Source organism: Anopheles merus, chromosome 3L, assembly GCF_017562075.2.
Source record: "Anopheles merus strain MAF chromosome 3L, AmerM5.1, whole genome shotgun sequence".
In the NCBI taxonomy this organism is placed as follows: Eukaryota; Metazoa; Arthropoda; class Insecta; order Diptera; family Culicidae; genus Anopheles; species Anopheles merus.
In genome coordinates this window covers 6,651,669-6,723,757 of record NC_054085.1, presented here as the reverse complement: position 1 = coordinate 6,723,757, position 72,089 = coordinate 6,651,669, and the positions used below count along the sequence as shown (strand labels likewise).

The 72,089-nt window shown below is 40.6% G+C and overlaps 1 protein-coding gene and 3 long non-coding RNA genes across 9 annotated transcripts in view; 3 read left to right on the top strand and 1 right to left on the bottom strand.

The window, feature by feature from the left end:
• Positions 1–38,270: 38,270 nt before the first annotated feature.
• On the bottom strand, positions 38,271–41,368 carry LOC121599818. Its single transcript, XR_006005749.1, has 3 exons — positions 40,378–41,368; positions 38,648–38,997; positions 38,271–38,561 (listed from the first exon to the last, which is right to left on the bottom strand). It is a non-coding gene; the product is annotated as an uncharacterized LOC121599818 (long non-coding RNA).
• Positions 41,369–45,834: 4,466 nt separating this feature from the next.
• On the top strand, positions 45,835–46,786 carry LOC121599584. The gene is made up of 3 exons (XR_006005693.1): positions 45,835–45,974; positions 46,053–46,346; positions 46,441–46,786. It is a non-coding gene; the product is annotated as an uncharacterized LOC121599584 (long non-coding RNA).
• A 2,270-nt stretch (positions 46,787–49,056) lies between these two features.
• Positions 49,057–50,104, top strand: LOC121599583. 2 transcript variants are annotated; one of them, XR_006005691.1, is made up of 3 exons: positions 49,057–49,361; positions 49,430–49,765; positions 49,847–50,104. It is a non-coding gene; the product is annotated as an uncharacterized LOC121599583 (long non-coding RNA). The 2 variants fall into 2 exon arrangements; XR_006005692.1 differs by having other exon boundaries at positions 49,057–49,368.
• Positions 50,105–65,606: 15,502 nt separating this feature from the next.
• Positions 65,607–72,089, top strand: part of LOC121599768 (lysoplasmalogenase-like protein TMEM86A) — an 18,408-nt gene continuing 11,925 nt past the window's right edge. Inside the window, exons 1-2 of one of the 5 annotated variants that reach the window (XM_041927838.1) lie at positions 65,607–65,739; positions 66,586–66,702. In XM_041927838.1, coding sequence (XP_041783772.1) covers positions 66,676–66,702 — 27 coding nt within the window. In that variant the 5' untranslated portion in view covers positions 65,607–65,739; positions 66,586–66,675. Of the gene's footprint in view, positions 65,758–65,854; positions 66,066–66,585; positions 66,703–72,089 lie in introns of those variants that run through there. The other 4 variants (XM_041927836.1, XM_041927834.1, XM_041927835.1 and 1 more) reach the window with 4 other exon arrangements.

Here is a 72,089-nt window from a genome sequence, read left to right as displayed (position 1 = left end):
AAATCGTTCGCGTGGTAACGGTAAAAACACAAAGAGGAATATTTAATAGACCTGTGTGCAAAATCTGCATTTTACCTCAACAACAAGATGAACCTAAACAAGAAGAGGGTAATAAGACAAGCGATTCGAAAAACCCCACTTGGCCGGCATGAGGACGCCTATTTGTCCAATCATATATCTATCTTCTTTCGAATTTCTTTGGCTACTATCCTCGATGGAGCCTAATTTTCATCAGCTGTTTGCCTTGACCTTATTCCTACTTTAACACCTTAACCGAACTTATCGCTAATTTGCTCTAAATCAGGTACCAAAATCGGTCAGTAAGCTGTCAAATTGGACGTCTTTTCATCCTAGCAGCTATCATAGCAATTAGCCTAGCTCCATCTGGAATGGGTTGAATTTGGAATTCGTCGAGCTGTTGATATCTATATCGAGCAAGATAGCTCGATGTATGAAAACATTTGCCTGTCAAATTATGTACGAGGCTGATAATGTACTAACACTATGAATACCTCAATCTATTTGGATTGCTGTTATAACGGGTACACCCTTTGGGCCAATGTTTTTGAACTTATATCCCGTTACCAATTTTGGTATTGTATCATAAATGAAGAGCAATGATTCCCTCTAATATTTTTGAAATACTCTATCATTACCACAATCCTCCAAAGCAACTGCATTCTTAAAATACTACATATTGTTCGTTAAACACAATAATGATTAAAAAGTTGTTGAAACTTCATTATTTTTCATTCTCCAAGAGCAAGATCCATAGTTTATAATCAAGTCTTCTAACGTTGATCTTTCATCATGTGCATTTCGGTTGAATCTCAATTCTGTCGTGATGTTTTAACATTTGGTTTACAAACAAATCCCATTTGTTTATATAAATGCATGACTAACAGTTAGAACGATTTTATGTAATTATTTTGAACAGTAGGAATTATTGCCCGATTTTCGTTCGCACTACATTACTTTCTTTTATGTTATTAACAAGATTTCTAATTAACAAGACTCTAACAAAATTTGCATATTGTATTTTTTTTCTGCATCAAGAGAGCCTTATGTCAGTCAGCACCACATCTAATTTAGTTCGAATTCTATTAAATGTAATGACATAATACATACTGTCTTTCCTTTCTTTTCGTTTTTGATCTTTTCTTTGATTTAAGTTGTTTTTGAATCCCTCGTTTTATTCTTTTAATTGAAAAAGTATTTATTTATCTTGCTTTAACCTTGCTCCAACTCATTCGTTTTGTTTTTATTGTAATTGCCTCGTGTTTCCCAATAGTATATTTTTGAATTTATTATTTTTCAATATATATTTATATTTTTCCCTCTAAATTTTCAATTTTGTTTTCTCCCACTCTCTCTCTCTCTCTCACTCACTCTCTCTCACTCACTATCTCTCACTCTCTCTTTCTCTCTCTCTCTCACTCTCTCACTCACTATCTCTTTCTATCTCTCTCTCTCTCATTCTCTCTCTCTCTTTCTCTATCTCTCTCTCTCTCTCTCTCTCTCTCTCTCTCTCTCTCTATCGCTTGTTTTTATTTGCAACTGTGCACTTCACATAACAGCCGGGATTGCATTCTTCTTACCGTGGTCTTTTCCTCCATACGTGCACATCATCACATTCAAGGTGTCACGCACACTGAGCTTCTCGCGCTTCCAGCCACTTCAGCTTGTTTTTATATTATTCTAAGTTGCCTTTTACAGGGTTTCCCACGATTTATTGGTCAGTTCCCATGATTTTTTGGTGCGTTCCCACGATTTTTTGGTCGTATCCCATAGATTTTTGGTTCGTTCCCATAATTTATTGGTATTTTCCGATTGGATATCAATACAATTGGACCAAAAAATTCTGGGAAACGACCAAAAAATCGTGGGAACGCATCAACAAAATATGGGAACCCACCAAAAATTGATGGGAACCGACCAATAAATCGTGGGAAACCCTGTATGTGATAACTTGGCTTGCCAGATTAATCTCTTTTTCCACCACTATACTTTCCTTTCCGTTTCTTTTCATCTATTTTTGTCGTCAGCGTATGCTGCATCATATCAATTTTTCTATTTTAATATAGTACTTCTAAATTCTTCTGACTTGATTTCTACGTTATGCAACCATACCGGTCTAACATTAGTTTGAATGCGGCACTTCGAAATTCATCGGTCTTGCCTTTGGTGCTAGTTTCAATACGGCACTTCGAAATTCATCGGTCTTGTCTATTGCGCTACGGTATGATACTGCATTCACATTCGTATTAAAATATGGCACTGCAGATTTCTCCGGGCTTGCCTTTTGTGCTACGGTATCATACCAGACTCACATTCTCATTACAATATGGCACTACGGATTTCTCCGGACTTGCATTTTGTGCTACGGAATCATACCGGACTCATATTAGTTTCAATACGGCACTTCGAAAATCATCGGTCTTGGCTATTGTGCTACGGTATCATACCGGACTCACATTCTCATTAAAATATGGCACTACAGATGTCTCCGGGCTTGCCTTTTATAATACGGAATCATACCGGACTCGCATTCTTATTACAATATGGCACTACGGATTTTTCCGGACTTGCCTTTTTATGCTATGGAATCACACCGGAATTTTTTTCGGACTATGCGCTATGGATATGTAAACAGACTCGCATTTTATTTGGTTTGGATTGCTGTGCGCTACGGTCTTCGACCGGACTCGCATCTCCTTTTATGACTGTTTGCTTTTATGAACTATTTTGATTTGCACTGCGGTCTTCAACCAGACTTGCATGCTTCTTAATGTTTCGTTTTTCATCAAAAACAGTGCGCTAAGGGTTTTGAACCGGACTCGCATCTTTTTAAAATTATAATTATTTGACATCTTTTTGTTTATAAGCCAGCATCCTCATCAATCACGCACTATGAACCAATTGCGCGCTCACTGGCCAACAACACCTTTGTGGATGGATTTAAATTTAACGGATTAGTGCAACTTAATCACATCAATAATTCACACGGACGCATGCTTGACCTGCTCTACGCTAACAATGCTGCAGCTAAATTGTGTTCGCCTATCTTTCCTAGTGTTGTTCCGCTTGTACCTCTTGACTCCTATCACCCGGCGTTTGACTTCAATATACGTATTAACTCGTCGACCCGACGCAATTCGACGACTCGACAAAACTCGACGACAACCGCATTTTATCGTTATAACTTTGCTAAAGCTGACTATGTGAAACTGAACGACATGATATCAATGTTTAACAATAGCTTTCATTGTTCCAATTTTGTTTCACTTGACGAAGCAGTATGTTCATTCTCGTCCTTCATGCTGCAAGCCTTTGTTGTATGCGTCCCAGTTCAGCGTCCTAAACCTAACCCCCCTGGGCGGACCGCACACTCAAACGACTCAAACGTGTAAAAAGAGCTGCTTATCGTCACTACCAAACGCGCCGCTGCCAAAGATCTCGCTCGATCTACTTTGACACGCACTCTTTATACTGCAGCTATAACAGGTTTCGATATGGCAGATATTTGAGTAATATTCAACGTAACCTCTGCAGGTGGCCTAACTCGTTTTGGCGCTTCTACAAGAGCAAAACAAAATCCACGCATACACCGAAATCTATTACGTACAAAGGAGCAACAAGTGCCAACACTAATGAAATGTGCAATCTCTTCGCGGATCGCTTCGCAGATTGCTTTTCACCGGCCATGAATGATACCGATACCATTGATGCTGCTCTCGTCAACACTCCGGCTGGTGGAATTAACATGAGTACTCCTTTCATCGACAGTGAGATCGTTTTATCAGCCCTAATGCAACTAAAGCCTTCCTTCGCTCCTGAACCCGACGGAATTCCTTCTACCGTGCTGAAACGCTGTCAAACGACAGTAGCACCTATCCTTGCAAAAATGTTCAATGCATCGCTAGCCAATGGCTATAGTATCATACCGGACTCACATTCTCATTAAAATATGGCACTACAGATGTCTCCGGGCTTGCCTTTTATAATACGGAATCATACCGGACTCGCATTCTTATTACAATATGGCACTACGGATTTTTCCGGACTTGCCTTTTTATGCTATGGAATCACACCGGAATTTTTTTCGGACTATGCGCTATGGATATGTAAACAGACTCGCATTTTATTTGGTTTGGATTGCTGTGCGCTACGGTCTTCGACCGGACTCGCATCTCCTTTTATGACTGTTTGCTTTTATGAACTATTTTGATTTGCACTGCGGTCTTCAACCAGACTTGCATGCTTCTTAATGTTTCGTTTTTCATCAAAAACAGTGCGCTAAGGGTTTTGAACCGGACTCGCATCTTTTTAAAATTATAATTATTTGACATCTTTTTGTTTATAAGCCAGCATCCTCATCAATCACGCACTATGAACCAATTGCGCGCTCACTGGCCAACAACACCTTTGTGGATGGATTTAAATTTAACGGATTAGTGCAACTTAATCACATCAATAATTCACACGGACGCATGCTTGACCTGCTCTACGCTAACAATGCTGCAGCTAAATTGTGTTCGCCTATCTTTCCTAGTGTTGTTCCGCTTGTACCTCTTGACTCCTATCACCCGGCGTTTGACTTCAATATACGTATTAACTCGTCGACCCGACGCAATTCGACGACTCGACAAAACTCGACGACAACCGCATTTTATCGTTATAACTTTGCTAAAGCTGACTATGTGAAACTGAACGACATGATATCAATGTTTAACAATAGCTTTCATTGTTCCAATTTTGTTTCACTTGACGAAGCAGTATGTTCATTCTCGTCCTTCATGCTGCAAGCCTTTGTTGTATGCGTCCCAGTTCAGCGTCCTAAACCTAACCCCCCTGGGCGGACCGCACACTCAAACGACTCAAACGTGTAAAAAGAGCTGCTTATCGTCACTACCAAACGCGCCGCTGCCAAAGATCTCGCTCGATCTACTTTGACACGCACTCTTTATACTGCAGCTATAACAGGTTTCGATATGGCAGATATTTGAGTAATATTCAACGTAACCTCTGCAGGTGGCCTAACTCGTTTTGGCGCTTCTACAAGAGCAAAACAAAATCCACGCATACACCGAAATCTATTACGTACAAAGGAGCAACAAGTGCCAACACTAATGAAATGTGCAATCTCTTCGCGGATCGCTTCGCAGATTGCTTTTCACCGGCCATGAATGATACCGATACCATTGATGCTGCTCTCGTCAACACTCCGGCTGGTGGAATTAACATGAGTACTCCTTTCATCGACAGTGAGATCGTTTTATCAGCCCTAATGCAACTAAAGCCTTCCTTCGCTCCTGAACCCGACGGAATTCCTTCTACCGTGCTGAAACGCTGTCAAACGACAGTAGCACCTATCCTTGCAAAAATGTTCAATGCATCGCTAGCCAATGGCTACTTTCCCAAAACATGGAGGAAATCTTGGATGGTTCCTATTTACAAAAAGGGCGACAGGACAGATGCCATCAACTACCGGGGTATTACAACTTGGTGTGCCATTGCCAAGGTGTTCAAACTAGTGTTATACAAACATCTGCTACATGCATGCCGCAGCTACCTAAGCCCGTATCAACATGGATTCGTGCCAAAAAGGTCGACTACCACGAACCTGGTTGAATTTGTAACCTATTGCACTAGTCAAATTGATGCCGGAGCTCAAGTCGATGCAATTTATACAGATCTGAAAGCAGCATTCGACTCTCTTCCGCACTCAATTCTTCTCGCTAAACTCGACAAGCTAGGAGTTCCCAGCTCGCTCGTACAGTGGCTTAAGTCTTACCTAATTATTCGCACATACATCGTGAAAATTGATAAGCACATGTCCAAAGAAATAGTCAGCAGCTCGGGTGTGCCACAAGGAAGCAATATTGGCACGCTTCTCTTCATACTGTTCATCAACGATGTTACCCTCGCTTTACCTCCCGACAGTGTCAGTCTGTTTGCCGACGATGCAAAACATTTTGCGCCTATTCACAACACAGGTGATTGTACATTCCTGCAAGGCTGCATCGAAATTTTCTGTTTGTGGTGCAAGCGTAATGGACTGACTATCTGCATCGAGAAATGCTACTGTGTGTCTTTTAGTCGATGCAGGAGCCCAGTCACTGGGACCTACTTCATGGACGGCACTGCAGTTAATCGACAAAATCATGCCAAAGACCTGGGCGTTCTGCTTGACTCTAGTTTGAACTTTAAACAGTATATCGATGACGTTGTAGCCAGAGGAAATCAATCACTTGGCGTGGTTATCCGGACAACTAATGAATTCCGCAACCCCATGTGCATCAAAGCTGTCTACAACTGTATCGTTCGTTCGGTTCTGGAATATTCGTGCGTAATCTGGAGCCCAACTTCCGCTTCTTCAATTGCTCGACTTGAGGCGATTCAACGTAAGCTCACGCGATATGCCCTACGCCTACTTCCCTGGCAGGATCACAATAATCTTCCTCCGTATGCTGCGCGGTGCCGTCTTCTAGGCCTTGAACCTCTTTCGGTTAGAAGACGTAATGCACAGTGCTCTTTCATCGCTGGATTGCTAAATGGCTCTATCGACTCATCGTCTTTGTTGCATCAAGTCGATATCTATGCACCATCCCGTACACTTAGCTCTAGAGAAACTCTACGGCTCGCTCAACCCCGTTCCAGTGCTGGTGAGTCTGACCCTATGTTCCGCATGTCGGCTGTCTTCAACACTGTCTCGGATTGCTTCGACTTCGACATCTCAACTCAGTACTTCAAGGAACGTCTCCGGCTTTTGCCGTGGCCGCAGTGAATTGCGATGCAAATCTTGTTTTTGTTATGTTTTTTCAATGAACTGTTACATCTTAATTAGGCCATACTTCCCGTTGAAGATTAAAATAAATAATAATAATAATAATAATAATATAAACACTGTGCGTTAGGGGTTTTCAACCGGACTCACATTCTTGTTATAATCATTATAACTATTTCGATATGCACTGCGGTCTTCAACCGGACATGCATGCTCCTTGATGTCTTGGTTTTCAACAAACAATGTGCGCTACGGGTCTCCAACCGGACTCTTTCAAAATTATATTTATTCGACGTCTATTTTTCTACAAACACTACTAAGGTAAGGGTACCAATTACGGCCATAGCAACCAGTATTTTTGCTATAAAACAGTACATTTACATTCTGCAACCATAGATGGATATTTTGTATCAAATATGAACCTTTTAAACATTTATGCCTCATTAGTTACATGTCAGAAACATTCATTTATAAAATATCAGTCTTTTAAAATGTGCCGCTAAGATTTTGGTCATCGCTTGCCATTTTGCTAAGAGCACCACTATAGGATATTAGTGATTTACTAGCATCTAAACAAATTTTTATATTAAAAAACACCATTATGATGTAAAACGCTTGTTATTTAATAGCTTCACATAAAAATTTATCAATTTTGCATCAAAAATGTGCCTTTTTGCCATATGTCCATAATTGGTGCCACTTGACAACGATGTACCAATTATCGTACTAGGACAAGTCTACCAATTATCGCCATAGTACCAATCATGGCGTAAGGAGCACTTTTTATTGTATAAAACAATCTTTTTCATTTTAAAACTTTCGAAAGTATTTTTAAATTAAATATAAACTATATTCTGAACATTGATTCCAAAAACATCGTATAGGAACTGTATCTTTGATTAATTATTCCAGTTTAAAAATGAGTCCTCAGAAGAGTTGACATTCCTTAGCGTTTTGCAAAAAAGGTGGTTGAAAATAGGTGACTTTTAAAGCTTTTAATCACATATTCTACTCTTAAATATATATATGCTGTTTAAAGTTCAAACTAGAGTCAAGCAGAACGCCCAGGTCTGTGGCATGATTTTGTCGATTAACTGCAGTGCCGTCCATGAAGTAGGTCCCAGTGACTGGGCTCCTGCATCGACTAAAAGACACACAGTAGCATTTCTCGATGCAGATAGTCAGTCCTTTACGCTTGCACCACGAACAGAAAATTTCGATGCAGCCTTGCAGGAATGTACAATCACCTGTGTTGTGAATAGGCGCAAAATGTTTTGCATCGTCGGCAAACAGACTGACACTGTCGGGAGGTAAAGCGAGGGTAACATCGTTGATGAACAGTATGAAGAGAAGCGGGCTAATATTGCTTCCTTGTGGTACACCCGAGCTGCTGACTATTTCTTTGGACATGTGCTTATCAATTTTCACGATGTATGTGCGAATAATTAGGTAAGACTTAAGCCACTGTACGAGCGAGCTGGGAACTCCTAGCTTGTCGAGTTTAGCGAGAAGAATTGAGTGCGGAAGAGAGTCGAATGCTGCTTTCAGATCTGTATAAATTGCATCGACTTGAGCTCCGGCATCAATTTGACTAGTGCAATAGGTTACAAATTCAACCAGGTTCGTGGTAGTCGACCTTTTTGGCACGAATCCATGTTGATACGGGCTTAGGTAGCTGCGGCATGCATGTAGCAGATGTTTGTATAACACTAGTTTGAACACCTTGGCAATGGCACACCAAGTTGTAATACCACGGTAGTTGATGGCATCTGTCCTGTCGCCCTTTTTGTAAATAGGAACCACTAGCGATGCCTTGAACATTTTTGCAAGGATAGGTGCTACTGTCGTTTGGCAGCGTTTCAGCACGGTAGAAGGAATTCCGTCGGGTCCAGGAGCAAAGGAAGGCTTTAGTTGCATTAGGGCTGATAAAACGATCTCACTGTCGATGAAACGATATATATATGAGTGTCCGAAACCGTTCACGGTCTCGCGCCTTCGTCTTCCAGTCCGTTATCCCGGCCTTAATGGCGGACGCCTCCACGCCATCTTGCCACCTCAATTTGGGCCTACCACGCCTCCTATGTCCTTGTGGATGGCCTAAAAAGACTTTACGGGCTGGGTCGTCCGTTTCCATACGTACAACATGGCTAGCCCACCGGAGCCTGGCGAGCTTAATACGCTGTACGACAGTGAGGTCGCCGTACATCTCGTATAGCTCGTCATTATAGCGGCTCCTCCATTGTCCTTCCACACATACGGGACCAATTATCCTTCTGAGCATCTTCCTCTCGAACGCGGCTAAGAGGGTTTCGTCAGATTTGGACAGTGTCCATGTTTCAGAGGCGTATGTGAGTACTGGTACTATATAGGTACTATATAGTCCCAGCTTCGTCCGTCGCGACAGGTTCTTTGAGGTGAACTGCTTTTTCAGGCTGTAGAAGGCCGCCAGCATCCTTGCGCGCAACTCGGCTTGCATACTGTTGTCGTTGCTGACCTTTGACCCCAGATAGGTGAATTCTGGGACGACTACAAAAGTGCGTTCACCTTTCTGTACAACACGCCTACGTAGATTCGGATTATTTATTGGTAGGTCCGCTGATGTAGCCACCATCAGTTTGGTCTTTGCCTCGTTTATTTGCAATCCGAGGCTCTCTGCCGCTTGCTCAATCCCTTGGTAGGCTTCTGCTACATAGGAGAGCCGCAGACCAATGATGTCTATATCATCAGCGTATGCCAGGATCTGGGTTGACTTATAGAAGATGGTTCGCGTAGTCTCCACCCTCGAGTCGCGGATGGCCCTCTCTAGCGCCAAGTTGAATAGGAGGCAGGCAAGCCCGTCCCCCTGGCGCAGACCCTTGGTGGTAGCAAAAGGTCCTGAGAGTTTTCCATCCACCCTCACCTGGCATGTGACGTTGGTCATAGTCATTCTAACTAGCCTTATCAGTTTGGCCGAGATTCCAAATGAGCTCATAGCGTCGTACAGTTTTACCCTGGCTATGCTATCGTATGCGGCTTTGAAGTCTATGAAGAGATGGTATGTGTCGTTTCTGTATTCAGCCATCTTCTGCAAGATCTGCCGCATGGTGAAGATCTGATCAGTGGTTGATTTTCCGTTTCGGAATCCTCTTTGATAGTTTCCGACTATCTCTTCGACGTGTGGGACAAGGCGATCCTGAAGGAGAATATTTTATAGGCGGTATTCAACACCGTAATACCCCTGTAGTTGTTGCAGTCCAACCTATCTCCCTTCTTGTATATGGGGTAGATGATGCCGAGATTCCAATCACAAGGCATCGATTCGCTATCCCACACCTCAGTAACAATTTGATGAATCTCGTTTTCTAGTCGTACACCTCCATTCTTGACCAGTTCAGCTGCAATTCCGTCGGTTCCGGGTGCCTTGTTATTTTTCAGCCGACGGATAGCCTTTCGTGTTTCTTCTATGCTAGGTGGCAGTAGCATGACACTATCTGCTAGTGGCGCTTCTAGCTGTTCGCTAAACTGGTCGTTGAGTAATTCATCAAAGTACTGAGCCCACCGCGAGAGGACCTCTGGCTGGTTACTGACCAGATCTCCATCCTTGTTGCGACAGCAGGTTACCTTAGGTACAACGTTGTTTCGGTGACCTGCTATCGCTTGGTAAAACTTTCGTGTCGGTCCGTACGCCTCTCTGGTTTGCTCGAGTTCCCGCATGTTTTGCTCTTCCAAAGCCTGCTTCTTAGAGCGGTGAACTCGTTTCTCTTCGCGTCTGAGCCGTGAATATTCCTCTGCGCATGCCCGCGTTCTATGCCGTTGCTGCATTGCTCGGTATGCAGTATTCTTACGTTCGGTCACTTGTCTGCATTCATCGTCGAACCAGCCAGATTTGGTGTTGCCACGACGTGGTGGGAGTATATTTCTTGCACAGTTTATTATTTTTGTTTTTAGAGCGTTCCACCTCTCGCTCGTAGTTTCATATCTGTTTTCTGATAGTAGAGACTCTTCTAAAGCGGCTTTGAATTCCTGTTGGACAGTAATGTCCCTTAGAGAGTCCGTGTTGAGCCGAGGCTGCGTGTTTTCTCCGCCCCCATTGTCGCGGGGGCGGGCAATTCTACAACGTATCACTAGGCCAACCAGGTAGTGATCGGAATCGATATTGGCTCCTCGATATGTTCTGACATTTAACAGACTCGACTGTCGTCGGCGGCTTATTAACACGTGGTCGATCTGGTTGAAGGATTCGCCATCCGGGTGCGCCCACGTCATTTTGTGGATGTCCCTCCGCGCAAATTTGGTACTTCCTACAACCAGATTGTTCGCTGCGGCGAACTGGACCAATCTACTACCATTATCGTTACTGTGCTCATGCAGACTGTGACAGCCAGTGTATTGGCGGTACATTGGCTCCCTACCGACATTTGCGTTGAAGTCCCCCAGGATGATTATGAGGTCATGCCTGGGGCACTCATCTACGATTCTAGCGAGGCGGCCGTAAAAAAGGTCCTTCTCCTCTTCCTCTTTATCTTCGGTAGGGGCGTGAACGTTTATGAGGCTTATATTGAAGAATTTGCCTCGCATGCGCAAGGTGCATAGCCTATCGTTTATAGCCTTGAAATCTATGATTACGGATTTCAGCCGGGGACCTACGGCGAAACCCGTTCCGAGCACGTGGTGGCGGTCGTGGCAGCTGTAGTAAATGTCGTAGCAATGCTTACCACGCCTGTTGTGCACACCGTTCCCTAGCCACCGAATCTCTTGTAGAGCTACGAGGTCTAAGCTCAGTGTGGCTAGGGTGTCATCAAGTTGTTTCAAGGCTCCGGCTTTGCTAAGAGTGCGTACGTTCCATGAGCCCATTTTTAGAGTAGTCCGGGGACATTGCGTTGGGTCGGTATCGTTAAGTCCGTTTCGTATCCTTCTGTTGCTTTCTGTAGTCAGATGTTCCGTGGGACTGGGTGACTGGCCCTGCGCCCACGTGGCCGTTTTATTTAGCGTCGGGTTGCCCCCCCGACGTTCAGGCACCCAGTTTCCCGGGAGACCCACCCCCCTCCTGGTTGCCATATGCCACCATTCGCCCAAGGGGTTGGATCTAGCCCGTGTACCCAGGCTAGGATATATGGAGGCACATGTTACCACTCTGCACGACGAGGACGTGTCGGAATAGGAGTTGGATGGGAGAGCCTATGTTATCCCTCGGAGGGCTTCGGATCCCATCCCATTACAGAGCAATGAATATGTGATTAAAAGCTTTAAAAGTCACCTATTTTCAACCGCAATGGTCTTTGCAAAACGCTAAGGAATCCGTGAACCCTTTCTTATTTGACACCTCTTTAATTTGAGAAACCTCTCTTATTTGAACATTTTTCACAGTCCCTTGATTTCCAGTACATTTTTGACCCTCTAATTTGGAAAACCTCTGTAATCTGTATCCCTCTTATGTGTGTATGGTGTTGCCATGGTTATTAAAAGATGTATGCTCAAATTGGCGATTCTGTTCGCAGTTTCCTATAGCAACAGTTAAGGCTGCATACTAATTGCTCTGTTTCTTTCTAGTTTGTATGGACCTTTCATTCACTTTCAACCTCTGTAATTTGAAAACCCCTCTTATTCGACAGTCCCATCGCCTCTCAAATAAGAGAGAGTTGACTTTACAGTCAGTCCAAAAAGTATTCGTCTAGCTGAATATTTCACAGAAAAAGGCGAATTATGGCCGCAATACGTATGGGGCGATACAAGTAATGATGAGGTTTGATAAAGGGACCATCAATACACACGTTTTGCTAAAACGTAAGCATTTAAATAATACAATAGCAACCAAAATATATAAAGCTAAAAAAAGTCGTTTGATGGGCGCGCAAAAAGTATTCGTTTGTCTAGCTTTTTAATTATTTACACTGGACAAACACTACGTAGACGTGAATTCAATTTATTATTATCAATCAGCTAGTTACTAAAATCTAAACTAATGCGTTTCTGTTGTTTCAATTGCACTTCAAGCGATCAGGGAATCACTAAAGGCGGGGAAGTTAAATGTATGGAGCATGATGGCGAAAATTGTAACTTAATCCTATGCATAACCTATCCTATCCATTTTTGAAGGTTGCAAAATGTTTGGGAGGCCTCGTTCCTTCATTTGATCAGAGTTAGGCCATTTTTCTGACACTTATTGAGTGACAAACTGCCATGTAAGCAGCCATATTTGACGGTTAATCTCACGAAAGCAGTGGTTTAATGTCCAAAAAATCAAATTTTACCAAGGAATCAGTGCATTTTGTGATGGCCAATAAGATCAGGAAAAGAGATGGGTCACATTTGGTTTATGGGTTATGCTGCATTTCATCGTAACTGGTCATGTTATAGCTTGAATGAGTGAGTTATTACAAACATATTTTGAATAATACCATACACAGAAAGTGGCCAAATCTGTTAAGGTGCATCAAATAATTCAGGAATTTATTCCAAATTAGGCTCGACTGACATATTAAAACATGTTTCAATCGCCAAGGTCATACGGCCGACGTCTACCATAGCGAAAACAGTCTACTAAGATGCAACATCAAAACCTCGTGTAACGGTAGCATCATGAAGTCATGATACTAGGGCTCAGTGAGGTAAGGTGAGCTAGAAAAATGATTCAAAATGATAGGAGACGAGATAGGGAAACATATCAACACAGGTTTTAAGTACTTTGAGTCCCAGTTCTGAAAAAAATTACTTAAAAATGTATTACATGTGTAGCAGCCCACTGTGCAGTTCGCGTGGCTCGTACGCAGAGTACGAGCTGTCATCAAGAGCTGTCAGAATTCCGTGGCGTGAACGACCTTTCTGTTTGGCGCCCATTTTGAGAGCAGACCGATTTGGAAAAGTAAAAATAAAGAAAATTGAATTAAACGCTCAAGTGGTGACCCCGACGTGATCCGTCAATATTTTTCACAATTACGAACAAATACAAACAATGGAGAACGAGAACGCAGCTGTACCGTGTACCACCAGTTATGGCCGACACCAACATTGACGCATATTTTATGTCCCTCGAGTTTTGGTTTGCTGCATCTGGAATCACTGCCCAACATGACTCTCAACGGTACAATATCGTCATGGCTCAGGTTCCCCCGCAGACACTTGGTGAACTTCGCACAATTGTCGAGAATACTCCAACTAGTGGAAAATACGCATGTATCAAATCGAAGCTGACGGAACATTTCGCTGACAGCCAGCAGCGGCGTTTGCATCGTGTGTTGTCTGAAATGCCCCTTGGAGATTTAAAGCCTAGCCATCTTTTTAACGAGATGAAGCGACTTGCCGGCGATTCTCTAGGGGACACCTTGCTGCTAGACTTATGGGCAGCTCGACTTCCTGCTCACGCCCAAGCAGCAGTAATCGCTTCGCGTGGTGATGCCGCTGACAAGACGACTATAGCTGATGCTATTGTCGAATCTATGAGCTTGCGAAATATTAGCTCTATCGGTCAGGAAACAACTACAACTGCTCTCAATGTAACATCGAGTGACCAACAGATTCAGGATCTTAAATTGGCAATCGACGCATTATCGAAACGATTCGACAAGATCCATCCTAATAACCCCCAAGGTCGATCCCGTTCTCGCGCACGTAGTACCGATGCTGATCGCGCTAGAGACACATCAAATGGGCCATGCTGGTATCATCGTACTTACGGAAGTAATGCTAGAGTATGTCGCGCACCTTGCTCTGTAGGTAATTGGCCTTCTTCCAGCCAGCAATGACGCCACTCTGCTGATGCTGTGGAGGAAAATGGCCAACTTTCCTCGGCAGCCACAATCTGTCGACTGAAAATTGCAGATTGTTCTACTAATATGCAATTTCTTATCGATACTGGAGCGGATGTTTCCGTCGTTCCAAAAGGATTAAAATCAGCCAGAGTAAAGCCTTCGTCCATCCAATTGTTCGCCGCTAATGGAACTGCTATTGAAGTATACGGTGAAGTGTTGTAAGTAAACCTCGGCCTCCGTCGTGAATTTGTGTGGTCGTTTCTCATTGCTGATGTCTCAACGGGTATCATCGGAGCAGATTTTTTACGGAAGTTTGATCTTCTTATTGACTTAAAACGTGGCCGCCTCATAGACAACACTACCAATTTAGAGTCACGTGGTTTTCTTACCAGAGATATTGACATTTCGGTGAAAACTTTTTCCGCAGCGTCGCCATTTGTAGATTTACTAACTGAATTTCCACAAATAACACACCTCGCCCCTATGGGTACAACAACTAAGTCTTCTGTTATGCATAGAATTGAAACGACTGGCCAGCCTGTATATGCTAGACCTCGAAGACTTTCACCAGAAAAATTCGAAGCAGCCCGTAACGAATTCGAACTTTTGATGAAATTGGAAATATGTCGTCCATCAAGCAGCAATTGGGCTAGCCCTCTCCACATGGTCAAGAAAGCAGATGGAACATGGCGACCATGTGGAGACTATCGTGCTCTTAATGCTCAAACTGTTCCGGACCGATATCCGTTGCCGTATCTTCAGGATTTTACATCAATGTTACAAGGTAAATGCATATTTTCTAAAATTGATCTACAAAAAGCATTTCATCAAGTTCCTATACATCCGGATGATATTCCGAAAACAGCTATTACGACGCCGTTCGTAATGTACGAATTTTTATTCATGACGTTCGGTTTGCGCAACGCGGCTCAAACCTTTCAGCGATTGATACATGAAGTTGTGCGTGGCTTAGAGTTTGTGTTCCCTTATGTCGACGACCTTTTTGTAGCGTCCAATTCTCTCGATGAACATAAACAACATCTGAGACAGTTGTTTGAGAGACTAAATGATCACAATCTGACCATTAATGTAGGTAAATGTGAATTTGGTCGCGATAAGCTCAATTTTTTGGGTCACGCTGTATCTGCTGAAGGAATTCGCCCATTACCTGATCGTGTACTAGCCATCCAAAACTTTAACCTTCCGTCGACAGTAAAGGAACTTAAACGATTCCTGGCAATAATCAATTTTTATCGAAGGTTCATTCCTCATGCCATTAAAGATCAAATTCCATTATTGATCCCAGGAAATAAACTAAACGACTGCTCTTCTTTGTCCTGGACTGACAACACTCTTGCAGCTTTCGATCCATGTAAACAACAACTCGCATCAAATTGTGGAGGGAAACGTTCAACCCCTGAGATTCTTTTCCAAAAAAATTGATAAAGCGCAGCTGCGGTATAGTACTTACGATCGAGAATTATCAGCAATATATTTGGCAGTGCGTCACTTTAAGTATATGCTGGAAGGGCGCAGCTATCATATTTACACTGATAATAGACCCATTATATATGCATTTCGCCAAAAACTCGACAAAGCTTCTGATCGGCAAGCCCGTCAACTAGATTGCATAGGCCAAATAACTACTGACATATGCCACATAAATGGTACAGAAAATATCGTCGCCGATCTGCTGTCTCGCATATCAGCTATACACACATTGCCTTCCATGGATTTTGTTGCGCTGGCAAATGATCAAAAAAATGACGAGGAACTCCGCAAGATATTGCAAGCTACAACTGAATCGTCGCTGCAATTAAAATTAATTGAGATTCCAGGCAGCAACACACAATTATATTGTGATTGCTCTACTAATCGTATTCGGCCGTATGTCACACCATCATTTCGAAATATTGCGCTGCGAGCGGTAAATAATTTATCGCATCCTGGGACACGAAGCACAGCCAAATTGATGACCGAAAGATTCGTTTGGCCAAATATTCGAAAAGATAGCATTGCTTTTGCGAGAAGTTGTATACAACGCCAACGTTGAAAAATATCAAGGCATACTCAATCACCATTATCCCAATACCCTTCTCCAGACGATCGATTTTCCCATATTAACATCGACATAGTCGGTCCTTTTCCAATCAGCAGAGGAAATAGGTACTGCTTGACTATAATCGATAGATTTACTCGATGGCCAGAGGCTTTACCTATTCCGGACATGACTGCTTCTACAATAGCTGATGCTCTAGTTTCGGGATGGATTGCGCGTTTTGGCGTACCCAAATATATTACTTCTGATCAAGGTAGAAAATTTGAGTCATCACTCTTCTTGGAACTAAACCGCCTGTTAGGTTCAACTCACCTGCGTACAACTGCATACCATCCTCAAAGCAATGGAATCATCGAAAGATTCCATAGAACATTTAAAGCAGCTCTTCTCTGCCACGATAATGAACACTGGTGTGAAAATCTCGCAGTGATACTACTTGGCTTAAGAACAACATACAAAGAAGATATTATAGCATCACCAGCTGAGATGGTTTATGGCACCACACTTCGTATCCCCTCTGAATTTTTCAACGATATTGGCGAAACAACAAATGAAGCTGAGTTTGTAGCTAATTTACGAAATGCCATGCGATCATTACGCCCCAGACAAACCTCATGGCATGGTTCTCGGAATATTTTTATTCCCACCGAACTAAAATCATGTAAATTCGTCTTTATTCGCAATGATTCCATACGACCAACACTTTCACCACCGTACGAAGGGCCTTATGAGGTTATGGATCGAACAGGAAAAATCTTCAAGGTCAACGTGAAAGGTCGTACAGTATCTATATCAATAGACCGCCTCAAACCAGCCCACATCCTACAAGAATCTTCTGCAAGTGTTCCTGCTCCACCTATCAGTTCTTCTGAGTTACCACCGACTAGGATCACTCGTTCAGGCCGAAGAGTGGTGTTTCCTACCCATCTTCAACAGTACGTATCCTAGTCTCGAAGGGGAGTACTGTAGCAGCCCACTGTGCAGTTCGCGTGGCTCGTACGCAGAGTACGAGCTGTCATCAAGAGCTGTCAGAATTCCGTGGCGTGAACGACCATTCTGTTTGGCGCCCATTTTGAGAGCAGACCGATTTGGAAAAGTAAAAATAAAGAAAATTGAATTAAACGCTAAACATGTTTCAAGAACAGTCAAGCTGGAGAACATACAGAGCATTGTCATTTGCTCGAAACACCAAACCAGCTGAAACCAAACTGATAAAAATGATTTAGTAGACTCTCTATTTGATATCAGTTGCCATTTTTTCAATTGAACTTGGCCACGTAGTCCGGAAATGCAATATTTCTACCAGAGAATAATTGGAACAAGTCTTGTAGGATGAGTGGATCAAAAATACGCCTTTTTAAAGGTTCAAATTAGTTCTTGCGTTGTGCAAGTAGTGACCAATAGTTATAAATGCAATAAGAAACAAGATCAGGACATTTTTTGATTCCATAACCTTTGTTTTCATACACATATTACGCCAAAGGTCTGATCGATGAATACTTTTTGCGCGCCCCTTAAACGACTTTTTTTTTAGTTTTATGTATTTTGGTTGCTACTGCACTATTTAAATGTTTATTTTTTAGCAAAACGTGTGTGTTGATTGTCCTTTTATCAAACTTTATCATTACTTTTACCACCCCATGCCTATTGCGGCCATAATTCGCGTTTTGCTGTGAAATATTCAGCTAGACGAATACTATTTGGACTGATATATATATATATATATATATATATATATATATATATATATATATATATATATATATATATATATATATATATATATATATATATATATATATATATATATATATATATATATATATATATATATATATATATATATATCAGTCCAAATAGTATTCGTCTAGCTGAATATTTCACAGCAAAACGCGAATTATGGCCGCAATAGGCATGGGGTGGTAAAAGTAATGATAAAGTTTGATAAAAGGACAATCAACACACACGTTTTGCTAAAAAATAAACATTTAAATAGTGCAGTAGCAACCAAAATACATAAAACTAAAAAAAAAGTCGTTTAAGGGGCGCGCAAAAAGTATTCATCGATCAGACCTTTGGCGTAATATGTGTATGAAAACAAAGGTTATGGAATCAAAAAATGTCCTGATCTTGTTTCTTATTGCATTTATAACTATTGGTCACTACTTGCACAACGCAAGAACTAATTTGAACCTTTAAAAAGGCGTATTTTTGATCCACTCATCCTACAAGACTTGTTCCAATTATTCTCTGGTAGAAATATTGCATTTCCGGACTACGTGGCCAAGTTCAATTGAAAAAATGGCAACTGATATCAAATAGAGAGTCTACTAAATCATTTTTATCAGTTTGGTTTCAGCTGGTTTGGTGTTTCGAGCAAATGACAATGCTCTGTATGTTCTCCAGCTTGACTGTTCTTGAAACATGTTTAGCGTTTAATTCAATTTTCTTTATTTTTACTTTTCCAAATCGGTCTGCTCTCAAAATGGGCGCCAAACAGAATGGTCGTTCACGCCACGGAATTCTGACAGCTCTTGATGACAGCTCGTACTCTGCGTACGAGCCACGCGAACTGCACAGTGGGCTGCTACAGTACTCCCCTTCGAGACTAGGATACGTACTGTTGAAGATGGGTAGGAAACACCACTCTTCGGCCTGAACGAGTGATCCTAGTCGGTGGTAACTCAGAAGAACTGATAGGTGGAGCAGGAACACTTGCAGAAGATTCTTGTAGGATGTGGGCTGGTTTGAGGCGGTCTATTGATATAGATACTGTACGACCTTTCACGTTGACCTTGAAGATTTTTCCTGTTCGATCCATAACCTCATAAGGCCCTTCGTACGGTGGTGAAAGTGTTGGTCGTATGGAATCATTGCGAATAAAGACGAATTTACATGATTTTAGTTCGGTGGGAATAAAAATATTCCGAGAACCATGCCATGAGGTTTGTCTGGGGCGTAATGATCGCATGGCATTTCGTAAATTAGCTACAAACTCAGCTTCATTTGTTGTTTCGCCAATATCGTTGAAAAATTCAGAGGGGATACGAAGTGTGGTGCCATAAACCATCTCAGCTGGTGATGCTATAATATCTTCTTTGTATGTTGTTCTTAAGCCAAGTAGTATCACTGCGAGATTTTCACACCAGTGTTCATTATCGTGGCAGAGAAGAGCTGCTTTAAATGTTCTATGGAATCTTTCGATGATTCCATTGCTTTGAGGATGGTATGCAGTTGTACGCAGGTGAGTTGAACCTAACAGGCGGTTTAGTTCCAAGAAGAGTGATGACTCAAATTTTCTACCTTGATCAGAAATAATATATTTGGGTACGCCAAAACGCGCAATCCATCCCGAAACTAGAGCATCAGCTATTGTAGAAGCAGTCATGTCCGGAATAGGTAAAGCCTCTGGCCATCGAGTAAATCTATCGATTATAGTCAAGCAGTACCTATTTCCTCTGCTGATTGGAAAAGGACCGACTATGTCGATGTTAATATGGGAAAATCGATCGTCTGGAGAAGGGTATTGGGATAATGGTGATTGAGTATGCCTTGATATTTTTCAACGTTGGCGTTGTATACAACTTCTCGCAAAAGCAATGCTATCTTTTCGAATATTTGGCCAAACGAATCTTTCGGTCATCAATTTGGCTGTGCTTCGTGTCCCAGGATGCGATAAATTATTTACCGCTCGCAGCGCAATATTTCGAAATGATGGTGTGACATACGGCCGAATACGATTAGTAGAGCAATCACAATATAATTGTGTGTTGCTGCCTGGAATCTCAATTAATTTTAATTGCAGCGACGATTCAGTTGTAGCTTGCAATATCTTGCGGAGTTCCTCGTCATTTTTTTGATCATTTGCCAGCGCAACAAAATCCATGGAAGGCAATGTGTGTATAGCTGATATGCGAGACAGCAGATCGGCGACGATATTTTCTGTACCATTTATGTGGCATATGTCAGTAGTTATTTGGCCTATGCAATCTAGTTGACGGGCTTGCCGATCAGAAGCTTTGTCGAGTTTTTGGCGAAATGCATATATAATGGGTCTATTATCAGTGTAAATATGATAGCTGCGCCCTTCCAGCATATACTTAAAGTGACGCACTGCCAAATATATTGCTGATAATTCTCGATCGTAAGTACTATACCGCAGCTGCGCTTTATCAATTTTTTTGGAAAAGAATCTCAGGGGTTGAACGTTTCCCTCCACAATTTGATGCGAGTTGTTGTTTACATGGATCGAAAGCTGCAAGAGTGTTGTCAGTCCAGGACAAAGAAGAGCAGTCGTTTAGTTTATTTCCTGGGATTAATAATGGAATTTGATCTTTAATGGCATGAGGAATGAACCTTCGATAAAAATTGATTATTGCCAGGAATCGTTTAAGTTCCTTTACTGTCGACGGAAGGTTAAAGTTTTGGATGGCTAGTACACGATCAGGTAATGGGCGAATTCCTTCAGCAGATACAGCGTGACCCAAAAAATTGAGCTTATCGCGACCAAATTCACATTTACCTACATTAATGGTCAGATTGTGATCATTTAGTCTCTCAAACAACTGTCTCAGATGTTGTTTATGTTCATCGAGAGAATTGGACGCTACAAAAAGGTCGTCGACATAAGGGAACACAAACTCTAAGCCACGCACAACTTCATGTATCAATCGCTGAAAGGTTTGAGCCGCGTTGCGCAAACCGAACGTCATGAATAAAAATTCGTACATTACGAACGGCGTTGTAATAGCTGTTGTCGGAATATCATCCGGATGTATAGGAACTTGATGAAATGCTTTTTGTAGATCAATTTTAGAAAATATGCATTTACCTTGTAACATTGATGTAAAATCCTGAAGATACGGCAACGGATATCGGTCCGGAACAGTTTGAGCATTAAGAGCACGATAGTCTCCACATGGTCGCCATGTTCCATCTGCTTTCTTGACCATGTGGAGAGGGCTAGCCCAATTGCTGCTTGATGGACGACATATTTCCAATTTCATCAAAAGTTCGAATTCGTTACGGGCTGCTTCGAAATTTCTGGTGAAAGTCTTCGAGGTCTAGCATATACAGGCTGGCCAGTCGTTTCAATTCTATGCATAACAGAAGACTTAGTTGTTGTACCCATAGGGGCGAGGTGTGTTATTTGTGGAAATTCAGTTAGTAAATCTACAAATGGCGACGCTGCGGAAAAAGTTTTCACCGAAATGTCAATATCTCTGGTAAGAAAACCACGTGACTCTAAATTGGTAGTGTTGTCTATGAGGCGGCCACGTTTTAAGTCAATAAGAAGATCAAACTTCCGTAAAAAATCTGCTCCGATGATACCCGTTGAGACATCAGCAATGAGAAACGACCACACAAATTCACGACGGAGGCCGAGGTTTACTTACAACACTTCACCGTATACTTCAATAGCAGTTCCATTAGCGGCGAACAATTGGATGGACGAAGGCTTTACTCTGGCTGATTTTAATCCTTTTGGAACGACGGAAACATCCGCTCCAGTATCGATAAGAAATTGCATATTAGTAGAACAATCTGCAATTTTCAGTCGACAGATTGTGGCTGCCGAGGAAAGTTGGCCATTTTCCTCCACAGCATCAGCAGAGTGGCGTCATTGCTGGCTGGAAGAAGGCCAATTACCTACAGAGCAAGGTGCGCGACATACTCTAGCATTACTTCCGTAAGTACGATGATACCAGCATGGCCCATTTGATGTGTCTCTAGCGCGATCAGCATCGGTACTACGTGCGCGAGAACGGGATCGACCTTGGGGGTTATTAGGATGGATCTTGTCGAATCGTTTCGATAATGCGTCGATTGCCAATTTAAGATCCTGAATCTGTTGGTCACTCGATGTTACATTGAGAGCAGTTGTAGTTGTTTCCTGACCGATAGAGCTAATATTTCGCAAGCTCATAGATTCGACAATAGCATCAGCTATAGTCGTCTTGTCAGCGGCATCACCACGCGAAGCGATTACTGCTGCTTGGGCGTGAGCAGGAAGTCGAGCTGCCCATAAGTCTAGCAGCAAGGTGTCCCCTAGAGAATCGCCGGCAAGTCGCTTCATCTCGTTAAAAAGATGGCTAGGCTTTAAATCTCCAAGGGGCATTTCAGACAACACACGATGCAAACGCCGCTGCTGGCTGTCAGCGAAATGTTCCGTCAGCTTCGATTTGATACATGCGTATTTTCCACTAGTTGGAGTATTCTCGACAATTGTGCGAAGTTCACCAAGTGTCTGCGGGGGAACCTGAGCCATGACGATATTGTACCGTTGAGAGTCATGTTGGGCAGTGATTCCAGATGCAGCAAACCAAAACTCGAGGGACATAAAATATGCGTCAATGTTGGTGTCGGCCATAACTGGTGGTACACGGTACAGCTGCGTTCTCGTTCTCCATTGTTTGTATTTGTTCGTAATTGTGAAAAATATTGACGGATCACGTCGGGGTCACCACTTGAGCGTTTAATTCAATTTTCTTTATTTTTACTTTTCCAAATCGGTCTGCTCTCAAAATGGGCGCCAAACAGAAAGGTCGTTCACGCCACGGAATTCTGACAGCTCTTGATGACAGCTCGTACTCTGCGTACGAGCCACGCGAACTGCACAGTGGGCTGCTACACATGTAATACATTTTTAAGTAATTTTTTTCAGAACTGGGACTCAAAGTACTTAAAACCTGTGTTGATATGTTTCCCTATCTCGTCTCCTATCATTTTGAATCATTTTTCTAGCTCACCTTACCTCACTGAGCCCTAGTATCATGACTTCATGATGCTACCGTTACACGAGGTTTTGATGTTGCATCTTAGTAGACTGTTTTCGCTATGGTAGACGTCGGCCGTATGACCTTGGCGATTGAAACATGTTTTAATATGTCAGTCGAGCCTAATTTGGAATAAATTCCTGAATTATTTGATGCACCTTAACAGATTTGGCCACTTTCTGTGTATGGTATTATTCAAAATATGTTTGTAATAACTCACTCATTCAAGCTATAACATGACCAGTTACGATGAAATGCAGCATAACCCATAAACCAAATGTGACCCATCTCTTTTCCTGATCTTATTGGCCATCACAAAATGCACTGATTCCTTGGTAAAATTTGATTTTTTGGACATTAAACCACTGCTTTCGTGAGATTAACCGTCAAATATGGCTGCTTACATGGCAGTTTGTCACTCAATAAGTGTCAGAAAAATGGCCTAACTCTGATCAAATGAAGGAACGAGGCCTCCCAAACATTTTGCAACCTTCAAAAATGGATAGGATAGGTTATGCATAGGATTAAGTTACAATTTTCGCCATCATGCTCCATACATTTAACTTCCCCGCCTTTAGTGATTCCCTGATCGCTTGAAGTGCAATTGAAACAACAGAAACGCATTAGTTTAGATTTTAGTAACTAGCTGATTGATAATAATAAATTGAATTCACGTCTACGTAGTGTTTGTCCAGTGTAAATAATTAAAAAGCTAGACAAACGAATACTTTTTGCGCGCCCATCAAACGACTTTTTTTAGCTTTATATATTTTGGTTGCTATTGTATTATTTAAATGCTTACGTTTTAGCAAAACGTGTGTATTGATGGTCCCTTTATCAAACCTCATCATTACTTGTATCGCCCCATACGTATTGCGGCCATAATTCGCCTTTTTCTGTGAAATATTCAGCTAGACGAATACTTTTTGGACTGACTGTACAGTCAACTCTCTCTTATTTGAGAGGCGATGGGACTATCGAATAAGAGGGGTTTTCAAATTACAGAGGTTGAAAGTGAATGAAAGGTCCATACAAACTAGAAAGAAACAGAGCAATTAGTATGCAGCCTTAACTGTTGCTATAGGAAACTGCGAACAGAATCGCCAATTTGAGCATACATCTTTTAATAACCATGGCAACACCATACACACATAAGAGGGATACAGATTACAGAGGTTTTTCAAATTAGAGGGTCAAAAATGTACTGGAAATCAAGGGACTGTGAAAAATGTTCAAATAAGAGAGGTTTCTCAAATTAAAGAGGTGTCAAATAAGAAAGGGTTCACGGATTCCTTAGCGTTTTGCAAAGACCATTGCGGTTGAAAATAGGTGACTTTTAAAGCTTTTAATCACATATTCATTGCTCTGTAATGGGATGGGATCCGAAGCCCTCCGAGGGATAACATAGGCTCTCCCATCCAACTCCTATTCCGACACGTCCTCGTCGTGCAGAGTGGTAACATGTGCCTCCATATATCCTAGCCTGGGTACACGGGCTAGATCCAACCCCTTGGGCGAATGGTGGCATATGGCAACCAGGAGGGGGGTGGGTCTCCCGACTACCAGAGAATAATTGGAACAAGTCTTGTAGGATGAGTGGATCAAAAATACGCCTTTTTAAAGGTTCAAATTAGTTCTTGCGTTGTGCAAGTAGTGACCAATAGTTATAAATGCAATAAGAAACAAGATCAGGACATTTTTTGATTCCATAACCTTTGTTTTCATACACATATTACGCCAAAGGTCTGATCGATGAATACTTTTTGCGCGCCCCTTAAACGACTTTTTTTTTAGTTTTATGTATTTTGGTTGCTACTGCACTATTTAAATGTTTATTTTTTAGCAAAACGTGTGTGTTGATTGTCCTTTTATCAAACTTTATCATTACTTTTACCACCCCATGCCTATTGCGGCCATAATTCGCGTTTTGCTGTGAAATATTCAGCTAGACGAATACTATTTGGACTGATATATATATATATATATATATATATATATATATATATATATATATATATATATATATATATATATATATATATATATATATATATATATATATATATATATATATATATATATATAAAAATTAGCCGGTCTCATGGTACAGTCGTCAACTCGTACGACTTAATAACATGCCTATATATATATATATATATATATATATATATATATATATATATATATATATATATATATATATATATATATATATATATATATATATATATCAGTCCAAATAGTATTCGTCTAGCTGAATATTGCACAGCAAAACGCGAATTATGGCCGCAATAGGCATGGGGTGGTAAAAGTAATGATAAAGTTTGATAAAAGGACAATCAACACACACGTTTTGCTAAAAAATAAACATTTAAATAGTGCAGTAGCAACCAAAATACATAAAACTAAAAAAAAAGTCGTTTAAGGGGCGCGCAAAAAGTATTCATCGATCAGACCTTTGGCGTAATATGTGTATGAAAACAAAGGTTATGGAATCAAAAAATGTCCTGATCTTGTTTCTTATTGCATTTATAACTATTGGTCACTACTTGCACAACGCAAGAACTAATTTGAACCTTTAAAAAGGCGTATTTTTGATCCACTCATCCTACAAGACTTGTTCCAATTATTCTCTGGTAGAAATATTGCATTTCCGGACTACGTGGCCAAGTTCAATTGAAAAAATGGCAACTGATATCAAATAGAGAGTCTACTAAATCATTTTTATCAGTTTGGTTTCAGCTGGTTTGGTGTTTCGAGCAAATGACAATGCTCTGTATGTTCTCCAGCTTGACTGTTCTTGAAACATGTTTAGCGTTTAATTCAATTTTCTTTATTTTTACTTTTCCAAATCGGTCTGCTCTCAAAATGGGCGCCAAACAGAATGGTCGTTCACGCCACGGAATTCTGACAGCTCTTGATGACAGCTCGTACTCTGCGTACGAGCCACGCGAACTGCACAGTGGGCTGCTACAGTACTCCCCTTCGAGACTAGGATACGTACTGTTGAAGATGGGTAGGAAACACCACTCTTCGGCCTGAACGAGTGATCCTAGTCGGTGGTAACTCAGAAGAACTGATAGGTGGAGCAGGAACACTTGCAGAAGATTCTTGTAGGATGTGGGCTGGTTTGAGGCGGTCTATTGATATAGATACTGTACGACCTTTCACGTTGACCTTGAAGATTTTTCCTGTTCGATCCATAACCTCATAAGGCCCTTCGTACGGTGGTGAAAGTGTTGGTCGTATGGAATCATTGCGAATAAAGACGAATTTACATGATTTTAGTTCGGTGGGAATAAAAATATTCCGAGAACCATGCCATGAGGTTTGTCTGGGGCGTAATGATCGCATGGCATTTCGTAAATTAGCTACAAACTCAGCTTCATTTGTTGTTTCGCCAATATCGTTGAAAAATTCAGAGGGGATACGAAGTGTGGTGCCATAAACCATCTCAGCTGGTGATGCTATAATATCTTCTTTGTATGTTGTTCTTAAGCCAAGTAGTATCACTGCGAGATTTTCACACCAGTGTTCATTATCGTGGCAGAGAAGAGCTGCTTTAAATGTTCTATGGAATCTTTCGATGATTCCATTGCTTTGAGGATGGTATGCAGTTGTACGCAGGTGAGTTGAACCTAACAGGCGGTTTAGTTCCAAGAAGAGTGATGACTCAAATTTTCTACCTTGATCAGAAGTAATATATTTGGGTACGCCAAAACGCGCAATCCATCCCGAAACTAGAGCATCAGCTATTGTAGAAGCAGTCATGTCCGGAATAGGTAAAGCCTCTGGCCATCGAGTAAATCTATCGATTATAGTCAAGCAGTACCTATTTCCTCTGCTGATTGGAAAAGGACCGACTATGTCGATGTTAATATGGGAAAATCGATCGTCTGGAGAAGGGTATTGGGATAATGGTGATTGAGTATGCCTTGATATTTTTCAACGTTGGCGTTGTATACAACTTCTCGCAAAAGCAATGCTATCTTTTCGAATATTTGGCCAAACGAATCTTTCGGTCATCAATTTGGCTGTGCTTCGTGTCCCAGGATGCGATAAATTATTTACCGCTCGCAGCGCAATATTTCGAAATGATGGTGTGACATACGGCCGAATACGATTAGTAGAGCAATCACAATATAATTGTGTGTTGCTGCCTGGAATCTCAATTAATTTTAATTGCAGCGACGATTCAGTTGTAGCTTGCAATATCTTGCGGAGTTCCTCGTCATTTTTTTGATCATTTGCCAGCGCAACAAAATCCATGGAAGGCAATGTGTGTATAGCTGATATGCGAGACAGCAGATCGGCGACGATATTTTCTGTACCATTTATGTGGCATATGTCAGTAGTTATTTGGCCTATGCAATCTAGTTGACGGGCTTGCCGATCAGAAGCTTTGTCGAGTTTTTGGCGAAATGCATATATAATGGGTCTATTATCAGTGTAAATATGATAGCTGCGCCCTTCCAGCATATACTTAAAGTGACGCACTGCCAAATATATTGCTGATAATTCTCGATCGTAAGTACTATACCGCAGCTGCGCTTTATCAATTTTTTTGGAAAAGAATCTCAGGGGTTGAACGTTTCCCTCCACAATTTGATGCGAGTTGTTGTTTACATGGATCGAAAGCTGCAAGAGTGTTGTCAGTCCAGGACAAAGAAGAGCAGTCGTTTAGTTTATTTCCTGGGATTAATAATGGAATTTGATCTTAATGGCATGAGGAATGAACCTTCGATAAAAATTGATTATTGCCAGGAATCGTTTAAGTTCCTTTACTGTCGACGGAAGGTTAAAGTTTTGGATGGCTAGTACACGATCAGGTAATGGGCGAATTCCTTCAGCAGATACAGCGTGACCCAAAAAATTGAGCTTATCGCGACCAAATTCACATTTACCTACATTAATGGTCAGATTGTGATCATTTAGTCTCTCAAACAACTGTCTCAGATGTTGTTTATGTTCATCGAGAGAATTGGACGCTACAAAAAGGTCGTCGACATAAGGGAACACAAACTCTAAGCCACGCACAACTTCATGTATCAATCGCTGAAAGGTTTGAGCCGCGTTGCGCAAACCGAACGTCATGAATAAAAATTCGTACATTACGAACGGCGTCGTAATAGCTGTTTTCGGAATATCATCCGGATGTATAGGAACTTGATGAAATGCTTTTTGTAGATCAATTTTAGAAAATATGCATTTACCTTGTAACATTGATGTAAAATCCTGAAGATACGGCAACGGATATCGGTCCGGAACAGTTTGAGCATTAAGAGCACGATAGTCTCCACATGGTCGCCATGTTCCATCTGCTTTCTTGACCATGTGGAGAGGGCTAGCCCAATTGCTGCTTGATGGACGACATATTTCCAATTTCATCAAAAGTTCGAATTCGTTACGGGCTGCTTCGAAATTTCTGGTGAAAGTCTTCGAGGTCTAGCATATACAGGCTGGCCAGTCGTTTCAATTCTATGCATAACAGAAGACTTAGTTGTTGTACCCATAGGGGCGAGGTGTGTTATTTGTGGAAATTCAGTTAGTAAATCTACAAATGGCGACGCTGCGGAAAAAGTTTTCACCGAAATGTCAATATCTCTGGTAAGAAAACCACGTGACTCTAAATTGGTAGTGTTGTCTATGAGGCGGCCACGTTTTAAGTCAATAAGAAGATCAAACTTCCGTAAAAAATCTGCTCCGATGATACCCGTTGAGACATCAGCAATGAGAAACGACCACACAAATTCACGACGGAGGCCGAGGTTTACTTACAACACTTCACCGTATACTTCAATAGCAGTTCCATTAGCGGCGAACAATTGGATGGACGAAGGCTTTACTCTGGCTGATTTTAATCCTTTTGGAACGACGGAAACATCCGCTCCAGTATCGATAAGAAATTGCATATTAGTAGAACAATCTGCAATTTTCAGTCGACAGATTGTGGCTGCCGAGGAAAGTTGGCCATTTTCCTCCACAGCATCAGCAGAGTGGCGTCATTGCTGGCTGGAAGAAGGCCAATTACCTACAGAGCAAGGTGCGCGACATACTCTAGCATTACTTCCGTAAGTACGATGATACCAGCATGGCCCATTTGATGTGTCTCTAGCGCGATCAGCATCGGTACTACGTGCGCGAGAACGGGATCGACCTTGGGGGTTATTAGGATGGATCTTGTCGAATCGTTTCGATAATGCGTCGATTGCCAATTTAAGATCCTGAATCTGTTGGTCACTCGATGTTACATTGAGAGCAGTTGTAGTTGTTTCCTGACCGATAGAGCTAATATTTCGCAAGCTCATAGATTCGACAATAGCATCAGCTATAGTCGTCTTGTCAGCGGCATCACCACGCGAAGCGATTACTGCTGCTTGGGCGTGAGCAGGAAGTCGAGCTGCCCATAAGTCTAGCAGCAAGGTGTCCCCTAGAGAATCGCCGGCAAGTCGCTTCATCTCGTTAAAAAGATGGCTAGGCTTTAAATCTCCAAGGGGCATTTCAGACAACACACGATGCAAACGCCGCTGCTGGCTGTCAGCGAAATGTTCCGTCAGCTTCGATTTGATACATGCGTATTTTCCACTAGTTGGAGTATTCTCGACAATTGTGCGAAGTTCACCAAGTGTCTGCGGGGGAACCTGAGCCATGACGATATTGTACCGTTGAGAGTCATGTTGGGCAGTGATTCCAGATGCAGCAAACCAAAACTCGAGGGACATAAAATATGCGTCAATGTTGGTGTCGGCCATAACTGGTGGTACACGGTACAGCTGCGTTCTCGTTCTCCATTGTTTGTATTTGTTCGTAATTGTGAAAAATATTGACGGATCACGTCGGGGTCACCACTTGAGCGTTTAATTCAATTTTCTTTATTTTTACTTTTCCAAATCGGTCTGCTCTCAAAATGGGCGCCAAACAGAAAGGTCGTTCACGCCACGGAATTCTGACAGCTCTTGATGACAGCTCGTACTCTGCGTACGAGCCACGCGAACTGCACAGTGGGCTGCTACACATGTAATACATTTTTAAGTAATTTTTTTCAGAACTGGGACTCAAAGTACTTAAAACCTGTGTTGATATGTTTCCCTATCTCGTCTCCTATCATTTTGAATCATTTTTCTAGCTCACCTTACCTCACTGAGCCCTAGTATCATGACTTCATGATGCTACCGTTACACGAGGTTTTGATGTTGCATCTTAGTAGACTGTTTTCGCTATGGTAGACGTCGGCCGTATGACCTTGGCGATTGAAACATGTTTTAATATGTCAGTCGAGCCTAATTTGGAATAAATTCCTGAATTATTTGATGCACCTTAACAGATTTGGCCACTTTCTGTGTATGGTATTATTCGAAATATGTTTGTAATAACTCACTCATTCAAGCTATAACATGACCAGTTACGATGAAATGCAGCATAACCCATAAACCAAATGTGACCCATCTCTTTTCCTGATCTTATTGGCCATCACAAAATGCACTGATTCCTTGGTAAAATTTGATTTTTTGGACATTAAACCACTGCTTTCGTGAGATTAACCGTCAAATATGGCTGCTTACATGGCAGTTTGTCACTCAATAAGTGTCAGAAAAATGGCCTAACTCTGATCAAATGAAGGAACGAGGCCTCCCAAACATTTTGCAACCTTCAAAAATGGATAGGATAGGTTATGCATAGGATTAAGTTACAATTTTCGCCATCATGCTCCATACATTTAACTTCCCCGCCTTTAGTGATTCCCTGATCGCTTGAAGTGCAATTGAAACAACAGAAACGCATTAGTTTAGATTTTAGTAACTAGCTGATTGATAATAATAAATTGAATTCACGTCTACGTAGTGTTTGTCCAGTGTAAATAATTAAAAAGCTAGACAAACGAATACTTTTTGCGCGCCCATCAAACGACTTTTTTTAGCTTTATATATTTTGGTTGCTATTGTATTATTTAAATGCTTACGTTTTAGCAAAACGTGTGTATTGATGGTCCCTTTATCAAACCTCATCATTACTTGTATCGCCCCATACGTATTGCGGCCATAATTCGCCTTTTTCTGTGAAATATTCAGCTAGACGAATACTTTTTGGACTGACTGTACAGTCAACTCTCTCTTATTTGAGAGGCGATGGGACTGTCGAATAAGAGGGGTTTTCAAATTACAGAGGTTGAAAGTGAATGAAAGGTCCATACAAACTAGAAAGAAACAGAGCAATTAGTATGCAGCCTTAACTGTTGCTATAGGAAACTGCGAACAGAATCGCCAATTTGAGCATACATCTTTTAATAACCATGGCAACACCATACACACATAAGAGGGATACAGATTACAGAGGTTTTTCAAATTAGAGGGTCAAAAATGTACTGGAAATCAAGGGACTGTGAAAAATGTTCAAATAAGAGAGGTTTCTCAAATTAAAGAGGTGTCAAATAAGAAAGGGTTCACGGATTCCTTAGCGTTTTGCAAAGACCATTGCGGTTGAAAATAGGTGACTTTTAAAGCTTTTAATCACATATTCATTGCTCTGTAATGGGATGGGATCCGAAGCCCTCCGAGGGATAACATAGGCTCTCCCATCCAACTCCTATTCCGACACGTCCTCGTCGTGCAGAGTGGTAACATGTGCCTCCATATATCCTAGCCTGGGTACACGGGCTAGATCCAACCCCTTGGGCGAATGGTGGCATATGGCAACCAGGAGGGGGGTGGGTCTCCCGACTACCAGAGAATAATTGGAACAAGTCTTGTAGGATGAGTGGATCAAAAATACGCCTTTTTAAAGGTTCAAATTAGTTCTTGCGTTGTGCAAGTAGTGACCAATAGTTATAAATGCAATAAGAAACAAGATCAGGACATTTTTTGATTCCATAACCTTTGTTTTCATACACATATTACGCCAAAGGTCTGATCGATGAATACTTTTTGCGCGCCCCTTAAACGACTTTTTTTTTAGTTTTATGTATTTTGGTTGCTACTGCACTATTTAAATGTTTATTTTTTAGCAAAACGTGTGTGTTGATTGTCCTTTTATCAAACTTTATCATTACTTTTACCACCCCATGCCTATTGCGGCCATAATTCGCGTTTTGCTGTGAAATATTCAGCTAGACGAATACTATTTGGACTGATATATATATATATATATATATATATATATATATATATATATATATATATATATATATATATATATATATATATATATATATATATATATATATATATATATATATATATATATATATATATATATAAAAATTAGCCGGTCTCATGGTACAGTCGTCAACTCGTACGACTTAATAACATGCCCGTCATGGGTTCAAGCCCCAAATAGACCGTGCCGCCATACGTAGGACTGACTATCCTGCTATGGGGGGAAATCAATAAGTCACTGAAAGCCAACCCCACAAGTGGGTTGGTAGGCCTTGACCGGCATCGGTTGTTGAGCCAAAGAAGAATATATATATATATATATATATATATATATATATATATATATATATATATCTATGCAATACTATTTGGACTGATATATATATATATATATATATATATATATATATATATATATATATATATATATATATATATATATATATATATATATATATATATATATATATATATATATATATATATATATGTATATATATGTATCGTATAGGTTATGGAATCAAAAAATGTCCTGATCTTGTTTCTTATTGCATTTATAACTATTGGTCACTACTTGCAATATTGCATTTCCGAACTACGTGGCCAAGTTCAATTGAAAAAATGGCAACTGATATCAAATAGAGAGTCTACTAAATCATTTTCATCAGTTTGGTTTCAGCTGGTTTGGTGTTTCGAGCAAATGACAATGCTCTGTATGTTCTCCAGCTTGACTGTTCTTGAAACATGTTTAGCGTTTAATTCAATTTTCTTTATTTTTACTTTTCCAAATCGGTCTGCTCTCAAAATGGGTGCCAAACAGAATGGTCGTTCACGCCACGGAATTCTGACAGCTCTTGATGACAGCTCGTACTCTGCGTACGAGCCACGCGAACTGCACAGTGGGCTGCTACAGTACTCCCCTTCGAGACTAGGATACGTACTGTTGAAGATGGGTAGGAAACACCACTCTTCGGCCTGAACGAGTGATCCTAGTCGGTGGTAACTCAGAAGAACTGATAGGTGGAGCAGGAACACTTGCAGAAGATTCTTGTAGGATGTGGGCTGGTTTGAGGCGGTCTATTGATATAGATACTGTACGACCTTTCACGTTGACCTTGAAGATTTTTTCTGTTCGATCCATAACCTCATAAGGCCCTTCTTACGGTGGTGAAAGTGTTGGTCGTATGGAATCATTGCGAATAAAGACGAATTTACATGATTTTAGTTCGGTGGGAATAAAAATATTCCGAGAACCATGTCATGAGGTTTGTCTGGGGCGTAATGATCGCATGGCATTTCGTAAATTAGCTACAAACTCAGCTTCATTTGTTGTTTCGCCAATATCGTTGAAAAATTCAGAGGGGATACGAAGTGTGGTGCCATAAACCATCTCAGCTGGTGATGCTTTAATATCTTCTTTGTATGTTGTTCTTAAGCCAAGTAGTATCACTGCGAGATTTTCACACCAGTGTTCATTATCGTGGCAGAGAAGAGCTGCTTTAAATGTTCTATGGAATCTTTCGATGATTCCATTGCTTTGAGGATGGTATGCAGTTGTACGCAGGTGAGTTGAACCTAACAGGCGGTTTAGTTCCAAGAAGAGTGATGACTCAAATTGTCTACCTTGATCAGAAGTAATATATTTGGGTACGCCAAAACGCGCAATCCATCCCGAAACTAGAGCATCAGCTATTGTAGAAGCAGTCATGTCCGGAATAGGTAAAGCCTCTGGCCATCGAGTAAATCTATCGATTATAGTCAAGCAGTACCTATTTCCTCTGCTGATTGGAAAAGGACCGACTATGTCGATGTTAATATGGGAAAATCGATCGTCTGGAGAAGGGTATTGGGATAATGGTGATTGAGTATGCCTTGATATTTTTCAACGTTGGCATTGTATACAACTTCTCGCAAAAGCAATGCTATCTTTTCGAATATTTGGCCAAACGAATCTTTCGGTCATCAATTTGGCTGTGCTTCGTGTTCCAGGATGCGATAAACTATGTACCGCTCGCAGCGCAATATTTCGAAATGATGGTGTGACATACGGCCGAATACGATTAGTAGAGCAATCACAATATAATTGTGTGTTGCTGCCTGGAATCTCAATTAATTTTAATTGCAGCGACGATTCAGTTGTAGCTTGCAATATCTTGCGGAGTTCCTCGTCATTTTTTTGATCATTTGCCAGCGCAACAAAATCCATCGAAGGCAATGTGTTTATAGCTGATATGCGAGACAGCAGATCGGCGACGATATTTTCTGTACCATTTATGTGGCGTATGTCAGTAGTTATTTGGCCTATGAAATCTAGTTGACGGGCTTGCCGATCAGAAGCTTTGTCGAGTTTTTGGCGAAATGCATATATAATGGGTTTATGATCAGTGTAAATATGATAGCTGCGCCCTTCCAGCATATACTTAAAGTGACGCACTGCCAAATATATTGCTGATAATTCTCGATCGTAAGTACTATACCGCAGCTGCGCTTTATCAAATTTTTTGGAAAAGAATCTCAGGGGTTGAACGTTTCCCTCCACAATTTGATGTAATACAGCACCAGCGGCAATGTCTGAGGCATCAACCCAAAGAGAAAGCTCAGCAGATTTAGCAGGATGAGATAATAAGGTGGCTTGTGCGAGTTGTTGTTTACATTGATCGAAAGCTGCAAGAGTGTTGTCAGTCCAGGACAAAGAAGAGCAGTCGTTTCGTTTATTTCCTGGGATCATGTTCAATAATGGAATTTGAGCTTCAATGGCATGAGGAATGAACCTTCGATAAAAATTGATTATTGCCAGGAATCGTTTAAGTTCCTTTACTGTCGACGGAAGGTTAAAGTTTTGGATGGCTAGTACACGATCAGGTAATGGGCGAATTCCTTCAGCAGATACAGCGTGACCCAAAAAATTGAGCTTATCGCGACCAAATTCACATTTACCTACATTAATGGTCAGATTGTGTTCATTTAGTCTCTCAAACAACTGTCTCAGATGTTGTTTATGTTCATCGGGAGAATTGGACGCTACAAAAAGGTCGTCGACATAAGGGAACACAAACTCTAAGCCACGCACAACTCCATGTATCATTCGCTGAAAGGTTTGAGCCGCGTTGCGCAAACCGAACGTCATGAATAAAAATTCGTACATTCCAAACGGCGTTGTAATAGCTGTTGTCGGAATATCATCCGGATGTATAGGAACTTGATGAAATGCTTTTTGTAGATCAATTTTAGAAAATATGCATTTACCTTGTAACATTGATGTAAAATCCTGAAGATACGGCAACGGATATCGGTCCGGAACAGTTTGAGCATTAAGAGCACGATAGTCTCCACATGGTCGCCATGTTCCATCTGCTTTCTTGACCATGTGGAGAGGGCTAGCCCAATTGCTGCTTGATGGACGACATATTTCCAATTTCATCAAAAGTTCGAATTCGTTACGGGCTGCTTCGAATTTTTGTGATGAAAGTCTTCGAGGTCTAGCATATACAGGCTGGCCAGTCGTTTCAATTCTATGCATAACCGAAGACTTAGTTGTTGTACCCATAGGGGCGAGGTGTGTTATGTGTGGAAATTCAGTTAGTAAATCTACAAATGGCGACGCCGCGGAAAAAGTTTTCACCGAAATGTCAATATCTCTGGTAAGAAAACCACTCTAAATTGGTAGTGTTGTCTATGAGGCGGCCACGTTTTAAGTCAATAAGAAGATCAAACTTCCGTAAAAAATCTGCTCCGATGATACCCGTTGAGACATCAGCAATGAGAAACGACCACACAAATTCACGACATTCTATTTATATAGAATTTTTTAACAAACGCTTCCTGCAATACACATCGTAACATATTTTTTGATTAAAAACTTTGAACTAAGCCTATACAATGTAAGTCCTCTATTAGATGTGGGCTGCGGCAAATGTTTTTTCAAAACCCGCGATCCAAAAAAGATTGAAGAGCACTGCTCTATAATATTGGAGCAGTTCCGTGGAATCCAAGCATTGTTCAAAATTGATATAACCGACTTATAAACATTTTTTTTAATATACAAAAATATGAATAATAAAATTTCGTGTGCGACCTTCAATTCGAAAGTCTTATTGTGGTGTTAAAATAATCTTAATATTACATAATGGTTGCATTAAAAAATGGACAACAATTGTCGATTTTTCATGGGTTTATCTTAACCCGCAGTAACAAAACGTTAATTACACTTTGAGCAGTAGTATCTCATTAGTTAGCAGACAAAATTTGACACCTCTATCAGACTAACTCTAACCATGATGGCCAAAAAAATGAATCAAAAGCGTGCGCGATCAAAGAATGGCACCCCGTAACGTCCAAAATGGACTCCGTGCGGAAGTTTGTGGACGCCGTATATACCCGTTTCGGAATTTCGGTCGCCAACATCTTGGCACTATTAGGCAATAATCAAAGCATCGAAAGAAATCCCAGTTTCATTTTTGAGGTTCCAAAAGAAGTTGAAATGAAGACAGAGGGACAAGTAGCTACATTACTGCGGTAGCTGGATCGGGGGATCGATGCAACCCGCCAAACCGTAAAATAATAGCTGGGAAACATGAATAAACAGATCAGGAATTAGAAATCGCATCCACTGGCTTCGCAGTGGCAAACAATTACGCGAAAACTCAATGCAATCATTTCAGGTGAATTTCGACAGAATTTCGATATAACACCCTAGTCCGCAAACTGGTCCAACATCCGTCATCTGTGTCCCATCGATTTTTTGTACACCAACGTGATGCAAAAACTCTACTCTAACAATTTTCTAGCAAAAACTTAGGAGGAATTGGTGAAAAGGTAGAACTTAAATAATGCATGTCTCCGTCCACCATGATGAAAATTCCTAATAACTGACGAAATGCAATTCGCAAAGTCTTTAACTCATTTGTGCAAGTAATCTGAAATAATTCCCTTTCAACAGATGTAAAAGTAAAGAAATTATTTTTCCTATTTTTTTTCTACAGCCATCCGAAAATGGCATATTTTCGCCACAGTGATTATCAGGTGCACGGTGTCGGTGCAAATCGAACCACAAATCATGGTTGATTGAAACTTGTAGAGTTTAATCATAACAAGCTCCGACAAGTCACAAAGTACAAGCGACAAACTGCACTTTAAAGTTTTAATTTTTTTTACATTATCATGCAAAAGTTACGGGGATATTGACCTCGAGCTCGAACATACTGAACGGTCCGTCATTCCATAGTACTTTAATTAAAAGTTGAAAAAGTAAGATGGTTTGATATGGTATACTAAAAGATCTTCAGTAATTAGTGCATGAATCGTTTCTTCCCATCTTTCAAAATCAGTCAAATCCTTTCGCGGGCCGGATTGAATGTTGTGGCGGGCCGCATTTGGCCCTCGGGCCGGACTTTGCCGACTGCTGGTATAGAGTATTGGTAAAAAGACGTGAAATAAGAACAGAATTGTTTATCTACATGTGCATGAAAACTTTTAAATGTGCCCTGCAGTCAGTATAGGTTCTGTTGCGAAATCCTTCAACCGGGCCAAATTAACTAGTAGGATGACAAATTTTAATTGTTAAAATCAGAATCGTCGTATCTGCGAATCGTCCTAACTCGAGGGAGTTGTAACTCGGGAGACGCCTGTACATAATTATTCCTTCAGGGCAAGAGAAAAGGAAGTTTTATGAGGTAAAGGAGCACAAAAATACCTACGCAGAAGAATACTCTACTTTTGAAACAGTTTGGTTCTAATTAACGATGCGAGTCTGAACATACAAATGAATTTACAGACTTTAATTTTTATTCAAAAGGTTTCCAAAGACAGGCATGAATATTTAGCAACATACAAAATCATACTAGTAGTTACCGTACACACGATCTGCATCATACACCAGTTTGGATGCGAATGAAGCTGCGAACACTAGGAGCCGTTATTTTTGTATATACTGCGTCCCGGCCATTACCACACGAAGTAACTAGGATCGCAACTCCAGTCAGTCTACCGCACCACTCCAGGGCATTGCCATAATCACCAGGGCATAAATCCGCTGCTTTGCCGCCCTTAGCACAGAGCATGCTGGAAGAAAGAAACCAATACATAATTTCAATTGATTGGTGGTCGGATTTCGAATTACTTAAATAATGCATAGTGACCACACTTACTTTGAAGTAATTTTCACTCCAAATGTAGCCCAAACTCTAGCACAGGTAGCATCCGATGTTATGTACATGTCAGCAGAACGTAATACAGTAGCAGTTGCTGGGAGATTGGCAATTGATCTGCACCACCGGAACACGGAGCATTTAGTTCCAATTGTTACTCCATCTGGTGCAAGCGGTATCGATGCAATATATTGCTTTCCTCTGAAGGCATTCGTTGGCACAGCAAGGCCAGCAATATTGAAATCTGATACACCACTATTCGGAACGTAGTTAGGATGAACAGCGATCCTGATCACTTGAAATAACACCCCTCCGGAAGTTGCTGATGAACTGCCTCCATAGAGAGTAACCTGAAACATTGATAGGATAGTTCGAGGAATTATTTGAGTGGGAAGATAATCTATGCCTTACAATTTACGCTTTGAACACTGTTGCGATATGGAGAAACATCATCAGCACCAGTCAACGCACAAGATAATGAGATGACAACAGCACTGGAACGGTATCGGCCATCGAGGCGTAAAGTTAATGCAAAAGGATACCTTGCAATATCCACAGCAAAACCGTTGATGATTCGTCCAGATTGTGCTGTTTCTTCAGCTTTAGTCACATTTTTATCATTGACCAGTACTGATGCTTCTGCGGTTGTCTTTTCATTTTCGTTTGCGGAAACTGCATTGCTGCAGAATAGCCCAAAATGACTAAGCAGATCACTTGCTTCATCGTTAGTTCTGCGAAACTGAGGTTCAAGTGGAGTGCGTTTCAGTATTTAAACCCCAAATCTTATCGATGTGTGCATCAAAAATTTATATGTACATGCACGTTGCTGCATAACTTAAACAGAGTTAATTAATCTGTTCAAATAATAATGACGCAGTCTTCTAATGTATGTCAAAATGCCAATCTTTACGCTACGTGTAACACTTGTGCAATGTGACTTGTTTTTGCGAAAATACTTACGCCAAACAGTGATAAGTGGTTATGCATAAACTACGTAACACAAAAAGACATAAGTTTTAAACCTTTTCCTGATTTTATAAAAATGAGACCCTAAAGGCTATCCTTTAGTCTTAATTTTTTAAAGCTAACGTTATTTGTACCTAGGTACGTGAAACATTGTTACGTTTAAGTAAGAATATAATAAAGTAAGTAGGCTGCTGTCACTGCGGTTGTTGATGTCGACTGATCGATATATATTATAAATCTTGGCATTTGATTGGATCGGTTAGAATAGTGATGAGTTCAGGGCGAAGGGAAAGATATAAAAAGGGCGAAATACGCAACGAGCTTCTTTTGTAGAAACCCGGTAAATAAATTTTTGATTCGCAATAGTGTTCCTAAAAAAGCTAGAAAAACAGTGTTATTTCAACAGATGGACTTTTTCCGAAAAGATAAATATAAAAAATTAAGACAGATAGTTGCTTTCCATAAACATCCTTGGAAAGGATAGTATTCTTTCTCGCAAAAATAAATCCTACGATGTTGCGAGTTGCTATCTGCAACCTATTCAGAATTTTCGCCATGTCGATCGTAGATATGCGTGTAGGTATGTTTTAAGTTCTACCTTCGATTTTTATAAATTTCTCCTAAGTTTTTGTGAAAAAATGGTTGCGGTAGAGCAATTCAATAGCTGTTCTGATTTTGATACAACAAACTAGCTATGATTTCATATCAAAATTTCTCCAAAATTATCCTGAAATATCGTATTGAGTGTTGGTGACATTGCTTACCGCTGCGAAGCCTGTGGACGCGATTTCTGCTCCCTGATATGTTTGCTCATGTTTCCCAAGTACTATTTCACTGTTTGGCCGGTTGCATCAACCTCCCAACCAAGCGAACGCAGCTTTGTAAAGACTTTTCCCATGATCTTCATGTTCAGCTTCCTCTTGAACCTCGAGTCGCTCAGGGTCGACGACCATTCAGTACTGGGCCTTCTTTCGATGCTCTGATTCTTGTCTTTCATTGCTAAGATGTTGTAGATGCCGGTATACGATGTCCTCAAAATAGTGCACGATGTTAGTACAAAATACAAACTGTGACGAGTTATATTTTTGCTACGTAGTTGGATAGGCCGGGGTTTTTGAACATATTTTGATTGTTATTCTTCTTTTTTCCAGTTGATGGTATCTAAATGGCGAACAATTCTGCCATCTAAAAACATACGCGTTGCCCTACTAAATTAAACAAAAAAAAACATAGCTCCGAGAAATGCGTATATCATCCGGATATACGATCCATTCATCCTTGTTGTGATAACGTCGTTTGTTTACGTTGGCGGAATCACACAACTTCTCGTCATGGTACGACATTGTAGGGTTCTGCGGCAAAGGTCGACGGGGGGCTACATTGCCCTCCTTAGCTAACGGAAAGGGCCATGACGGGAGTAAACGAAGCGGTATAAACAGGGCCGAAGGAAGCGCCTTCGGTATCTCATTTGCACCACAGATTTAGAAGGAGGAATAAAAACTAAATTTATGATTTTTCAACTCCGAAATATCAATATTTTTCACATTCATTTAATCGTTTCACAACAATCCTCGTCGCTCTATTGTCGCTGCAATCTTAGAAAATACTACTGTCTTATTATTGACTTCAGAATGAAATCATCTTCATTCAACAATGTTAATTCTGCTCGTTCTTGCATGGCTACTGTGTTACTATGCAACTATTATTCAAATGATAAAGAGCTCGATTCTAAAGATAACTGGATAACACAATCCAATGAAACTACATTAAACTACAATTAAATTAAATTAACCTATCAATGAATGGAATATAAAAACATCAATTATATAACGAAATTCAAATTGTTATTCATCTTTGTACTCTCTTGGATTGAATTGTATCTCAACTGTTGATTTAAGTCGTAAAAAAAAAGCGTTACACGTGCCTTAAGATTAAAAGTCGCATGCGTCTCTTTGCTTATTACAAAGTCTATATAATACAGAGGTCGATGCATAGCTCGATTTTGGTCCACCATTTTGAAAGCTTATTTTTGACAGTTGGATGAAAAAGTTTGTAAACAATTCCACACAATCAAACACTTTTTAGAGCCAATTGTGCTTTTTCTGCACAAAACCTAATGTAACTGTACATTTCCTTCTCATGTACGTGGCATGGAGTAGTTTTTTCACTAATTCATCAGTTAAACACGACCAAAAGCAGGAAACAAGCCTATTAGCTTTGGTCCTCTTGAGCTCCACATGATTTCGTCCTAATTTTAGGCACTGATCTTGTTATAATCAATAATTGTACCATAATTCTATCTTTTCTTGATATTCGTCAACTTTTTTAAGTGCAATATTCCGAACAAACGATGTAAAAATGACCGAAAATGCATTCAGACCACTGAATGCACAACAACTAAAACCTCAATGTATGCTACGATGAAACTATTGAAGCTTTTTCATCCAGCTGTCAAAACTTTCCCACGCTTTTTGATCAAATGTTCTGGACGACTTGACCTCTGTATTATATAGACTTTGGCTTATTAGATGGCGGCTGGTTTTCCCTTCTAACTTCCTTAAAAAAACGAAGTTGTCTCACCGACAAACCGACGTGACACTTCGAACAAAATGAGCTTCAAATGTTGTCTCCTTATTTCAAATGAAAATACGTTAAACACTAGCGCCATCTCTATAATGATTCGCTTACTACACTGACACAGAGAAGAAACTGCTAAATCCCCTTTTTGTTTTTCTTCGCAAATTCCAATGCGCATTGTTTTAATTACTTCTTACATCTTTTGCATTGATTTGGAAACTTATATAATGATTTTTCTAGGTGTTTTGTCCAATAATTCTCACAAAATCTTGCCTCACACTTCCTTCGCAATTTGTATTTAGAAAAGTTGTTTACATCGAAGCAGCAGTGAACAGAGCTTACTTTGACAGAAGCAATCGCCTCACTGGTAAATGACAGTACTTTCGTGTGGGACACTTTTGTAACGCCAGTGTCACGTCGGTTTGTCGGTGGTTGTCTCTTACAGCTTTTAAGATAAAAGTGATTTTTTTGTAAAGATGTGGCTTTTCCATACTCGGTTGTCGTGCGCAAACTATAAGTATTTGTGCATTGAGATGTCTAGCATTGTATAAATGTACGCAGACATGAAATAGTCTCGGAAAGATTTGATACCTCTTAGTAAAGTCTATGGAGGGTACAGGTCGATTTATAGCTCTTTTTTGCACTAATACAAAGATCATGGATTTGACAGTTGCCTCGTTCCTTTCTACACGCACGTACACAAGCTCGAAGTGATCGGGGTATTAATTTGGCGACTATTTATACCTATTTCGGTGAGTTTTTTGTTTTTCTTAATTTAATTGAGATAATAATATGTTCAAATTTGTTCTCCCAGCGAACATTTGCACCAAACACAAGGATTTTTACTGAAAATTATTTTTTCGTAGCGTCAATTTATCACAATATCACAAGAATTTGGATGTTTTTTGGGTGTGCGGCACTCAAAAATAATTATTGCATTTGAAATATAATCGAAAAATATCGTTATAAAGAGAATTTAGGGTAAAAAGATAAATGAACCGGATGCAGCATCCCATACAAAATGTAAACAAACGAACGGTATAATTTATGTGTCAAAATTATTCATACTTGGTGTCTCATCAAGTTTCGACCAGGCTACTTGTATGCCGTTTGAAATGTTGATAAACGTCCATAAATTGCAACAAAGTAGGCCGTTATTTGTTGTTGTTGGACAAATCGTCATTCATACAAATCGCTTGGCAACATTTCTCTGCATCTTCGAATATCTATTCATGATTGGGTAAAATTATAGGCTCCTCGACCCAAAACGTTTTTTGACAGATAAATAATACCAGCCTCTAGCTTCAACCCACCGCCGCTAGATGGCGTACGCGTTCACAAAAATTACACTACGGAGTACGATCAATGTAGCCCGGCCTTTAAGTTTGCATCGACCTGTATCCTATACGGAATTTGGCTCTTAGTATGGACGCTGATGAGCACACCATGTGGATGAAGCTTGGAACTTACACTGACATAAACTCACACACCCATTGTTTCTCATATTCCCGAAAAAATTAAATCAGGATAATAAAGTAAATACCTGTTGGAACCTCCCACCAAAGGTATAAAACTACCTGTCATAAAAGGACATTTAAAACGAGCGTAGGCGTGAAATATCACGATGCGTAACCGAAGAAAAGGGTTCAAAAGGGCCGCAAGACAGGAACCAGCCCTTTTCAAAACCAACCGTAGAAATTTGTTGGCACGTTATATTTATATTCGCAAGAAATTCATTACGCCTTGGTTTTAGTTCCCAACATACCAACAATACAAAAAAAGGAATGGTTCGACGAAGAGTGCAGACGATCACTATCCGAGAAGAATGTAGCGCGCACCCACATGCTACGGCATGAAACTCGTCGAAACGTGGAGATCTACAGACGACTGAGGAAACAACAAACCCTGCTCTTCCAGGCCAAGCAGCGCCGTTTTGAAGAGTCAGACGAACAGCTGCTGGAGCAGCTTTCTCAGTCGGGTGACACCCGCTTGTTCTACAGGAGGTTGAAGGAGGCACGGAACGGGTTTGCTCATAAAACCGCAATGTGCCGGGATGCGTTAGGAAATCACCTGAAGGACGACCAAGAGGTAATCGAAAGGTGGAACTAGCAACAAGTGATAGAACGAGGTAACCTCAAATTTTTGAGCCATCACAGTTCTGAATGCCGCGTACAAGATCCTGTCCCAGATCCTGTTCTGCAGACTTGCGCCCCTTGCTACAAATTTTGTCGCCAACTACCAAGCTGGGTTTGTTGGAGGCAAATCCACCACCGACCAAATTTTCACGCTGCGGCAGATCCTCCAGAAGTGCCAAGAACGCCAGATCCTTACGCACCACCTGTTCTGCTCTTCAACATCGCCCTGGAAGGTCGAAGCGCGGGGATAGACAACGACATCCGTGGCACGATCCTCTACCGATCTCTCCAATTGCTTGGCTTTTTGGATGACATCGACATCATCGGCAGGACAACGGCGAAGGTGTGTGAGGCGTACACCTGACTCAAACGCGAAGCAGCAAGTATTGGATTGAGAATCAATGCGACGAAGACGAAGTACCTACTTGCCGGTGACTCAGACCATCTGGGAAGTAATACCGAGCTCACCGTCTCTCCACCGCTCTGGTAGATCGTGCAGTTGCTGCGGTACTGGTGCACCGTCAAGTCTTTCCAGCACACCTCCTGAAGTACTAGTATTTCAAAGCCACATTACATCCGATGAGAGGATTTTGCAATGCCATGTCCCGAGCTTCCAATCTAGAGTCCTTTCTCCTTACGTGGGTCTGAATCGATTGGTCCGATACGGTGCTTCTTAATGTTGACTGTACGTTGTCTTGCGGTTTTTACAAGGGTAGCTTGCAAAGCTTCTACCATAACCTCCTGTCTCGTCGTAGAGCCTACGCTTGCTGGCCTTTTAGAGTGCTCTAGCGGGCCAAGAGGATAGAAACCCGCGCGTAACATTAAGAACAGACAATCCCAGGTAGAGTCATGTAGATGAATCATGTATTGCTCACTCCTGAGGCAGGCCAAGACCGCAAAGCGGTTGAAGCAAAAGATAAGTAAGTAAATAAGCTACCGTTTCTGAGCAGGGGATGAGGATCCTATGTCAACTTTTTAGAGGTTTTGGATCTACCCCAGTATCAGCGATGTATTGCTACAATACTGCCAACAGATCATTTGACGTGCATTACATTTTCAGGAACCTTTTTAAATTTGATCAGTTTGGATTGTTTTGATATCTGCAATACCTTTTGAAATGCAGTGCATTAGTTCAAAAAACAACATCTCACAGAACAAGCCTTCCACCAACACAAACATCACATGGCATTGACATAATACTCGTGGCAACATTGCGCAAATCTGTTTGTCACATGTGTGTGTTCGGAAACACTTGTTAATATAACTCTACTTTGCGAGAAATACGGCTTATTCGTAACACATTCTGAATAAATAACAAATACTTTAAATACGTTAAGCAATCTAGCCGTTATCACAGTTGTATCAAGCAGTACAATGAAGCAGGTGATCTGTTTAGCGGTTTTTGGCCTGTTTGCCTGCAGCACAATACTGGCCAACGAAGATTTTGAAGCAAAAGCAACACTTCGATCCGTTGAAGCAGTACAATCTGGACGTATTGTCAATATACTCGGAAGGATATTTCAAAGTATAAATTTATGGCAATTGTGTACATCCAGAAGGAATATGTTTGCAGCGCTAGTATCGTATCAGGCTCGCATGCCTTGACTGCTGCACATTGTGTGTATTTCAAAGAGAATGATCCCTCTAGTGTAAGTAGTTCAAGTGTGTCAGTCATACTGCAGATAAGAAGCAATTTTCTGTTACATTCGTTAACGATCGATTTTCAGGTAACGATCCGTGGAGGTTCTAGTGACATTTTCAAAGGAGGCATTTTATTCCAAGTGGCAAAAAAAACTGTTAGTCCAAATTATATGCGCACCGGTAGCATTGCACGTGATGTGTTGGAAAACCAAACATAGCACCAATTTCGTTTGCCACGAGTGCAGAGCTACCTAGCGGTACGCGTTGCTACGCACTTGGATGGGGACGAACAAACTTCGATGAGGAGAATTTATCCACAAAATTGCTGTACGCAGAATTTAAACTTGTGTTGACTACTGATTGTAGGAAAGCATATTCTGGTAAAGCAAATATTACGCCCAAGAAGTTTATTAGCAACTAAACTCACACGTGACCTATAATTGAAATGCTCATTTATGTTGTGTTTTTTTTCAGCGTAATATGCGGTAAAGCTAAGAATTCTGAGGTGTGTGAAGGCGACAGTGGTGGACCGTTGGTGTGTGATAACAAATTGACTGGAATAACTTTCTTCGTTTATGGTACATGCAAAGGAATTCTACCAGCGAGATTTACGAAAATTATGAGTCCTTCAATTCGTCTTTTTATCAGAATTGTGACAAAGTTGTGAAATAATTTTTAAACTGCAAAAAAAATGAAAAAATTGACTTGTTTTTTATGGATTGGCATGTTGGATTTTTAAACAGTATTATGTACAATAAACCACGTCGAAAGCGGTGAAGGTTAGTTTAAGAATGATTATAATAAATAAAATATAAATGTATATTACACTCAAATTATCGTGAAAAATAATGTTGAATGTGTATTTATCGATCGAAGTTAAAGACACGCGCAGGAACGGGTCAGAGGAGTCAAATAGCGTTTGTCTGTCGAAGACGGATAGCGTTGCCCGAATACGGAACAGCATGACATGAACGTACAGTTTAATCGCAACCAGTATCCGTACTCCATTAGCGACTGGATAAATGAGCAGCAGAGCGCTTTGCTGCTGGTTATATCATTAAGCTCGCGGATCATACTGATGATAAACAGTCTACGACATTGTCAAGCTTAAAAAATGACAGCCAACATCCTAAACAAGAGGTGAGGAGTTCCGATAGCAGGGTGGAATGCTACTTTGATGTTAAAATAGATAGCATATATTTTCGAATAGCGAATAATCGATAGTCTTATGACAATTGCTAACAAAATCGAACAGATAAGTTGTCATTGATTGGATGAGATACGATGGCCATCTTGGTTCATGTTAATGTTATGAAACAGCGAGTCGCACTTTTCTGGCGTATTTTCTCAGAGGCACATAGATCAGCCTTACAGGGTTTTAAACGAGTTGTCATAGTTGTGGGACACTTCCTTGACTCTATCTTACTGGAAGTGAATTTTATACGATGGTAATTAGACTACATGGCATCCTTATTAGACAGGCTCCTTGGAAATTCATATTGCAATTGTCCAACCTGGGTGCTTTAGAGTTAAAATCTCGTGGCATAAAGTTCTTCCCCGGTAAAGTGTTCCATAACTATGAGAACTCCTGGAAAACCCTGTATTAAAGCAACGGGGTCATTATTTCCCATTTTATAAAAATAGTACTTTTCTGCGTAATAACCTTTAAATAAAAGTGTAAATTGCTTATATTTTAGATAACCAATCGCTGCATAGACAATCACTACCTTAAAGATTATCAACAATTTCCTTAATTGACAATGCAACCCGCTAGCAGATGATAAATTTCCATATCTCCTGCAATTGCGTAAGATCTTTTTCGGTCGTTTGCGTAATCAGTGTGTGTACTGACAAGAGGTTGTACATATGGTTTGAGTGTCCTTGAGGGTCTGACGCACTATGTGGCCTTTTGAAAATCCATTTTTTTATTTTATTTTGAACATCTGTTCAAATAGCAAAAAAGTTAGCTTGTGTATGCACATCAAAACAGCTACCATTTTGGTCGTTAAAGCACGTGTAACGCTTATTCCATGTTATGCGCATAAAACAACAGTTTAGATGCAATTTAATCTTAGCGAGTACAAAGACGGAATGAAATTTTTTATTTCGTAATGTAACGAATGTTTGATTCATCCATTCGTCACTCAAAAAGGCATTTAGGGCATCAAATACACCATTTGCTGACTATGATACACACTTTCAGCTGTTGCAAATAGAAAAGCTGAAAGTGAACCCTCCCTTGTATGTTCCGATTCACCGCACTTGCTGTGGGCAGAATGATCCGCTTTTAAGAGCGATCAGCAATTTCAATGAAGCTTCTCATTAGTTCGATTTCAATATTTCCTCTGTTCAATTCCGTAGATGTTTTCGCTAGATTTCAATAGGAAAAGTGGTTAAAAATTATCTTGCTTGGTGTTACGCAGTTAACATGTTAACCCCGGCGCTGATTTTCATCATCTTTCCGTTCCGCCGCCATGTAGAACGCAGTTTATTGTGAACCAAACATACATGTAGAAAAAAAGCTATAATTTCAACTCTACTCTGTTTATCAATACGGTTGTGTGGGATATATATATATCAACCGTAATAATTTTAACTTACTTACTTACTTATCCGGCGCTACAACCGCTTTGCGGTCTTGGCCGGCAATAATTAGTATAGCACTATTATTTTACTTGCTCACTGCTGCTATGCATGCGAGTAGAGCACAGTTATTCGCAATGTCTGTTGATTCCCTAGCAAAAGATCAATGGCAGGCCCCGGGGCCTACCACCAGCATACGGGAAAGTTCACAGGCAGGCCCTGGAGCCTGCCACCGTTCTGAACATGTTAATTTATAGCCTCTTATAACTGTTTTGCGTAAGTATTTTCGCAAAAGCAAGAAACATTGAACAAGTGTTATACGTAAAGTATAGATTGGCTATATGACGTACATTCGAAGACTGCGTCATAATTATTTGAACAGGTTTAGCAGCTCTGTGGCAACTATTCAGTACCATACACGTACAAACAATTTTTGATGCATTCATCGATAGAATTCTGAGTTTAAATACAAAAACGTTTCGCACTTTAACCACAGTTGCGCAAAACGAACGATGAAGCAAGTGTTCTGTTTAGTCATTTTGGGGTTATTCTGCAGCAATTCAGTGTCAGCAAACGAAAATGCAACAGCCGAAGAAGCAGTGGTGGTCAATGGTAAAAATATGACTAAAGCAGAAGCAGCAGCACAATCTGGACGAATTACCAATAGTGTTGTTGTGGATATTGCAAAATATGCTTTTGCACAAAGTTTACGCCTCGATGGCCAATACCGTTGCGGTGCTGTTGTCATCTCAACATCTCATGCGCTGACTGGTGCTGCTGCTGTTTATTAATTTCGTAACAGTGTCCAAAGGGTAAATTGTAAGGCATAGATTCCATTATCACTCAAATAATTCCTCAAACTACCCTATCAATGTTTCAGCTGACTCTTTACGGAGGTAGTACATCTCCAACATCCGGAGGCGTATCATTTCAAATGATCAGGACCGCTGTTCATCCCAACTATAATCCAAATGGAGGCGTATCAGATTTCAACATTGCCGTTCAGACTGTGCCAACGAAAGCTTTCGGAGGAAAGCGAAATATTGCGCCGATACCACTTGCATCAGCCACTTGCATGCTCCGTGTACGGATGGGGCTCAACAAATCTTAACCTCCTAGCGCCCGTCAATGCATTACGTGCTGCTGGCATGGTCATAACATCGGAGGCATCGTGTACTAGAGTTTGGGCTCAGGTTGGAGTTAAAATTACTTCAAAGTAAGTGTAGTCACTATGAATTATTTCTGTCATTCGACACCCGATCACCAATCAATTGAAATTGTTTTTTTTTTCTTACAGCATGCTCTGTGCTAAGCTATCGCCCTTAATACACGATGCGCTGTCTCAGATTGCGCATATATTCATTTTATCAAAACATATGTCATTTCGCGTAGCCAAACCTAACGCATATATTTATCTGTCAAACGGATCGGTTTATCCGTTTATCTGTCCGTGTTTATCTGTGCGGTATATTTATCTGTCAAAAAAATTTATATATCAAAGTGCAAAGTGCAAAGTGTGCTCACACTGTGCGAAGTGTGCGAAACGTCCGGACTGTGCTTGCACTGTGCGTAAAGTGCGCGCACTATGCAGAGCAAGGTCTTTGAAAGAGAAAAGGTCGAAGCGTTTAGGGTAAACTGACAGAAAGCCATGGGAAAATTTTGACAGTTAAATTGAACTTTGTTTATGTTTAGCGATGGACGTTGCTATGGAGTGAATGAGAGTTTTGTTCAGCATTTTGCACTCATTTCCTTTTAGAATCCAATCCAAGAATTAGAATCCAATTAGAATATTACATGGCTGATACAATCCAAGGATCTCATTTACCATTCGTCGCCGGGTTAGGACGGTAAGCATATTGTAGCAGTGTGTGCCGATTGGATGTTTCATTTTACTCTCAGTGTTTTAATTGAAAGTAAATAGGACTTTTTTTACCCAGTTGGAACATGTACTGTGCTGTTTTGGATGCCTGTTAAACTTTTCGTTCTTCCAGCAGGACCGTTGCAAACGGTAGTGATTCGTGGTCACGGAATGCCAAACAATGAAAAATGTTATCAATGTTTCTGAATACAGAGTATATTGCAATTACTGATCCTTTATTCTCCACAAGTGATTGACTGCAAGAAATTTAACTAATGTAATCTTCCTAATAATAAATTTGTCCACTTTTCCGCGTTAACTATTAGCCGTTTGTTTGTAAACACTTTTTCATGAAACTGTCAAAAGCGAGCTGAAAATGGCAACCTAGCAACTGGCTTTGCATCGACCTGTTCTCCTTAAAAGATCTTGATGCAGAGTCTGCTCGCACAGTATGAAGTGTGCTCGCACTGTGCGAAAAATGCGCGCACTGTGCGGAGTGTGCGAAAAGTGCCCGCACTGTGCGAAGTGTGCGTAAAGTGCGGAGTGCGCACGCACTGTGCGAAAAGTGTGCGCACCGTGCGGAGTGTGCTCGCACTGTGCGAAAAGTGCGAAGTGCGCGCACAGTGCGGAGAGCGCGCACAGTGCGAAATGTGCACCGCACACAGAGATGTGCGTGCGTGTACGCACAGCACACTCAATTGTGCTATTTTACCCAACACTAGTCACTATGAATTATTTCTGTCATTCGACATCCGATCACCAATCAATTGAAATTGTATTGTATCGGGAAGGCATTTCTCTTTCACTCTTTAATCTTCCCTTTTCCCTTCCCCTCAAGAAATATATAATCTGTTTCATAAAGTATGTTAACTTCTCAACTGGTAGAGATAGGAACGTCTGTACACTTGGAACGCTTGCGCAAGACTCATTCGTATTTTTTTCTTTCTTCTTTTGTCTCAGCAGTAATTTCCAAGCAACATTTCAAGTGAAGGAAGGTTGTGGTGTTCGGCACCACTGGTGAACAAACGCTGAACTCCTGGCGGCGTTTCCGAACTCACCACTTTCGAACGTCACCCTGTGGTAATATAAGTTAGTGTAGGCAGCTAGCGATGACCCCCCATTGCCCACCCGAAGTGTGGACGATAGGATCACAGGGACCGCGTCGCACCTCGGAAAGCAGCGTAAAAAGCAGAATCAGCAGACCAGATCGCCGCAGCAGATGGGTCGTGAACCAGGGTGCAACCGCACACACGACTCCGCACGAAGTAATACGCACCACAGCGTACCGGCAGGGTTGGGTAAGCCGGGGAGGGGGATGGAATACGCTCACTCTTCGTTAACAAAAAAAAGGTAGCTAGCGATGTAATCGTTAAGTAGTATAGGACACGAATAGGAGCGATCGGATGCGCCGAATGTGATCCTCGAGCTCACGGGCGACCGGATGTGCCGATCGTCACTCTCTTATCACGTTTTTTCATCGCGTTCATCACGTACAATAAAGTTTGTAATTGTATCGCGCAAGCTCTACAAGGTCATTCGTTTATCCTGTATGAATTCATTACTCAACATAGCAGCCTCCGTTGAAAGGTAACTCACAACCCTTATTCAGAAACCTCTGCCACTTCCTTCTGTTCTTACAATATGTATATCTTGGTGATGGCTCTTTTGTAATTCGAACCAAGCTGTCATAAGAAGGGAATGGTTGTCCCCCTTCAGCAGGACCACAGCGCCTTCCCGAACGACTCTAATGCCTCGCCTTGAAGTCCATCGGACACGTTGGTGCAAACCAGACAAGTAATCTCAGTTCCATCGCTTTCAAATACGCCAAACATATTCCTGTGTTTGTTGATAGCGATCCAGGCGGTTTCCTGGAATCTTAGCATACGATGACTCAGGTTTGGAAGTTAGTGCCCATAGAATCAAAAAAATACCGTTCGTTTGTTGGAGAGTGTAGTTAACGGTCGTGACTTCAAGCAAGCCTCCAGATCATCTCATCCAGAAAGTTTCCAGATCATTTCATCGTCAAATACTGGGTCCTATCGTCGATTTAAGATCCCTTTCAATGTTAAGAATAAGCAACGTTTTGTTTTTTTGGATTTGACAGTACTGGCGTATGGTAGTGTAGAGACGTTTGCCGCTACTATAGAGACCGTCGATGACAGCTGATAAAGGCGGCCGTATTCGTACAGGCGACTAAAGAACCTGAACCGTGAAGTAAGATGGTGAGAGAAAGATGATCGTGAGAATGGAGAGAGTACAAGGTGGATGATCAAAGGATTGTTCTGTTGTAGCGGAACTTGGGGCAAGTGTGCCACCTTAAGCATTTCAAGTCATAACTCACTAAAACGTGTTTTTCAAAAGCCGATTTAAATCTCATAACCATTTTACATCTATTTCCTCACTTATAAATGAGTTTCGCTTGAAAAAAGTGCAAACAAAACAGTGTTTGAAGTGTTTTAAAAAGGGTCCAAAAAGACGTTGTTTTTTTGGGCTATGGGGCAAGAGTGCCACTCGTATGGGGCAAGACGGCCACCTGGTAAAAATAACCGTATTTCTTAGATAATTGGAAATTATTACGTTTGTACCACTAGTGTATATATTCCTACATGTATTTAGTCACCAATGAAGCCTTTTTGACCACCAACTGTACCAAAATATGGTTTGTTATTGTTCTGTTTTTCTGGCGTGGAATCGCAGCACGCTACAACAATATTTACATTTTTGACAGCTCGTGCCTATGAAAGATAGTGGCACACTTGCCCCAAATAGAGATGGCTCTTTTGCCCCAAAAGTTGTAACTTTTTTGAAATGGAATTTTTCTGTGACAAAAAGAAAGTTTTTTTCAACTAACCCCACAAAATATTTCACGTTTTCTCAGCTATACGGTGGTGTAAATATTTTCTCGGTTGATTGTTCGCATGATTTTTGAGAGCTTATTTGGTTGGATTAAAAAATTATAATATTCTGCTCAATTTTGAAACTCAATATAAATCAGTTTAAAACAATGGGAAATATCAATTGGTCTATATGAAATTAGGCTCAGAATACCTAGTCATTGGAAAGCAACCAACTGTATACACAATTGATCATTAAACTAAAGTTTTTAAGGAAAAATGCTTGGTGGCACTCTTGCCCCGTATGGCACACTTGCCCCAAATTCCGCTAGTAAAAACTTCTCTTTAATCATGACGTCTTTGCAAATGGTGCTCCCTCGTTTGGAAGAGGATAATTTCGAAATTTTGAAATTCCGTGTGGAGTTGGAATTATTGCGGCAAGATTTATCCAAGTATGTGAAAGATGTTCAGCCGGAAATACCAACTAATGACTGGAAAACCGGTGATGTTCCGATGTCGTACTTTGTGGCTGATTAAGAGATAGGAAGTACTTTACGGAACTGTGGCGCTTTTTAACTAGCACTCGGTACTCTTTGGAACCTTGCGGCTGTTTAGCCTGATGTGTATGATTCATGATGTAACTTGAATGCTTGTTAAGAAACCGTACTATACTTGGTGGAACTTTATAGCTTTTTAATGCATGACATCGGTACAAGGTGGCTCTAGTCAAAGTGTCAAAGACAGACGCCGGCTTGTGGTTTGTGCTCCAGTAAGATTAGTTATTTGAAGTAATCATATTGAGTTAAGTGGTTTTGACTTAACTGTTTATTATTTAAAATTCTGTTAACGTTATGAACATTTACAGTTCACAAATAATCGTACACATAAATGAAACAAACAAATAAGTTGTTTATTTCATCGATGACGCTTTGCTTAAAAAAAACCCCAAGAAAAATAATCCCCGGCACCCTAGCATAAGGAAGCTGTATAGGCGCTATTTGGAAGGACCACCTGGAACTTTGATGCTGTTTATCTACTGCAAAAGGCGAATTCAAGCAACGATCTTTAGCATGCCAAAATTAGCTGCTTAACCTTCATTTCTATAATCACCTACCCGGGTATGCTTTGTTTATTTTTTATGATAACTTTTTGTTGGATTCTTGAATTGATCCAAAATATTTAGAATGCCTAGAGAAATATGTTTTAAAATAGGGGTAAAAAAAATCCCGATGGGATTCATCAGATTTTTATTATTTTTTTAAATGTGCTTTAAAAACTAAAATCAAGTTTTACCTCTTACTTCTATAACCACCTACCCTCGTAGGTAATACATGCAAAAAAAGATTTTGTTTTCGGTAAGTCGTTAATTTTGTAGTTATATGTATAGTTGTGCATGTAGTTATATTTATAGAATCTATTCCAAAAGTGTTGTAGCTCCAAATATTCAGTCGGGACGACATGGCGATGTACTAGTGTCAGTTGAACTAATTGCTGTGCATTCAATTTACGTAACTAAAAGCCATACATCATAAATTTATAACATAAGAAGAAGTATTGTTATTATAGCTGCATAGAATAAGTTAAATAAGACATTTTTTACCAATAAAAATACATTCCCTTATGAAATGTATTACCTACCCGGGTAGGTGGTCATAAAGATGAGGGTGTATTTTTGGTCATAGAAAAAAAAACAGCCTGTTTTGCTCTAAAACAGCCTATTTGCATTCTAAAACCACGGAAGGATTTTTCATTTCAACTATGAACATTTTAACGCATTTGTGCTTCATTAGATTCATGTTGGTCACTTCCGTTTGATAAATATCACCCTTTTAAAATGTGTTGCCAAGATTTTTGGTATCTCTTACCATTTTGCTAAGAGCAGCACCTTAGGATATTAGCGATTTTCAAGCACCTGACCATAATTTTATCTCAAAATCATCATTTTGGTGCAAAATATTAGTTATTTAACGACTACACATCAAAGTCTACCAACATTTCATCGAAAATATGCCTTTTTCCTGTACGTCCATAATTGGTACAACTAACCTTCGGTGTACCAAATATCGCAGTATGCTATGGATGCTTTGTTGACAATTGTCGTTTTGGTCGTAGCGCGTAGTTTACAAGTGTACAATTTACAATTTTCGCAATCTAAAGTGGTAATATGTGTTTTAAGCATCATTTTGTTGTAAAGTGTTCGAACCAGTAATCAGTGGAATAATCAGTGAAATGTAATCGAATCAGTTTCTTGCTACTTGCAAAGAATGCAATCTTGAATGATTTTCATACGAAGAAGTGAAATCTGAAGCCGCTCGTGTCGCCTTATTGCTAAATGCGCTCTTGTTCTTCCCTGATCAATAGTTAGTGCCAGTCTTGACCGGAAGTATCTTGGCCAGAAGATAGTTGAACTATGGCTACGATTCTTCATTTAAACAAATTCAAACAGACCACCCTGATTTGTGCTCCACTTCGTATCGCGCTGAAACGGTAGCTGGCTTCGGTATAGCTTCCAGGTGATATGAAGAATTATCAGGTGTGTGTCCAAGCACGGTGTCATAAGAAAGGTGTACGAAAGTAATTTTTTTAGGATTAGCCTCAGCAATTGTGCGATTAATTGAGCGTGGATATACAACCAGTGATAGAAAACGGATATTTTAAAATGTTAATTTTACGTATTTAATGGTGGTAACATACTTATTTTGGTGCAGTGAACTTATCATTACTTGATTTCAATTAAAACAATGTCACAAAGTAATTTTTGGTGTAAATATCCACGAGTTTTAGAATAGAGCCACAATTGATACAGATATGGCGAATTGCTAGGAACACTATAGCCATAATTGGTACCTTAAGATGCAATTTTGAATTGAAATTTTCTAGTATTTTGATAAAAACTGAGTGAAAATAAAAAATACCCTCGTGTTCTACACATTGTAGGTTACATAAAAACATAAAGAAGTTTGAAATTGTACCCAATACTTATTTTTACAGGCGTAAAATCGATATATTGATGACATATTACAGCCATAATTGGTACACTTACCCTATATTCTGCTCTAATATTGTTGACATGCATGGTAAACTTTGCATTACATTCATTATTTTGTTGATTTTTCAAAAAGAAATATCAAATTTCAGTTTTCAAGTTAGCTATACATCACGCTTTTATAGTTTTTCTCTAGACTCTTAATTATAACTGTTGAAACTGCTTTCATGCGAGGTCGCGTACTATGAACCTAAATAGCCAAAAGTGCTTAAGCAGCTTGTTACGCGTGCGATTATTCAAAAGGTTTCAAACTGTAATTTCGCATGGTGCGCGATCACCTTAAACTAGAAAAGGAATACGCTACGTGTAAAAGCGGAATAAACATGCGTCACAAACACTAACACACGGCACTCACGCGTACGTACACTTATGTAATAATTATCCTCGGAAAGGATACACTAACACCCTAAAAAATGTATGGGCTTCCGGGGGTATAAAAGGGACTACACTTCGAATAAAGAACTATTCGGATTTTGCAACTCTAAGAAACTTCGACTTTTTTAATTTTGCATATTCGGATCACGAAAGAAATCTCTCATCCCTCTTCACCCCCTTCTGCGGCATAGGCTCCTCAAATTACTTGAGAGAGCAACTAGCGGGAAGGTTGATTACTGGTGTCGAACGGTTGAGAAGATCGCTGTTACCCGAGCGGGTTTGACTTACAAGGCCGCATCCTTCGCGTGGCCCACAGATCCGTTCGCCGTCGTAACATTTGGTGGCTCCAGAGAGGAATCTTCCTCACATTTGCTTAGTAGAGAGATTTGCCCGTTGGATGCAAGCTTCCGCAAATTCTCTAGCCCTCCACGTTCTCACCGTAGAGAATTTGCTTCGCTCCTAGACGAACCTATCCTCGCTCCAGAGGAAGCACTCACACTAGGAGGAAGACAGCATCGCTTCCGATAGGATTGCTTCCGCTCTCCATCTACGCTTGTGCACTCACGTATACGGCTCCACTTACACGTGTACAGCTCCAGCGAGCTGCGTATGCGATAGCGTGAGAGAGCACTAAGAGAGAGCTCTAAGGGAGAGCCCTTGCGCACCGTTGAACCAGTGCGACATCGCACACCCATACCACTAATTAAGAATCCGTGCACCATACACGCACACGAATCCGATTAGCTACGTCATGACTACCAAGAGAAATCTTACCCCGTTCGTGGATAACGACAATGGTAGCTGTCGCTTATGCAGCCGGGATGATGATCCCAATATGGTCCAATGCGACGAATGCGATCGCTGGTTCCATATGGCATGTGCCAAACTGAGCCGGTTGCCTAAAGCGGACGAACCATTCTTGTGCATTAAATGCACAAAGGATTATGCAAAAATTAAGGCTCCAACGCCGACGGGCTCTGGCCAAGACACGGCCATCGCAGCCCTTATCGAAGCGTTGAAGGGTAGTAGCATTGACACTAATACCTATTTAAAACGAACGACACTAAACCAGCTTCCTCCGTTCGATGGCAAGGCAGGAGAATGGCCCAAGTTTAAGCGCGCGTTCGATGAAAGCACAGAAGAAGCAAAATTTTCCAACGTCGAAAATATGAACCGTCTCCAGCATGCGCTCAAAGGGGAAGCCGAGAAACATGTTCGCCGACTATTCTTAGAACCGGCAAACGTTCCCGAAATAATCTCCAAATTGGAGGAACAATTCGGTAGAGCGGACCTTGTGTACGATGAACACCTAAAAGACGTGCTAAAAATCAAAATTGATAATCAGCACAAGATTCCTGAACTATCCGACGCGATTCAGGATATGATTACCAACCTCAAAGCAATAAACAAAGCTGCATACTTGCAAGACCATCGGTTGGTAAACGAATTGGCTTGCAAATTACCCACTGATCGACATATAAAATGGATCGAGTACAAAGCATCCAGCATAAAGCCGGGCGAGCTTCCATCGCTAGAAGACTTTGGAAAATGGTTGCTTCCTCAAGCAAAAGTCTTGAAGGAATTGCCAAAGCGGGCGGAACGCGCAAAACAATTATTGAATGTACACCAGCCTCCAGCAAGAACCACCGAAGGGCCGCGTAGAAACCATCGCTTCACTAACGCACGCAACGCACACGGCTCAGCCACTAACACAAATACTGCTCGACCATTTACACACACTGCATCACGACAATGGAACCAAACTTTTTCTTGCCCGTGTTGTCACGGAAGCCACGCACTATACCGATGTGATATATTTAAACGGAGACCGGCACAAGAACGCGTAGAAATCGCACATAGAGGAGAACAATGCTTCGCCTGCCTATCCGGTAATGATCACCGCGCACGAAACTGTAGAGCAGCAAGAGAATGCGGCATACAAGGGTGCAAGGAAATGCACCATCAATTGCTACACTTACCTGTCGCATCCAATACAAACTATCACCAGGCACAGCAAAACATATTCTATCAAATTGTGCCAATTGTTCTGCGAAACGGAGACAAAACGCAGGCCACATTTGCATTTCTAGACGCAGGATCGTCGGTAACATTGATCGAGGAGAAGATTGCAAATGAGCTTCAATTAGAAGGACCGATCGATCCCCTCACGATGACATGGACACAGAATTTGTCCATCCGAGAGGACGAGAGCAAGAGAGTAAGCTGCCTCGTAAGAGGAGAAAAGGAGAAGAGAGAGCATCTCCTAGAGAAGATGAGAACCGTAAAAACGCTCCAGCTCCCGAGCCAATCCATCGACTGCGGTGATCTCGCAGAGAAATATCCTCATCTGAGAGGAATCGAAGTAGGCGAATATAAGAGAGCGAAGCCAACCGTTCTAATTGGCCTTAACCATAGTCATCTACTAATACCATTAGGACGAAAAATGGGCCGAAGTGATGAGCCAATAGCGATTAAGACGAAGTTGGGATGGGTTATCTTCGGGATGGACACCAAACTTCGCGAAGCCTCCGAACATTTTCTGATGATCCACTACGAGGAAAATGCCATGAATAGCATGATGCGAAGCTACTTCAGTACCGAAGACTTTGGAGTGAAACCAGTAGCAACAATAAAGTCGAGCGAGATGGAACGTGCCGAGAAAATCATTGCCAACACCCTGGTGAAATCACAGGGACGTTACGAGATAGGTCTATTATGGAAGACCGACGAAGTGAAGTTTCCGGACAGCTACCAAGCTGCTTTACGACGTCTAGAGAGTCAGGAAAAGCAGCTGAAAAGGAACCCTGAAATGCAGACTTGGTTGTGTGAAACCTTCAAGGAGTACGAGAAGAAGGGATATGTAAGAAAGCTCTCACGGGAAGAAGCAGCACTGCACGGGCCGCGTACCTTTTATTTGCCGCACTTCGTGATCGTGAATAAAAACAAGCCGGTGCTTAAACCGAGGCTAGTGTTCGACGCTGCCGCAAGGGTTAAGGACGTTTCCTTAAACTCCCAGCTCCTCACTGGACCTGACGAAGTGCCGTCACTGTTCGGCATACTGTTGAGATTCCGTGAAGGGAATATCTGCGTTAGTGGAGACATCAAGGAGATGTTCCACCAAGTGAAAATAAGGAAGGAGGACCAGGACGCACAGCGCATACTGTGGCGTGAAGGAAACGCAGCTCGGCGGCCGGATACGTATGTCATGCAGGTCATGACGTTTGGTGCAACGTGCTCGCCATCATGTGCTCAAGCGGTAAAAAATCGAAACGCCGAAGAGCATCAACTTACTCACCCGCTGGCCCTTAGACCCATCACTCGTCAGCATTATGTGGACGACTACTTGGACAGCTTTTTCTCGCTGGAAGAAGCTATCGAAACGGTGGAACAGGTGAGAAAGGTTCACGCGATGGGTGGATTCCTCATAAGGAATTTTGTGTCGAATAATTCAAAGTTGAGACAAACAATACCGGAAGAACATCAACTCCACCAAAGTCTAGTGGACATCAAGGAAAAAAACCAATGCGTCGAAAAAATATTGGGTGTGCAGTGGAATACGCAGCTGGACACGTTTGGTTATAGAGTGAATATAGCAAGAGCTCGCACCGATGTCGGCGGAGAACTACCCACCAAACGAGAGGTGTTGAGTTTCGTCATGTGTATATATGATCCCCTCGGTCTCATCAGCCACCTTACAATTCAAGGGAGGATTATCATGCAAGCTGTCCACATAGCCGTTGAGGACTGGGACGCAAAGATTCCCGACAATCTCGCAGCAAAGTGGCATGAATGGACGACAACCATCAGTGAAGCAAAGGATCTAGCCATTCCTAGACCAATCACCGCGGCAGGAAATGCGCCGATCGATATCCACCACGCATCCCTAGATGCATTTGCAGCATGCGTGTACGCAAGAAGCTGCTTTAAAGGGTGCTATGTCGTGAGGCTTGTCGCTGCCAAGGCTCGAGTGGCTCCAATCCATGCACTAACGATTCCAAAGCTCGAGTTGCAAGCCGCCATTTTGGGAGCGAGGCTCACCGAAACCGTTGCAAAAGAGCTCAGACTGCCAATCCACCGCACCACGTTCTGGACTGATTCACGAACAGTATTGTCGTGGATCAATAGCGAGCATCGGAAATTCAAACAATTTGTGGCGCACCGAGTAAGCGAAATTTTGGACACGAGCAGCGCCAGCCAATGGAGGTGGGTCCCTTCAAAGGAAAATCCAGCCGATGCCGCCACCAAGGTAACCAACGCAAGCATGTGGTTTAATGGTCCAGCATTTCTATTATCAAAAGAGTGTGATTGGCCCGAGCAGCAGCCTGTCTCAGACACAGAGGAGGAGAAGCGTGTCGCCGCAAATCTAGTGCTTCACCATCACGAGACAGTGGTTCCCGAGCTAAATTATTCAACATGGGACCGCCTGCTTCGCCATCACACATTTTTAAAGAAATTTGTGGATTTTTTGAAAGACCGGAAGGCGTTCAACAAGATGATTGGACGCGAGGACGTAGAACACGCCAAATACGCCTTGTTACGCAAGGCGCAATGGGAAGGGTTCCCGGATGAAATGGAGGCCCTAACGAGGGGGCAGGAAATATCCAGCAAGAGCAGTATCAAAACATTGTTGCCTTATTTAGATCAGCACAATCTCCTGAGGTCGCGAAGCCGTTTAGAGAACGCAACGGCGCTACCAAAAAGCGCGCGCTCACCAATACTTCTGCCGCAAAAACCGCGCATCGTGAAGCTTCTCGTGCGGAACTACCACGAGAAGTATCATCATCAGGCCGACAATGTCGTAATCGGTACCTTGCGACAAACCTACTGGATCGTGCAGCTGCGGAACGTTTTGAAAGCTGTTAAAGGTTGCTGCCAGAGATGTATCCTCAACACCGCTACCCCGCAAACCCCTTAGATGGCACCCCTGCCATCTTTCAGGACACACCCTCACAATCCGCCATTCCTACACTCGGGAGTGGATTATTTTGGGCCCCTCGACGTTACCGTGAAGCGGTCCATCGAGAAACGATGGGGGGCAATATTCACTTGCATGAGCACGAGGGCCGTACACATCGAACTGGCCGAGAAGTTGGACGTCGATAGCTTCTTAATATGCCTGAAGAATTTCACGAACCGACGAGGCAAGATCACCCACTTATACAGCGACAACGGGACCAACTTCATAGGCGCGGATAGGCTGATGAAGAAGTTGGTGGAAGAGATCGGAGAGAGAATGGGAAGAGAAGCCGCCCTGAGACACCAGATTGAATGGAAATTCAATCCGCCGTCCGCTCCCCACTTCGGAGGATCGTGGGAGCGGCTTATTCAAATAGTGAAGAAAGCGCTACACCACATGGCGACTGAGTGGAAGACGCGACACCCCTACCCGGAAACGTTGCGAGCGGCGTTAATAGAGATAGAGGCTATGATCAATTCGCGGCCATTGACGCACATACCATTGTCTAACGAGGAAGACGAGGTTCTAACGCCGTTCCACTTCCTTATTGGACGAGGCGTTGAGAGCCTGCCGCCGGACAGTCTGGACACATCCTATGTATCCAGGCAGCAGTTTAAAGTGGCCCAGCATAACGCCAAGGTTTTCTGGGATCGCTGGAAGAAGGAGTATCTGCCTACACTCATCAAGCGGAACAAGTGGACCAACAAGGCAGAACCAGTGAAGGTGGGCGATGTAGTGGTGCTCACGAACGACAACGCACCCGCGGGACAATGGCTGAAGGGCAAGGTGCTGGAAGTGCACCCAGCTGCGGATGGGCAAGTTCGCGTCGTGTCCGTGAAGACGGCTACCGGAATCCTGAAGCGACCGGCCGTCAAGGTAGCAGTAGTGGACGTGAAGCCCAAGGAGCATCTACTCGTCGTGAAGCAACCGCCATCCAAGACGACCAAGCGGGTGCTGGAAGATGACGTGACTTTGAGGGAGGCCCCGTCAACCAAGCGGATCATCACAGCTGGCGACTGGATAACCAGATTGCTTGTGGACAATTCAGATCGCGAATGAAGAATCGTCACCCGTCTTTTCTTTTCTTTTGGGTAATTGACCGCGGTAAATTACGAGGAGGAGGATGTTACGCGTGCGATTATTCAAAAGGTTTCAAACTGTAATTTTGCATGGTGCGCGATCACCTTAAACTAGAAAAGGAATACGCTACGTGTAAAAGCGGAATAAACATGCGTCACAAACACTAACACACGGCACTCACGCGTACGTACACTTATGTAATAATTATCCTCGGAAAGGATACACTAACACCCTAAAAAATGTATGGGCTTCCGGGGGTATAAAAGGTATATAATACACTTCGAATAAAGAACTATTCGGATTTTGCAACTCTAAGAAACTTCGCCTTTTTTAATTTTGCATATTCGGATCACGAAAGAAATCTCTCATCCCTCTTCACCCCCTTCTGCGGCATAGGCTCCTCAAATTACTTGAGAGAGCAACTAGCGGGAAGGTTGATTACTGGTGTCGAACGGTTGAGAAGATCGCTGTTACCCGAGCGGGTTTGACTTACAAGGCCGCATCCTTCGCGTGGCCCACAGATCCGTTCGCCGTCGTAACACAGCTAATTTTGGCATGCTTAAGATCGCTGCTTGAATTCGCCTTTTGCAATAGATAAACAGCATCAAAGTTCCAGGTGGGTCTTTCAAACAACGCTTATGCAGCTTCCTTATGCCAGGGTACCGGGGATTATTTTTCTTTGTGTTTTATTTTCAAGCAAGCGTCATTGATGAAATAAACAACAAGATTTGTTTTGTTTGTGTACATGTGTATATTTTAAATTCCTTAACCTTTAAGTTGGCAACCGGATACCCGGGTATTTTTTCAACTTCGAACTGCAATAACTTTTGATTCATTGCTTTTATTGACCTGAAATTTTCCGTAGCCTCCCAACTTTTAATTTATGATTTTTTGGTGCATAAGTTGTAATTTTAAACAGCCTGTAAGTATTTTATTTTGATTTTTTTTAACTTTACCACGTAAGTTGGCAACCAGCATACCCGGGTATTACATACATTTTGTATGGATAATGACGTTTCTCTTCTTCCTTTTTTCGTATTGTGCTTATTTTCGAGTCAAATTCAAGCGATTCCAAATTTCAATTTGACCGTTATTTTTATAATAAAATGAAAAAAATTAATGAATAAATGAAATAGAAGAGAATATATGGTCGGCATTACTTGCTTACAGCATTAAAATATAGAAAACATTGTTTACCTATGAAAATCGTTAATTTTTTGCATCAAAACGTGTGGAATACCCGGGTATGCCGGTTGCCAACTTACGTGTGTAATTCTGGTTGCCAACTCTACGGTTAATATTTATGAATTATTCAAAATGTCACACAATTTACTGTACAATCACAATCACTTGACTCAATGTTCCTCCTTCAATTAACTTAAGTAGCTTGGGCAACAACAACAACGAGATGATTGACGGCGTATGTCTTTGACACCGTTTCATCTCTTAATCACCCACAAAGTTCGACAACAGAACGATTTTTCGTAAAATAAATCAGCTATAAAAATCGCTCCAAATCAGCTATGGAGTTCGAGCTGGCTATTTGGGAAGTTATCGCCATTGCAAGTCTTTATACGACCTCGCAGACTGCTCGAATTTGTTTAGCAGATAAATAAAAAAAATTAAAGATTTCGAAGAAAGCCCGCTAAAGCCGTGAAAGTTTCGGTTGAAATCTTTAATCACCTTTTAACGCAACTAAGGGCTTAAATGGGCCGGTCTTCTGGGACAGTCGACAACTCGTACGACTTAACAACATGCCCGTCATGGGTTCGAGCCCCGAATCGACCGTGCTCTCGTACTAAGAACTGACTATTCTGCAATGATAATAATTAAGTCACTGAAAGCCAAGCTCACTAGTAGTACAGAAAGATACGACCGACAACGGTTGTTGTGTCAAAGAAGAAGAAGGGCTGAAATGCCTTCAAAGCCGTTTAATGCTGGTAGGAATTTCATGAATTTTCAACGGCGATCCTGAGATCACCGAACCTGTTGCTGTGTCGTTGTGTATGCGCAAACAGATGGTATAGTGCAACACAATCAACCATGTGATTCGCTGCTGACCATTATTTTTTCACCGAGAATGCGTGAATTAAGGAAAACGCATTTATTACATTATTACATTACACATTTTCTAATTTTAATGGTTCGGGATTTGAATTTCTTTTGGTGTGCGTTAAGCCACATTCTGATTAATATAGAATGAAATAAAGCACACACAAAACTAACCAAACCAAATTTCACTTCCACTGGAAAAGATCATAAACTTGTTATGCAGGGTTTTACTGTATTTTTTATTTTTTTAATGTTGTATAACCCATTTCAGATTAGAAAAAATAAAGCAAAACGAGTTTGAAATGCATCTTTGTTCGTGCATAAATGATTAAATCTAATATGGAGGACAAATGATAATAATAATAATATAATAATAACAATTATCAAATTGTAAAACTCCAATCATAAATATTGTCCCACTGACAGACTGAAATTTTTGCGTTCTGGCTTGAAAAATAAAACGAGTCATTGACGAACAAATATCTCATTATAAACTGCTCCTAAGATTCGTGGTATATGCGTTCCCGAGACATCAGTGTCATGTCACGGTTTTCTCCCAAAATTTAAGTGCGCTATGTGTTTTTTATTAAAATTTATATGTTCATACTACTTATAATTTATTTAGTACGATTTGTTTTTTTTTTTTTCAATTTTTGAAAATTATAACTAAAAAGTTATAAACCAACATAGGAACATAAAAAAAATGTAACTTGGGAACAACCAGTATTTTAAAAATCAATGTTTTATAAATCCCATCTTTCAGGAATAACAGTACCGTGTAGTGTGAATTATTTGCATTAATTTTATTCTTACCGCTGTTTTCTAGGAACCCTTTACAAGTTTGTAGGAGTTCAATCATTTAGTTTACTTCGGTATAAGCCAGCAGTATCACGTAACAAGTATTGAATCGAGCATAGTGCAGAATACTCAAGTGAAGAAATTTTAGATATAGGTATACAATAGTGAATTCGTGTACTAGAAACTGATGGTATGAATCCTGCTTGAGGTATAAGAGGCATTCTAGCAATCGAGATTGAAAAAAATCAATAGGCTTTCTCGTTCTGCGCAACATATCATTAAACCTGACACAGCGAGAAAGCATGTTGATTTTGTTCCTCAAAAATGTTTAACGTAACGACTATCGTTGACACTTTCATGCAGCGTGTCGCAGTCTAGGGATCGACTCACTACAAATCGTACAAGTGTTCTGCGATCGTGGGATAGTGCGCCAAACGTTGTTTACATTTCTGTTAATTATGACATATTACAGTCTGCTCCTGAAATACGCGGTTTATGAGTTCCTGAACCAAGCGCGTAATTCAATTTTATTACGAAATATAGGCGCTTATTAAATGTTAGGGTAGTTTTGTTTAAACATAGTGCTTCTATTTAAGTCATAATTAATTTGAAGCATATTTTGATATTACTGACAAAAAATCAATATGAAAATTGTAGCAAAAAAAAGGTTAACTTTGATAATTATGAGAGCAATTTCTACTGATTGAACAAACAATCTATAAATAAAGAAAACAGCGATTTTTCGAACCAGCGTAACTCAAGAACCGTTTAAGCGGGAAAAGATTATTTATATATACATTTACATATCTATATATATATATATATATATATATATATATATATATATATATATATATATATTATTCAATATATATTATATATATATGTATATATTATCAATGTTTCATTTTTTCTAACGATGTGTTTAATCAATGTTCCGTTCCGTAATTTAATTAATGTTCCGTTATCACAGTGTTTAATTTCATTTGCGTGAATATTTTAAAATACTTTACACACATTATTTTGTCTATTTCAGATAAAGTTTTCAGTTAATTAACTTGGCGGCATCAACGGAATAAGAAGAAATCAACTTTTTTTTTTAATATAACACTGTGATAACGGAATTATGACGCAAAATGCAATCGACCGAAAAGTAAGTCCAACCTTTAATCTTATCTTTGTTTCAGTCGCATTCAATCTTAAGTCAGTTTAATTCGGATACGGTGAACCTATGTTATTTGCTTTGCACATGATAGATAACTCAAACAATTAGTGATGGACGCTCGAAATTGGAACCTACCGCTTGTGATTCTGTGTTAGGAATCGATTGCGATTCCAATCACGCTTTCGGAATCGATTACATTTCCTATATTGAATTCGAGTAAGATACCAGAATTTTGAACAAAAAAAACCAATGTTATTAAAGAGCTGCATATTATAGTGCAATGCAATGGCTGTGGATACAGTCGAATGTACAAACGATCCAATCTTTCATGAATTGGATAAAAATGAGGGTGAGAGGGGGGGGGGCAGGGGGGCATTGAATAATTTGCTTTAAAACAGTTTGTATAAACTTGGAGCCTTAACGCAGTGTTTCGGGTGAGCAAGTAACGCGATGGCATGAGAGCGACAATTTCTCGTGCGACTGTTATCAGCCTTTTTTTCATTGCGATAAGTGCATTTCGTTTTCGTTTAATTTTTCCTTCCTCATTCGCTTACATGAGAATCATTTAGCGTCAGATTGAACGCTGAGCGGTGAGCACAAGCCAACATACGAAACGCAATGGTGCGGCGCTTAAAGAGTTTCAACACTTAACGTAACAATCACCCACATGGGTAATTGGGTTCAAACCAAGGACTGGGTAGGAACGAGGTCAAATATTAGCCAAAATCGGATTGGCCATCTTGTATGGAATTTGACAGCAGAAAGTCTTTGAAAATTAATCATTTCCTCAAATATTTACTGTTACAACAGGCATACATACTCTTCCTGTAAAATGTATGATCCAATTAACATTTTTCTTGCAATAACCAGACCGGTTTATCATTTTAATCACAAATAAAATTTGAATCGAAAAGGGCTCTTAGATGTCAAACTGCCTGTAACGAATTTTTTGGGTACTTGTCAAATCGTTCTACAACAAACCTAGAATGGACCGTCCCCCCTTAGCAAGGACTGACTATCCGGCTGCGTGGTAATGAATAAAATCTCGAAAGCCTATATAGGCCGGCATGTCAGCGTAGGAAGTTACGCCAAATAGAAGAAGAAGAAGAATAATATAACAATTTCCACGTATGATGTGGGACAAAAAAAACTCAAACATTCTCAAATTTATTTTATTTTGTAAATCTATTCGAATTAACAGAAACATTAGTATTGCTGCCTCTTACTTAAAATAATGGGGCATGTTTTAAAATCGATTGAGGAGCAGTTCTTTTTATAAAAGAGTTATCGTTAATCACCTTGAATCAATTTTGGTTTTAATTTCTGAATAGAGTCATGTTGCGGAAAAATAGTACCCTATTTTGGAACCGATTCCGAAAGCCTAAAATACGGGCCTTCACTGAAATTGATTCCAGTTGAATATAGGGTGCTTACCAGAATCCATTCCAAAACTTCTCATCACCAGTATAAATCACGCATGAATTAACATCGAATGTGAACCAATTTTTTTAAATAAATCAGGGCATCAGAAGACTTTTTTGAAATGAAAAACATTATTATTATTTTTATTGTTTTATTTTTTATTGTTTTATTGGGGGGGGGGGGGGGCAGGGGGGCATTGAATAATTTGCTTTAAAACAGTTTGTATAAACTTGGAGCCTTAACGCAGTGTTTCGGGTGAGCAAGTAACGCGATGGCATGAGAGCGACAATTTCTCGTGCGACTGTTATCAGCCTTTTTTTCATTGCGATAAGTGCATTTCGTTTTCGTTTAATTTTTCCTTCCTCATTCGCTTACATGAGAATCATTTAGCGTCAGATTGAACGCTGAGCGGTGAGCACAAGCCAACATACGAAACGCAATGGTGCGGCGCTTAAAGAGTTTCAACACTTAACGTAACAATCACCCACATGGGTAATTGGGTTCAAACCAAGGACTGGGTAGGAACGAGGTCAAATATTAGCCAAAATCGGATTGGCCATCTTGTATGGAATTTGACAGCAGAAAGTCTTTGAAAATTAATCATTTCCTCAAATATTTACTGTTACAACAGGCATACATACTCTTCCTGTAAAATGTATGATCCAATTAACATTTTTCTTGCAATAACCAGACCGGTTTATCATTTTAATCACAAATAAAATTTGAATCGAAAAGGGCTCTTAGATGTCAAACTGCCTGTAACGAATTTTTTGGGTACTTGTCAAATCGTTCTACAACAAACCTAGAATGGACCGTCCCCCCTTAGCAAGGACTGACTATCCGGCTGCGTGGTAATGAATAAAATCTCGAAAGCCTATATAGGCCGGCATGTCAGCGTAGGAAGTTACGCCAAATAGAAGAAGAAGAAGAATAATATAACAATTTCCACGTATGATGTGGGACAAAAAAAACTCAAACATTCTCAAATTTATTTTATTTTGTAAATCTATTCGAATTAACAGAAACATTAGTATTGCTGCCTCTTACTTAAAATAATGGGGCATGTTTTAAAATCGATTGAGGAGCAGTTCTTTTTATAAAAGAGTTATCGTTAATCACCTTGAATCAATTTTGGTTTTAATTTCTGAATAGAGTCATGTTGCGGAAAAATAGTACCCTATTTTGGAACCGATTCCGAAAGCCTAAAATACGGGCCTTCACTGAAATTGATTCCAGTTGAATATAGGGTGCTTACCAGAATCCATTCCAAAACTTCTCATCACCAGTATAAATCACGCATGAATTAACATCGAATGTGAACCAATTTTTTTAAATAAATCAGGGCATCAGAAGACTTTTTTGAAATTAAAACATTATTATTATTTTTATTGTTTTTTTTTTATTGAGACTTTAAGCCAATTGGCCTCAATCGCCTCTTTCAATCGGTTGATTAACCGTCATGTTAATCTAATAACTTTGGATTAAGAAATCGTATCGACTTCAAATTTTAAAAATGGTCCAGAAAGGATGTGTTCTAACCATGTGCAAAAAAATAAAAAATATAAAAATTGTATTAATGATTTTTTAAATCATTTCAGTTTATATACCCCTCACAAGTACAACCGCCTACCCGGGTAGGCCATACATTGTGTATGGAAGAATGATGTTTTTCGTGGTGAAAAGCGTATATCTGTTGAATTATTTCATTTCATTTCATTTCATTTCATTTATTTAATACAATATCCGCCATCAAGGCTAAATATAATAGACTTAAAACTAATTAAATACTATCAAATAAACAAAATAATTCATGAAAAACTAAGCTACTAATTAGATTTGAATGAAAACTGTGTTATAGGATCATAATAATGTTTTATAAAATATCGTAGTAAAATTAGAATTTTAAAAATCCTATCAATATTTTTTCCAATAAAAAATGTGCTGTAACTTCAACACCACAACCGGCCTTGCCGCATGTTATCAGTGGATGATTAAGTCTTTTTATAAGTTTTACTTACGTTTCTTTCAAAAGCTATATAAATTTTTCAATTGTGTTGCTTGTTGTATAAATATATATGTTGACCATCTATAAACTATGCTTATCATGTTTTATAAAAACCGGCGCCGACCGGCTCCAGACAATTTCGCCGCCATGATCCAGTTGTTCGGGTCACGGGTGGTTCCAGATTCAAGTGCTTGAAAGACACCTGTTGGTGAAGATCACGTTGGGCTTATCTCTGCGTGAAAAGATTTATCATTTATAGCTGGACCATGAGAAATTTGTTGTCAATTGATCCCAAAACCTGTGAAAAAATACAACTGTACACATTCTTTCTTCTTTCTTTTGTGGCAAAACTACCGTTGCCAGTCCAGGTCTATGTAAGCCAGTACAGTATGTTCCTGAGTTATGCGGTTCTCGATTTATGCAGTATAAAGAGCATTTTTGCTAATAATTTTAATCCTCTATAAAGTCAAAAAACCTTCACGAATCTAATCAGCTTTTTGTATGGAGTTTGACAGTTGGAGGCTGAAATCATGTAAACACTCCATACAAAACTACACATAAAACTAGCCTGCAAATTGTATGTTGTACAGGATCATTTTTTTTAAACCCAATTTTGAACATTACTTTTTGACAGGACCGGTGAAAGCTTTTGCTCAAACAAGCTTTCTGGAGGCTTCACGAATACACAAAACACTCTTAAAATATTCATTCAGAAACAGGGGTGATAAAAATCAGACTTCTACATACATACTCCTTGGAATAAGCCTACCTGTATACTATATCCACTTTGATAGCTGCTCGAAAACTGCTATACAATGCAAACAGCTGACAGGCTGAAATTTTAGCCTTCGAACTTAAAACGGAAAAGGCTCCAATATCAAAATATTCTGCACGAATCGTATCAAATAAATCATTTAGTGTATACAAGTTCTAGATTGAATTAAAAATACCGAGCAATCAATTGTATTTTGGCAGAAAACCGCGAAATTTGACTTCGACTGATATTCGAGTTACGCGAATTTCTACGTTACGCACTAAAGTTGTGCTTCAAGTATCAAATCTGTACGATTCATTCAATTCATCAAAATAACGTCCTACCCGTCGAAATAAAGAACATCCTAGTATGCCAAGTCGTTCATTTTCCCTATACAAATATGAACGTGAACCGTATGACAAGGACATTCACGAAAAGAACGACCTATCCGTCGAAATAAAGCACGCCCTAGTACGCTATGTCGTTCATTCCCGCCATACAAATATGAACGTGAACCGTAATACTAGGACATTCACGAAAAGAACGTTCTACCAATAGTAATAAGGATCTTCCGGATCTGCCTAATAATACACTAATTATGTTCTTCTTGCAAAATAAAACAATTTACCACATTTTCTTCAACTGAAATGAACGAATGAATCGCGATTCACGTTTAGTTCATCTGAATCAAAGCCCTAGTACGCTCACGTTCATGGAAATGAACCGAATTGCTCAAGCCTAGTACGCACAAATCGCTTAACTCGGTAACAGACTGTAATTTGTTATCTATGGCTTGTTGATGCACACATAGCAGGATAGCTAGTCATGGGAGCTATGACCATAAGGGGCTTGCACACCTTCACAGTCCTTTAAATTGCTTACCTTCGCGAGTAAATTTATTCCTCAGTAAGGGTGCCGCAATCAGGAATTGCAGTTATGCAATATATTTGTCTTCGACTTCTTCTATAGAGCATATTTGATGTCGATTAAACCGTGGCTTAACTGCTATCAGAAAAACAATGCAAATGTTTTTAATTATTTTAAATATGATGAACGTGAATATTATAAAAAAAATCGTTACATATGAAGCTCTAGAGCAGAGCTCTCCAACCTATTTAGTATCGCGCACCACTTGGCTTTCTAGATACATTTGCCGCAGCCCACATTTATTAAGGGCATTTGGAAGATTTAGTT